General features: G+C 39.3%; 2 protein-coding genes across 3 annotated transcripts; both read left to right on the top strand.

The window, feature by feature from the left end:
• The first annotated feature begins 2,247 nt into the window (after positions 1–2,247).
• gnmt (glycine N-methyltransferase) lies at positions 2,248–16,608 on the top strand. Its single transcript, XM_079633442.1, has 6 exons — positions 2,248–2,589; positions 4,991–5,118; positions 5,204–5,317; positions 5,393–5,535; positions 6,672–6,796; positions 15,083–16,608. The coding sequence occupies exons 1-6, from the start codon at positions 2,384–2,386 to the stop codon at positions 15,252–15,254; spliced, it is 888 nt and encodes a 295-aa protein (XP_079489568.1). The 5' UTR covers positions 2,248–2,383; the 3' UTR covers positions 15,255–16,608.
• A 9,196-nt stretch (positions 16,609–25,804) lies between these two features.
• lgals8b (galectin 8b) lies at positions 25,805–56,956 on the top strand. Of its 2 annotated transcripts, XM_079633454.1 has the most exons (9): positions 25,908–26,093; positions 26,334–26,422; positions 27,183–27,393; positions 27,581–27,700; positions 28,151–28,177; positions 28,312–28,400; positions 28,475–28,640; positions 36,863–37,008; positions 56,568–56,956. In XM_079633454.1, coding segments are annotated over exons 1-9 (888 nt in total). In that variant the 5' UTR covers positions 25,908–26,054; the 3' UTR covers positions 56,569–56,956. The 2 variants fall into 2 exon arrangements, with proteins under 2 accessions (XP_079489579.1, XP_079489580.1); XM_079633453.1 differs by lacking the exon at positions 56,568–56,956 and having other exon boundaries at positions 25,805–26,093; positions 36,863–38,755.
• Positions 56,957–61,630: the final 4,674 nt, after the last annotated feature.

Genomic DNA, 61,630 nt, shown 5'->3' with positions numbered 1-61,630 from the left:
CAAAGTTTGTCCTTTTTTCTGTTTAATTTGATAAATAAAAGAATTCCTTTTTCATATCATTCAATACTGTCATTAAAATATGTTATTCTAAAAAAATATTATGTATAAAATATAAAGATTCAGAAAGCATTGAAGGAGATCCAATAATAATTTAACACACCTGGGAACAATCAGGAACTAATCAACATGAAAAACTACAAAGGACTACAAACATGGCACAGAAACAGGAAATAAGACAAAAGTCCCAACCAGACATGGGAACACATAGCATGGCATAAGTACTGGTGGTTCAGTGTTTCACTTACATCACCTTGCACTGTGAATGATTACCTGATGTATTCAACAACAAAAAAGTACAATTGTTTGTGTGTTAGTTACTGTATGTTAGATTGCTTTTGTCTATAATTCTTAGTAAATTAAGATCATACCACATTTTATGAGTTATTAATGCAGACATTAAGATTATCGAAGGGCTCACAAACGTATTATTGCAACTATGAGCTTTGAAAATCAGTGAATACATGCTGAATACAACAACAAATTTAGTGCAGTTTTGAGACTGAGGCCTTTACCTTGTGGCTGTTGTAAAGATTATCTGTCTCAAATAAATGTGAACATATTATTTTTCTGTTGATACATGTTGTGCATTTGTATAGAGATAACATTCATCAATCATCACTTGATGAACACAAATATTTCATTTCAGCTGCTCTTTAACCTCATTCTTTCAGTGCAGAAGGTCAAAGGTTGAAATTATTTTATACTGTTTGTCCATGCCTAAGTTAATAATTTAATTACATAAAATTGACATTTTAAAACCAATCTCTTTGTCCATTATGAATGTATGAATATCCCACCCTTGAGGAAAGAGAAAACATAGATGGAAATTCCTTGTTACATTGTCAATTGTCTTCTAAATTGTTTCTGTGTGTGAAATTCTCTTTTCTTCTGTATAGCATAAATCTAAAATGAGACACCTGGTCTACGTAAAAGCAGTTTGGATAACAAAGTAGCATTTTCATTTGTACATTTTTATTTATTTGTTCCTCACAGATCTGACAGATAAAGTGTGCAATTTTGATGTTAAAACGTTTATCTTATCCCATCTCATCCCATCACTGGGATGTAATTTCTAGGTTGATTCTTTTGAAAAATATTTTTTGTTCTGTTTGTTTGGGCATACTGAACATCCTTATATTTATCATATCATAAAGTCTTGTATCATACAGCTTTTTTAATGGTCTATTAGAAATAACAACATGTTTCACATTGTAAATTAATACTTTACCGGGCGACTCAATTAAGGGAAGAATTTGATCAAATATTTGATTGAAGTAACTTAAAAAAATACAATTTGGGGGTTAAATTAATGTATTAGATTGTAAGAATATAGTTAAGCATAGCACTTGGACATATATGTTTTGGTTTGTCTAATTGATTTAAATTGCCTCTGATTTACCGGTAATGCCAATTGACATAACACTCTATTCGCTTACATACATTTACTTTATTTGAATTGACTGATTCCATGAACAGTCAGAATGAATCAGACTGTTTTCGTAACTGTTATCTTTCATATATTGTGCTTGAATGAATACTACAGTGTAGAAAGCTAGATATTATAAAGCTATATTATTTCCTTCTGAATCAGTGCTCACATGGTGTCACTGAGTACAAGAGAGGTGAGGGGGTGGAAAGAGATTATCTGTTCAAGAATGCAAGTGTAAAAAATAGTGCCGAGTCCAGACTTTGTCTGCTGCAACTGAAGAAAACTAATTTACAGACAGTAAATTATACATTTCATAGCTTTATCATGACTGTAATTGGACTATTGGCCTACATTAAAAAGTCAAGTTACACATATAGCCTAACATGTTACTTTTCAGTGTATTATTTTAAATAGCACAAACTCACGAATGAAAACAATGGACATAGAAAACAGCTATACAACTTTTTTTTCCATAAATAGGCTATCCATTTTAAAAACTCTCAGAGGCAGGTGTTTTTTTCACCACACCAAGCACAGACGCAAAATGTTCTAAATATCTTTCAGTTCCTAAGACCCACATTTCGACATTTTGCCAACATTATTAATCACTCTCTTCCTGACATCTAATTTTAACATTTTAAAAATATGATGAAACACAGATCGGGTGTGTCAGCAGCCTGGCACGTCATCACACGTCTCGGCCAATAGCAATGTAGGCGTAAGTGTATACGGGCGTCCGATTGGTCAAAAGTTTCCGTTTCAACACAGAAGCAATATAAATGTCAACAGACATGTTAGCATGAAAAAGAGACGCAAACAACCCAGGACAGAAAACAGACTGGAGGTTTATTTCAGATCCGGAAGACGAACAGTTCACGTGGTGTGATAATCAGTATGGTGGACAGTGTTTACCGTACACGCTCTCTCGGTATAGGTGCAGTTGGGCTGCCTGATCAGTATGCCGACGGTAAAGCAGCGAAAGTGTGGCAGCTGTACATCGGAGACACTCGGAGCCGGACAGAGGAGTACAAGAGCTGGGTGTTTTCCCTGCTCAGGAAACATGGGGTTCAGAGGGTGCTGGATGTAGCCTGCGGTACAGGGTATGAATGAACTAATAAAACTTCTAAAAATTAAGAAATTAATAAAACGAATAAAAACTCTCCCTCACATGATATCTGATGGACAAGGCCAGGGCCTTGATTGTCTGTAACGTTAGTACTTTATTTATTTACTCTGCTTATCTGTCCGATTATAGGGGTTGGGGTCATTTCAGATTTAATAACAAAGCATTTAGCCTTATGGACATTTAGTCCACTGATAGATTGGTTACTGTCTGGGTTTACAACTCCACCTCATACTAATCTGGGTCATGTGGGTTGGCCTTGAAGATTTTTGATAAGTGGAATCACATTTTGGCTAAATTACACAAAGTCAGTTTTGCAGCCAGAGTCCAGCGATGAAAGAGTGCAGTGCTTTTTTGTCACTGGGCCACTGGCAGCTGTATTTTAAGTGATGTTATATCAGAAATGGTGTGTTTTATACAAAACAAAAACAAAACAATATATATATATATATCTTTTTGTGTAGTAGATAGTCTAAATATACTATTGAAAGATGATTCTGTAACACTTACAATGAAACTGTAATATTTACAATAATACAATAATATATACAATAAGCTTTTAACTCCGTTAATGTATTAACTAACACAAACTAACAATGAATGAGCAATACATTTGTTACAGTATTTATTCATCTTTGTTAATGTTAGTTAATAAAATTAGTAATTGTTTGTTCATTTTAGTTACTAAGATTAAATAAATGATATAGAGCTATTGTTCATTCTTAGTTCATGTTAACTAAAGTAGCAGTAGTTAACTAATGTTGACTAATAAAAACTTATAGTAAAGTGTCAATGTTTAAAAAAAAAAATCTGTATGACACCAAGAAAGTAATACAATATATGTTTATTGAAATATATGTTGTAGGTACAGCATAAAGAGATGAAAGTAAGTGAAAATAGGGGTGAGGTACAAACATGCATATATATGTCTATATGATCCACTGGAACTTTTGCTACCTGCCAATTGACACATTAATGATAGTCTGTATTTTGTGGAGTCTTAATGGACAATTGTTAACTCAGCATAACCTACAAAACCTGTTTTCTGTTTAGACGTACCTTTGAACTCCAGCACCAAACATGTTGCTCTGTTTTTCTATTGGATTACACATGCACAAAATTTCCCAGGATTAGCAAATACACAGACGTTTCATACGTTTTCATGTAGCAACAGAAACACTTTTCATTCAGTACCTTATGTGTTGCTTAATACAGCACCTGTATGTACAAAAAATAAGTCAATTTAAGCCTACAACATGGCCTGGTTTCACAGACAGGGCTTAGATTAAGCCTGGATTATGCTTTAGTTTAATTAGGACAATTAAGTAGCTTTTATAAACGTGCCTTAGAAACAAACATTACTGGTGTGCATATTGAGCCAAAACAATGGCACTGACATATTTTTGGATATATCAGTGCAAATTGCTTTCAGTTAAAGAAGCTCAAATATTCATTTTAGTCTGGTACTAATCCCCCTGTAGTCAATAATTGTATCCCTTAATACTCATCTTTAATCACCCAAATTACATATTTAAATAAATAAAAATAAAATTAGCTTGTTCAGGTGTGTTTGATTAGGGTTACAACTAAACTCTGCAGGACAGCGGCCGTCCAGGACCGACGTTCCCCATCCCTGGTATACGCGGATTCATTAATATGCAAATTAGCCCCGCCTCCAATCACTTACACCAGCTGAGAGATCCACTCGGTCAACTTTACCATAATAGCATAATAGCAAGTGGAAATACTGGTTTAATTCAGCCATATATGTTTGAACCAGAAACTGATATCAGAAGAAGAAGAGGGAGAGTAAATTATACAAGTCGATGTCTCAGAATGATGATGTATTTTATGTATCGCTCTTTACAACTTCTGACACATAATGGTAATTAATATGATTAGCCTTTTGCTTGACTACGTTATCAAACAGCTAATAATAATGTGTTGCTAATGTTACAAAAACCATGTTCCCTCTGCTGTTCCCCTTCTAAAATCAGTATCCTTAGAAATGCTTTGAACAACTCAGAATGTCAGTGGAGAAAGGTATATAGTTCATTATAACCTCATAATATACATGATATACAACATTCACCCGCTATATTGCTAAATGTACATGATTTTTCATATCAACAGAAAAATATGCCAGGATAGCCTGGCTTCTCTTGAGACTCACCTGCTTTGCAGCATAGTAATACTTTCCAGCATGTTTAAAGCCCGCCGGCATGTTGACGTGATTGGTTAATTTGTGACGTCAGAGCCAAACCACGTTTTTGAGACTGTCTTTGGTTCACTGCAGTTTTAAAGAGAAAATACTCAGCAATGGTGTTGACATGTATTGCACATGGTTTTACGTTTGCACATTTGTACCTTTTTTTAAGGGTGGATTCCATCATGTTGGTAGAGGAGGGATTCAAGGTGGTTAGTGTGGATGCCAGTGACAAAATGCTCAAATATGCTCTTAAAGAGAGATGGGAGAGGAGAAAAGAGCCAGACTTCGATAACTGGGGTAATTGAAGATCTCTGTTTTGTGTGAGAATTTAAAAAAAAAAATGTTTTTAAAGTTTCTCCATGGTCTGATCTTTTCTTTTTAGTAATTGAAGAGGCCAACTGGCTAACATTACACGAAGATGTTAAGAAACCTGGAGATGGGTTTGATGCAGTAATCTGTCTAGGGAACTCATTCGCTCATTTACCAGACTTCAAAGGTAAGAATACCAAAGCAAAATAGGTTTCAGATTTCGACAGATTTATCTAATTAACTTCTTTCTCATATCTCACAGGGGACCAGAGTGATCACAAGCTTGCCTTGCAAAACATAGCCAGCATGGTGAAACCTGGAGGGATCCTAATTATTGACCACCGTAACTATGATTACATCCTCGAGACTGGTCAAGCGCCCCAAGGAAAGAATATTTACTATAAGGTAAAATGTCTCGGTTCTCTGAAGGAGGGAACGGAGAAGTTACGTCAGAACGACTGACGAATTGGGATCTCGCCTGAGAAAGTAATGGCGAACGTGACTGACTGAAAGGGAACCCAATTGAACGTTCGCAAAGACCCGCCCCCCTTAGTTACTGTCGCTATGTCCGACAAGCTACGCCACTCTCACGCCACACCATGTTCTCACGCAGTGAAAAATACATCGCGGAGCAGAGAGGAGACTGACAACACACTGACAGACAGGACAGACCAGGTTACTTTTTGGTTACTTTTAAAATTAAACATATAGTTTCACCTTTCACCTTTCAAAGTCTCACCTTTCAAATTTGGTCATTTTTAAAAAGAAATTTAAACAATAAATACCGCTTTGTGGCTCTTTAATGTGTCGTGACAGATCGCTGTAGAGCATCAGTTAAAGCTGCTCGTGAACCGATCATCTCTTCCTTCTAGTTCATTTATAGCATCAATTAAACATGAATGCACATAAGGAATGTTGTTTTAACCGCGGAAAGGCGTCAGTACACTCTGTTTTTCAAGTTCAAATCCTCCAACGTTAATCTACTAGCTCTCCTGACTGCTTTGTCGGACAAAATGGCGGATGACGAAAAACGATTGGTCAGATCACCTGTCAATCAAGCTCTCTGCGAAGGGTCAATTGTGTACATCTGTAACCACACCCCAGTTCACTTCATTGTGTTTTAAGAATAGCAAATATAATGGTGCTTGCCTTTTAACTAAAGTTATGCATTCACTTGATTGTTTGTTAGCTGCAAAAAAATAAAAAAAATATAGACATATTCCATGTAAGCCTTCTGATAACTATTTTGTCAGCCTTACCTGCATGTAACTGAGACAAATCATGGATTAGAAGACAACACTGTAGTACCGGTAGTCATATAAGGAATATAACAAACATACAGTTTAACAGGATCTGTAGTTGATGAATCATTCTATTAAATTATGCTTAAATCTGGAGAAGCTATACCATAGTATATTATAAATTATATATACACTATAATGACTCATTAAGCAAGTCATATTTTTATCAATTTAAATTGACTTAAAAAATGACTCTGTTGCATTCTATGAGGCTCATATTCTTAAGGACTTATGTTTCAGAGTGACCTGAAGCAGGACATCTCCACCTCAGTGCTGTGGGTTAATAACAAGCCTCACATGATCACACTGGACTACACTCTAATACTGCCTCAACCAGAGGACATTCAGACTCCGCCTGAGACGAGGTACTGTGACCTTCTGGTGGGGTCCGTTTTTGGGTGGTTGTGATGCATTATCAGTGCTTAATACACTGTAGGTGGTCATTTTGCACTACTATCTGTTCAAAATCAAATAAAAGAAACCTTGCACTGTGCATGTGTTGCTTTTTCCTGTAACACTTTATTTAAGGGTCCAATTCTCACTATTAACTAGTTGCTTTATTAGCATGCCTATTACTAGGATATTGGCTGTTTTTTGTACATATTATTGCCTTATTCTAGTTGACCTTATTCTACATTCCTTAATCCATTCCTTAAGTTCCATACCTAAATTTAAAAACCTTACTAACTAATAAGCAGACATTTTTAAAAAAAAGGCAAAAATCATTGTTAATAGTGAGAATTGGACCCTAAACTAAAGTGTGACCCTTTTCTCCTGTTGTACCGAACTCGTTTCGAACCGTGGCCCCAAAACCGAGTTACATAGCGAACCGTGACTTCTGTGTACCGTTACACCCCGCAAATAATTTTTCCAGCATCTTTTGCATATTTGAATCCTTTACAGCAGTGACTGTATGCTTTTGAGATCCATCCTTTCACACTGTCAAGTCAAGTCATCTTCATTTATATAGCGCTTTTAACAATGCAGATTGTTTCAAAGCAGCTTTACATTGTTTTGGCTTTATAGCGGTTCTTGAATAAAGATATTTTCCAGCTAAAGTTAGTTTTGATTGATTCACTTCCGTCGCAACAATTAGTTATTAAATTAGAGACTAAGACGACACCGTTCTCTCTACACAGACTTTAAACGCGGACCTGTTAGAAACGCTGAAACACTGAGGACAATTGAGGGACTCATACGCAGATATTACAAAAGATTCAAACATTCAATGATGCTCCAGAAGGAAACACGATGCATTAAGAACCAGGCGTTGTAAACTTTTTTTAATTTGAAGATCAAGGTAAATAATACTTCATTTGTCTTCTGGGAGACGTGTAAGTATCTTTTGTAGCTTCCGAAGGGCAGTACTAAATGAAAAAATAGGATATTTAAACAAAATAAGAAAAATGTACATATCATCCTGTTCAAATGTTTACACCCCCTGGTTTTAAATGTGTTTCCTTCTAGAGCATCATTGAATGTTTGAACCTTTTGTAATACTGAGTCCCTCAGTTGAGTCCCTCAGTTGTCCTCAGTGTGATGTCATACAAAAATTTACATTTTGTTATCATTTACACACCCTCATGTTGCTCCAGTCCATTTGCAGAATATTTGTCCTCTATCTCTAAGTTTACTGAGCCAGAACAATTACCGCAGCGATTCTTGAAAACAGACACCTTACAGTTAATACTTTTACATTTAAAAAATGTATATTTTTAAAACAATTAGCCATAATAATCATTTGAAAAAAAAGATCATCCTTAAATTTATGAACAGATTTATGCCGCCTGGTAGCAAAACAATCAATGCATCCCTAGTATATGTAAAATAATTTGTAGTTAGCATTTAAGATAAATCCAAAATTCTTTGTAGAATTGGAATGAATATGTTTAGATGCTTTTTAGATGTTTGAAACAAACACTAGTTCCCTTTCGAAGGGAACTCGCACTGCGTCGAATGACGCTTTGGGGAACGCCTCAGGTGTGACAGGTGTCTGAAATCACAATCAAATCACGGCAATCACATTGACCGGCGACAGCCCGTGAATCATTAACGTGAATGATTAACGTGCGACCTGGAAGTATATAAGGGCGCCTTGCAAACATGACAAATCATCTTTTCGTCTTCAGGGACTGTTTTCTCTGTAACCGCTTTTGAAAATCAGGTAATTATGAAATGCACTGAGAAGGCTGAGTGTTTTCAACTGTGCGTTTTCTGTCTGGGAAGGAAGAGGGAACTGCCTGTACAATTGCGAGCGTTTTTCTTTGAAAACTCTCCGATCTCGTCTGGCCCTCTCCTTGAGCTTTTTCCTCGATTCGCTGGTTTCGCCCTCTGAGCTTTTCGGCACCTCCGTGTAGGCGGTGGCTGGAAAGTTCAGAGAGGCGAGGGCGCGCTCAGCTGTATTAGGACCTACAGTGCTATGCATAAGTTTAGACACCCATGCTAAAGTTGACTAAAAAGAGGAATAAAAAATCATCTTTTGGAAATTGAACTTAATGCCTTAATTTAAAAAAATAGGAAAAATCCAACCTTTAAGGACACCAATTTTCTTTGTGAATGAATAATGTATCGTAAATAAATAAATGTTCTTCCTTAAAATACAGGGTGCATAAGTTTGGACACCCCTATGTTATATTCCCATAGAGGCAGGCAGATTTTTATTTTTAAAGGCCAGTTACTTCATGGATCCAGGATACTCTGAATCCTGATAAAGTTCCCTTGGCCTTTGGAATTAAAATAGCCCCACATCATCACACACCCTTCACCATACCTAGAGATTGGCATGGAGTACTTTCCATAAGATCATCTCTCAATGCAAATCAAACCAGCTATTAGGCTAACTGAAATAAAACCATGCCAATCTCTAGGTATGGTGAAGGGTATGTGATGATGTGGGGCTATTTTAATTCCAGAGGCCAAGAGAACTTTATCAGGATGCAGAGTATCCTGGATCCATGAAGTAACTGGCCTTTAAAAATAAAAATCTGCCTGCCTCTATGGGAATTTAACATAGGGGTGTCCAAACTTATGCACCCTGTATTTTAAGGAAGAACATTTATTTATTTACGATACATTATTCATTCACAAAGAAAATTGGTGTCCTTAAAGGTTGGATTTTTCCTATTTTTTTAAATTAAGGCATTAAGTTCAATTTCCAAAAGATGATTTTTTATTCCTCTTTTTAGTCAACTTTAGCATGGGTGTCTAAACTTATGCATAGCACTGTACATACCGCTGAGATCCGTATCCACAGCCAGACGGGAGGGCCTGGCCCATCATGGTCCGGGGACCTTAGACAGGGCCAGAGAGCCAGTGTCGCCTCTCGTGCGCCTCCTCCGTGGAGGAGTAGATCGCAGAAGAGGCGCAACTTCTGCAAGAAGAGGGATCTGAGGGAGGTGATCCAGCACGATTGCACACAGCATCGGCATGGATCACCTCCCCTGAGGGCGTGATTATATCTTAGCCCTCTCCTCTCTTCCCCGACTCCCCAGACGCTTTCTACATCAGGCCTGAGGCTGGGCTCATGGTTAGAACAATGTTCTGATGGCCCGCCTCTGCTTGGTTAGTGAGAGTGCCTCTTTCAGGCATGTAAAGGTGGTAGACCCCATGTTCATAAAGAACTGTCTGGTAAGTCTTCACTTCGCACGCCGCAGGTTAGCTGAGTGGTCTTTAAGAGTAATTTTGTGTGCAACTAACACTAAAATGTATCTCTCTACAAACCTCGTTCCCTGTATAGAGCTATGGGGTCATGTAAGGTACATTTTTGGATTATTAGGGCCCTGAAGTCCCCCTTTAGGTGGCTAAAACGACTATTTTAGCCCTCGGGCTGTTAGCCACCTCAGGGTAGGGTAGTTGGTCTCTCTCCCACAGGATTTTCATCTTGGAGTATAGACTGACGCTAGTGCTTCAGATAGATCTTATGTCCGGTCCCTGGGACCGTCTGACTTCCTTCCTGAGTACATCGCCCCCTTGAGCTCTGTTTGGGTTTTCAGTGGGCTGAGCGTTCTGCAGCCAGTTGTATGGAATAATAATAACTATTTTTCTAGTAAGGCTGTGGCTCCTCCGAGCCCTCAGGTAGATCTATGCTTGCAGGCTGGCCCTCACCAGGGTCGCCTCTGTAGCTGGCCTAGGCTGTGCCAGGGATAGTGGAGGCGCTCTGCTTAAGCATTTCTGCCTCTGAACCTTCACTTTGTGAATATAGGTTCCTAGCATCCCTGAATGACAGCCTCCTCCAATGGGAGTCATTAGGCCAAGGCCCGCCCCCTTCTCTGCATTCTGGGGCGACAAGAGTAATGCAGCGTGGTGCAGAGGCATGGTTTATAAAGATCCTGGGTTAGGCCTCAAATAGGCCTCCCCGGAACAGTGTGTCTTTATTGAGCAGGGTTACGCCTCACGAAGAGACTGGGTCTGTCTGCCCAACCCTGCCGTGCAGAACTAGCATACGGATCTGAGCCGCCAGTATAGGCTTTACTCACCTCGCTGAGCTACTGCTCGAGCGTCGGGTTGTAGGTGGTTGGCTCACAAACAAGCCCCACTCCCCTAGGTTGGGCACAGATATATTTTATGTCACCTCTAGAGCCACTGGCAGGCCCGCACCCTGGTAAACCTCAGGGTGAGGTGGAGAGTATTCCCCTGTGATACAGGGCAGGTCTGAGTCCTTCACTTTCAGTTCTGTATTATCCTACCTCGCACCACTATGGCTCGGGTTGAGCGGGAAGTTCTAGCCTTCACTTCTTTTTTGGTCGAAGTACGCTCCCCTGAAGCCAGAGCATTGCCATGAGCTGACGCCCATGCATACAGATGGTAGGTCCCTGACTCTGGGGCCTCCGTTGAGGCAGAGTGGCGTATGTTGTACTCCCCTTGCTTAAAGGGTGCTAGCGCTCTTGCTGAGTACACTGCCATGGGCAATGTGATTAGGTACCAGAATGCTGTAGGCGCTGTGTAAACAGCTTATCTGCCAACGAAGGCTGCGCCGTTAGGTAGTAGGCCTCAGCAGGCCTCCTGAATGGGCAGCCCCCAAGAGGGCGCTGTAGGCCAGCTCACCTCATGTGGCTGGCCTTGGTGTTTCGGGCAGTTGACTCACTGATGGGTTGTAGGCCCTAAACAGGCCTCCTCGGAGGTGAGTCCAAACATTGTGGGACATATTTTATAGCCGCGACCAGGTAGCTAGCCGTAATAGGCCTCCTGTCAGTGGACCCAATAGTTATGTTGGTGTGGTATGATTCCCAACAGTGTACCTTTGGAGCAGAATTGACTCACTATCAGCTAGTAGGCCCAACCAGGCCTCCCTAATAGGCGAGTCCCCAGTGGGCTGGCCTTAGCAGGCCGCCTTCGAACCGTCACCCAGATTCAGGGCTCACAGCTACCAGTTGTTTAAGATTGCTATCAGGTAGTAGGCCTCCCTAAAGGTGAATTCCCACATACGGTGGCTATCAGGTAGTAGGCCTTACCAGGCCTCCCTGTAGGCAAGCCCAAAGAACAGGCAACTGGACAGCTAGCCTGACTTACTATCAGGTAGTAGGCCTCACCGGGCCTCCCTGAAGGCATGTTCCCACATGATGTGATTATCAGGTGGTAGGCCTCACCAGGCCTCCCTGAATGTGAGCTCCCAAATATCGTGGCTGTCAGGTAGTAGGCCTCACCAGGCCTCCCTGAAGGTGAGCTCCCACATACTGTGGTTATCAGGTAGTAGGCCTCACCAGGCTTCCCTGAAGGTGAGCTCCCACATGCTGTGGTTATCAGGTAGTAGGCCTCACCAGGCCTCCCTGAAGGTGAGTTCCCACATACTATGGTTATCAGGTTACAGGCCCCACCAGGCCTTCCTGAGAATGAGCTCCCACATACTGTGGTTATCAGGTTACAGGCCTCACCAGGCCTTCCTGGTTATGAGCTCCCACATACTGGGGTTATCAGGTTACAGGCTCACCAGGCCTGGTTATGAGCTCCCACATACTGGGGTTATCAGGTTACAGGCCTCACCAGGCCTTCCTGAATATGAGCTCCCACATACTGTGGTTATCAGGTAGTAGGCCCCGCCAGGCCTCCCTGTGAGTGGTTCCCCAACGATGCTGGGTTCTGGAAGCTAGTGGCCGCTTGCTGTCAGTTCAGCTGGCCTTATTAGGCTGCTGCTGAAAGCGAGCTCGTGCCCTGGCTCAACTAAAGTGTTCGTCCTCTGCTACTGGTTCCCTCCCGGAACTTCCTACTCTGCCTACAGCCTGGTTTGCCTACCAGACGGTCCATTGCTCCCCTCACTGAGGGTCACTATGAGTGTTTGGACTACTGAGTCTGGTCAGACGGTCGTAGGCCTCTCTTGAGGCCTCCCAGTTAGATCAGCCCCTAGGCCTTCACAGGCCTCCTCAGTGTTTGAAACACAAACACTGGGTAGATCCGTGGATCGAGTAGAGAAACTCCCCTCTCTAGCAAGGGTTGTAAAGCACTATGCTGAGTCATACTCTCCGGGATATCCCGTCTCTGAGATCCGGGCTGAGTGGTTCTGCCAGCTTCGCAGTCCCTCGGGTTGGATGCCTTACCTAAGGCAAATGTCCAGAGGCTCTGTCTCCGGACAGACAGGAAGTTGGCCAGACTGAAGTGTCCGACGTAAGTGATACCAGGTCAGGCCTTCCTGGTGGCATTTCGGGTGGTATATTCCCCCGAATAGTGACTGGCTGGGGTTCCCTCGGGTTCCCTAGCCACATTCCCTAGAAGGGACCCCTTCTAAATTGAAGTTGTGGTCCTAGGCCTTTGAGCAGGCCCAGGTAGGCCTTCGGTAAACATCGTTTGGATGTCCTCCTGTTAGGCTTATAGCTTGGGCTATGACCGTAGGGAATGCTGTCACTGACAGCCCAGTGTGACCTGAGGGTGAGTGGTTCTAGTAGGGCTGCACGATTTTGGCCAAAATGATAATCACGATTATTTTGATCAATATACATGATTATTTGTTGATTTGTCACAAATCTGATTATAACTGCTTTTTACATCCATTTTGTGCTACATTTCCTGTTAATGCACAAATATGTGCATCAAAATAAAATGGGTCCTCTTATTCACCAAAATTCAGTGCATCTCCAGAATAAATAAAAATAAATCATTTATTAATATTTTAAATTGTATTTATATTTTATATACATTGAATTTATAATAATTATTAGGATAGACTAGCGATATTATCTTCTGTTATAATTATTATTACCTATTATTACATGGCTTGGTTACGTTCTAATGTAGAATGCAGTCTGTTATTTCTTGATAACACACCGTTGCAATGAAAAACAGAGCGTTGTCATGGACACGGAAGCAATACAATCGTTTTTAAATCAATACACTCCTTTTTAAATCAATATTTTGTGTCAAATTGATTTATTTGGAAGGTAGCCATGTAAGCGGGATCCCGATGTCAGTGAATAAAATTCTGTCATTGTTATTTGAAAAGTCTCTTGTTATTTGAAGTCTCTCGCGCACTATTGCTCCCGCGCAGACACATGCGCGCGGTCTCTCTCGCGCCCAGACACACCGGTCTCTCGCGCACTTATATTTATATTTTATATAAATATAAATATAATTTATATATTAGACACACTCGGTCTCTCTCGTGCACTATTGCTCGCGCCCAGACACACTCGGTCTCTCACGCGCACTATTGCTCGCGCCCAGACACACTCGGTCTCTCTCGCGCACTATCGCTCGCGCGCAGAGACACTCGGTCTCTCTCGCGCACTATCGCTTGCACGCAGACACTCTGTCTCATCTCGCCCAGTTCGCTTCGCTTTTGTCCAGTCTGGCAAAACATTCTAGTTTCTACATCTAGAAACTAAGCTGTGCGGTGCAGGGAACAACTCTGATTATTGGCTCGTCATGGAGCCAGCGCTAGATTGGCTTTGCAAAAAAAAAAAAAAACGTTCATATGGAGCATTTTATGAACAGAATGACGCATTTAAAATATCGCACGATCACGCGAATTTGATCGTGGGAAGCCAAAATCGTAATCGTGATTAAAATTTGATTAATTGTGCAGCCCTAGGTTCTAGCATTTCATTTGAATTTGCTGGTTCTGACAGTTGTCACTGCCTCCTGGCATGCACTCCCCTTAGCATGGCGGCGGGGGTATATCGTTCCCCAAAGCGTAATTTGACGCAGTGCGAGTTCCCTTCGAAAGGGAACGTCTCAGGTTACAACTGTAACCTATGTTCCCTGAGAACAGGGAACGAGACACTGTTTCTCCTTGCCATGCCTCGGGGCCTGCCTACCAAACAGTCCCTTCAGACGAAGGATGATTTGTCATGTTTGCAAGGCGCCCTTATATACTTCCAGGTCGCACGTTAATCATTCACGCTAATGATTCACGGGCTGTCGCCGGTCAATGTGATTGCCGTGATTTGATTGTGATTTCAGACACCTGTCACGCCTGAGGCGTTCCCCAAAGCGTCATTCGACGCAGTGTCTCGTTCCCTGTTCTCAGGGAACATAGGTTACAGTCGTAACCTGAGACGTTTGCTTAACAGTTCTTTCAATACCTCACTACTTGTCGTTTTTGTTACTATTTTATATGAAATTATAAATGTGTATATTTTATATACATTGAAAATGTTTGTGTGTATCAGGAATTGGTTATACATGATGTTTTTATTCATTTGTTTTTTCTTTGTGTCTTATAGTAAATTCCGCCTGTCATACTACCCCCATCGTGTGCAGAATTTTAAGGAGATTTTAAAAGCAGCATTTTTTGGGAAATGCGAGCACAATGTATATGGTGACTTCAAGCAATACACCCCAGGGCAAGGAGAAGCACCCTGTTATTTCATCCATGTGGTTAAAAAGACTACTTAAAGCCACATGAATTTCTGCAATTCACATTTCATCTTCACATGGAAAACTGTGTTTGTCTGTGCAAATGCCATGACTGGGACTTGCAAGACAACGCATCAGGGAATTCTTTTAGTTGTTTTTCTTGGAAATTTTTCTTTAAATTGATTTAGGGATTTCATACACAGGTTTGTACCTCATTAGAACCCACATACTCTTAATTGTATTGCTTATTATTTCCTTCATGCCTCACAAGAATTATTATTGTTTAACCTTTCAGATTACACATTCTTGTTCTTTAATTATTAGAAAGAATAATCCACTTCTTGTATAATTGTTTTTATATCCAGATTTCACATTTCTACATGAGTTAGAATTAGTCTAAGTGTAGAGCCACAATAACTTTGTATCTTCCAGAATTGCAATTCCAGAATAACAGCTTCTTTTGCGTTGAACATTTTTCATTTACATTGTACTTTACAACAGAACATAGTTAAGAGCCTGTTCACACTGAATGTTTTTTTCTTTTCTTTTTTTATTCCACTGTGCTGCTTTGTAATTGTTTATCTTAACATGCTAGTTGGACATCTTTGGACACTGACTCATATGTCAGAATATAAAACGATAAATACCACCACTCTTAAACACCACCTTTTCCCTCTCCCAAATAGTAAATCAGTTGTTGTTGATTATGCTACAATATGTAATATATTTAAAAAGAATATAAATATAATGATAATAATAGTTGTAACACAATGTCAAAGGTAATCACATCCATGCTATTCAGACCAACAACACTATTTGTGTTGATATTACTTTATAAAGAGGTCAATAAACTAAATAAAAGTTATTTAGTAACTTGCATATTAGACACAATATTGCAAACTGACTGATAGTGTAATGAACTATTGATAAGCAAAGATTAAAGTTTACTCTACCGGGTTTTTTTATGTTTAAACTTTTTTCTTGTGGAGTTTTTGCCTTTGTTGCTTTTGGCTTGCTTATCGGGGGCTCTAACACACTATTTTCTTTTTCTCCATGTGTATTTAACCATATGTCAAGTTCATAGGTAAAACATGTTCAAAAGTTGGATTAATTAAACCAATTACTTACATTGTTGAAAAAGCAACAGTTTATGAGACCATTTGATTCAAGTAGTGCTAAGAATTACTTTAAACTGCATAAAACACCATGGTAGACCAACAGAATACACCTAAATGTTTTCCCCCAACTAGTTGTCTGAACAGAGAACTTTGAACAATATTGATGAAATGTAAGGGTTTGTGATTTCCCAGCATGAATTGCAGCATGAATAAATTATGAGGTTTGTAAGAGAATTATTGTTTCTCTGTTTGCTGACCAAAAATAATAATAAATATAGCTGCAAGCAGCAATCACCGGGGCCAAGCGCAAGCAAGACGACAAGACATGCCAAAGTGGCTGGGAGTGTGAGACCCACTGCAGCAAGGAGCAATTAAAGACATTTGAAGATGAATTTTGGCAAAATGGTTGAAAAATCACATACAATAACTAAAAATATGATTATCACTTTCGACCAATAGGTGGCGCAGTTACGAAACTGATGTGATGTGGTCAGAGTGAAGTGACAATGACACATACAAAGTTTGGTGTCAATATGTCAAGGCATTGCAGATATAAAGCCTGAATAGTCATTTTGGCATCATGCCTCAACTTTGCCACTGCGGTATACGAAAACGGTTTTGTCTATCGACACGAAATCCATAACTTTTACTCGGCACAGTCTGGAGATGACACGATCCGATTTTGGTGAAAATCGGACGTTCGGTCTAGGAGGAGTTTGAAAAAGTAGGTTTTAAAAGAAAATAAAGATGGCGGACAGGAACTTTGATTGACTATGGCAAAATTGGTATCTATGTTTTCAGCATAACCCAAGGAATCTATTGAGATCAGTGTCATTACTATAGGCAAATTTATTCAAAAGTTATTAGCATTTTTGGAAATTTCATTATAACTTTTGACCAAAAGGTGGCGCTGTCTCATAAATTTTTGAGTACTTTTAGGGCGTTGTACTGATGACCCATACTGAGTTTCGTAACGATACGTTCATGCGTTCATAAAATACAGCATTTTAGCACATAATTCAAAATGGCCGACAGCCAAAATGGCCGATATGGGAAAATTGGATATCAGTCGACTCAGCACGATGCCCTGAATCTAACGAGACCACTTTTGTGATTTTTGGACAAACCGTTCAGAAGTTATAAGCAAAAATATAAATTCTTCATATCTCCGGACCAGTAGGTGGCGCTGCGCCGAAACGCAGCATGTAGCCTCAGGTCATGCTTGTGATGACATGTACCAAATTTGGTCTGAATCCGATAAAGCGTTGTGGAGATACGGCCTTACGTCTGTTTTTGCAAGCGCTACGTAAAATTTATTTGCGCGGTATTCGAGAACGGTAATTCGAATCAACTTGAATTCCATAACTTTTTGTCGTCATGGTCTGGAGTTGATCTGGTTCAATTTTCGTGAAATTCGGAGCAACGGCCTAGGAGGAGTTCGAAAAAGTAGGTTTTTCGGAAAATTCAAAATGGCGGGAAAACTATTATGACGGAAAATGACGTCATAGGGTGCAATCGAATCGTCGTGAGCTCAGGAATCAGAGGAAAAAAGAATTTTGTTGATAGGCCTTACGGTTCAAAAGTTATTAGCATACAATTTCTGAAACTTTGGACAGGTGGTGGCGCTAGAGGGAATGAGTTAGAAACACCAAAATTGGTGTATTTGATGTTGGGAATGTCCTCTATCAGAATGTCAAACCAAAACAACTTTCCCGCATACGCTTCTATGGGCTGCCATAGACGCCCAGTCGGAAGAAAAAGAAGAAGAAGAAGAACCGGAACAGATACAATAGGTGCCCGCACCTTCAGTGCTTGGCCCCTAATTAAAAACAGTCTTGTCTTTATTGTTGGTTATGTGTTGTGTTGTGATGTTAAGAGCTCATCTTTTAAAAATGTTCTACAAAATGTTACCAATCTTGAGGTTTGTGAGTCAAATGTTTAGGTCAGTATACATAAACTTGTAAAACTACATCCCAGACATCTTTGTTTTGTAAGGTAATTACATAGTTCACATACAGTATTAATTTATGGGAGGAGAGTATTTAAATGAATCCTGCAAGGTGATTTACTAAGGTTTGCGCTAGTCAATTTACTGGTAGCTTATTTGCGCCATTATTTAACGCCCAAAAAAGCACGTCTTAAACCAGATGCTAATCTGCGCTGCTCTCGGTAGATTGTGTTGGTCATTATGGAAATGATCCGGCTGCGTCTGTTTCTTCATCCTTCCCGAAATAAAAATGTTGCTGTTTTTTAAATAAAAAATCCAGTGTTCATTGGAATGCACAAAAACAATTGACTGGATTGGAGAAGTTTATGTGGTTGAAAATAACATAAAAAGTAACAAATCTTTCCCTCGTGGTCAATTTTGACCTCGGAATTAATGGAATGTTAGGATTTTTTTTTTATTTGTCAAAAAAGTATAAATATTCTGGCACAATTCAGAACAAACACACACAAAGGAAGGCATGAGACCATAGAACATCTCCAGTGCTGAAAACACCCACATGCACACACACGGACACACACCTAAGATAGGTGTGCATTAAAATGAATGGGGGTCATATAACACAATACAGACTGCACACAGATATGAAGTGGTTAGATTTGAAACATTTACAATGTAGAACACCCCTTCACCCAGCCTCCCCCCTCCCCCTCTCACACACACACGTGTAGCCGGTTCGGACTCGCACGTCTCTGCTACTACGACTCGGCTATCTCTCTGCGTTGTGTTGTGAATAAAAACTGGAGTCCAATTGCTGGTTCAGAGGTTCTTTATCTGCATGAGTTGAAAAATGCAGTAATTATTTGTTGCATTCAGTGTAGTGCATGTTTAATCAGCCTTCTCCTCGCTCTGCTCAGACCTCCCGCGGACTGAAGCGAGCTCACAATGCACAATTTACAGTAATAAAGAATATAAAGAAAATAGTAATAATTCATATCACATCAGGTGTATCAACAGTCAGTGAAATAATACAATATATCTCTAAATATACATGGACACTAACCAAACTGTAAAATATACATCTTTAAATCACCCACATTCCAGCATTTTATAGAACCAATTTGGTTGAACACATGTAACAAATAAATCATAAAAACAATTTATAACCATACCTGCATGAGTTGAAAAATGCAGTAATTATTTGTTGCATTCAGTGTAGTGCATGTTTAATCAGCCTTCTCCTGTCAAACATTTGAACATAGAAAAGATATCAGCAGACACGCTTCACAGGCCAACTTTCACACTAAGATACAACACAACGTGATACTGCATTCACTCGGTTAAACTTTCACTTATGCAGGAAAAACAGCTTTAAGAGGGATGATCACATACTTGTGCATACTCATTTACATTTTAACGAAATCGATCACTTAATTAGTGATTATTTTCACTTATAACACTCTTTTGAACAGGAGTGCACAGAATACATACCTCGCTCCGCTCAGACCTCCTGCGGACTGAAGCGAGAGCGCGCAACGCGCCAATGACGTCACAACTGCGACGAACGCAAAACTCATAAAGACATAACAAATAAATGTTTTTATACATACATATGTAGCGAACAAATTTGGATTTTGTGTGAACTTAAAATAAAACACAAGTTATAATTAATACCTGTTACACACGCACCCCAACCCCACACAAACGCAAAATAGGCTAAATGGTGAAATTATTACAGCATTTTTTTATTCTGAATTAAAATCAGCATTTTCAAATAAACATTATTCAAGGTTTTACTTGTTTGTTTGTTTGTTTTCTCTCTACTTTAATTATTACAATATCTGACACTTCAGTTTATACAGAAATACCTTTAAAAAAAGGTCAAAATTACAAAATGTTTTCGAAATATACCAAAAAATATTTTATAATGTCTCAATAGATAAATGAATGCATAAATGATGAATAATTGTTTTTATGATCCAGCAGAACAGTTCATTTCGGGGCGGGACCAAGATGGCCGAGTAGGTAGACGCTTAGGCCTACTATCGAGCTGTGCAACCGAAAACTTTGAATACGGTTAAAACAACCTTTCTGTTCGGACCTTATAATCATTTACAGTGCTTAACGCTAAAGGAACTTTGTGAAGAGGATCTAAACTTCGAGATGTCGTCCCGCGACAATAAAAGACCGCTGAAAAATCCAAAAGCAAAGTTGACAATGCCAACAGGTGATGCTAGCCACGCCGCCTCAGGAAGAAACCCTCTAATTGATAACATTCATGACTACACGACTGGCTCGGTGACTTTGCCTGTAATGGAGGATCTTATGGAAGAATTTCCTCCTCTGTCCCTGTCACCCAGACAATCTCCAGCTCCTAAAAAACCGATGCTTTCTTCCAAGGTAGAAGACATAGATGTCGTCGCTTCCCTGTCGAAACTAATAAATGAAAGAATGGATGAGCTGGCGTTGCAGCTAGATGGTGTTAAAAAAACTGTGGACTTCGCGTGTGAGGAAATAAAAGATGTGAAAAAACGAGTGGGCACTCTAGAAAACAGGATGACTAAAGAGGAGAGTCGCATGGACACACACACCAGCAACAGATCTTTGACCTGGAACGGTACTCTCGGAGGTGGAATCTGAGGCTTGGTGTCAAAGAAGATGAAAAGAACGATGTCCGCCAGATTGCCATCGAGATCTGTCAAACCATTTTACCTGAATGCAAAAACCGCATCCGTGACACCGTTGACACTGTGCATCGCAACGGCGCCAAGCTCCCTAACAGCAGCAAGCCCAGACCGATTCTCATTCAATTCATCTCAAGGGTGACCAGAGATAGCCTATGGAAAGCTGCAAAGACGTCACAATTTCTCAAAGACAACCACTGGAAATTTGCAGAGGATCTCTCAAAAGAAGATAGAGAACGACGGAACAAGTTATGGCCCATCATTGAAAAGGCGCGTAGCGAGGGCAAGAAAGCTTACTACGTTGGATGTCGTGGATTCGTTAACGGGACAGAAATCTTCCCTTCTTCAGGATAACCAAAGGTGGTAGTTTACATTGGCGATGTTCGCCCTGAATTGCTCTTAGACATTATAATGTTAAGTTACTATCATCACAATGTTACTGTGAAATTTAAAATAGGAACAAATTTATTTATTTATTTTCTTATCTTTTTTTAATGATTGTAACATTGCTTCCTATCTAGCACTATTCTGTAGCCTACATAAGCTGAGAATCTAAGTTTTGTTTATATTGTTTTTGCCAAATTGTTAGTTCATGCTGCAAAGCTCGATCCCTTTTTGAGGTAGATCACTTAAATACTTTCCTTGCCTTACACATAAAACAAATTAGTTCATATTTGTTATACGTTGTTATGTCACTTTCTATTGTTTCACTTAATGCCAGGGGGTTAAGACAAATTTGTAAACGTAAAGCCTTATTTTTGTATGCAAAAAACTTTAAATCTGATTTTTCTTTCTTTCAAGAAAGCCATTCAGTAGCTGCTGATGTAAACTTCTGGAAGTCCCAATGGGGTAATGATGCATGGTATTCGCATGGGTCAGAGAGGTCAGCTGGGGTCACAACTTTGAAAGGTTCTTTTAATGGCACTATTCTACATTCAGATTGTGATTCTTTAGGCCACTATATTTGTCTACTAATTGATCATAACCACTCTATCTTTATTGTTATTAATATTTATGGTTACAATACCAAGCCTGAAAATGATAAATTAATTGATTCTATAGATGTAAGGTTAACCTTTTGGCTCTCCAAATACCCTAGCTCATTTATCTTAATTGGAGGTGATTTTAATATTACTTTAAATAATTCAATTGATAGGTGGCCCCACGTCCCAAATTACAGAGATAATTTAAAAATGAAAACTTTTATGGAAAAATTTAATGTAGTTGACATTTGGCGAGAAAAGTTTCCTAATAATATATCCTATACTTGGAGTAACAGTTCAGGTTCAAGGAAATCTCGAATAGATTTTTACTTAATTTCTAATAATATACCGAAAGACAGTGTAACAGTCAATATCCTTACAACACCACTTACTGATCATCAGGCAATCTATATTAAGTTCCAACTCTCTGCTCATAATAACAATAGATCCTCATATTGGAAATTGAACAGCTCGCTCTTAGGACATAGCGCAGTAAAATTAGAAATTAAGCGGTTAATAAAGCTATATTGGGATAAGGGTAGGAAAAATAACCTGTATTCTGCTAATTGGGAACTTTTTAAATTTGAAGCAGGCAAATTTTTAAGGCAATATGGAGCTAAAATGGCTAAACTTAAGGCAGCAGCAGAAGAAAAACTAATTGTTCAAATCTCTTCAATATGTCAACTACCACCAGATGGAGTATCAGAGGAGGATAAATTACATCTAAGAAAACTTCAATGTCAACTCGATGATTTATATCGTGGAAAAGCTGAAGGAGCTTTTGTTAGGTCGAGAAAAAGATGGATAGAGGAAGGTGAACAAAACTCCGCTTATTTCTTCCGCTTAGAAAAGCACAGATCCAAGACAAATACTATTCATCAGTTGAATATAAACGGCACTGTCACTGATGATGCCCAAAGCATCTCCCAATTTTGTTATGTCTTTTATTCAAAGCTATATGAGTCTAAATACAATGCAGATACAGCGACTAATTTTATCAACTCTATAAATAATGTAAAAATGATAGAACGCACTGATAGGGATTATTGTGACAGTCCACTTACGGAAGAAGAGGTTATTAAAGCTATTGCTCTTCTTAAAAATAATAAATCACCTTACAACGATGGACTGGTATCAGAATTCTATAAGTCATTTTCTGATCTACTAGCACCTTTCATGTTACAAGTATTTGTCGAAAGTATTGAAAGGAGTACTCTTCCATCGAGTCTCACGCAAGGCCTCATCACTCTAATCCCAAAGCCTAATAAGGATCCGCTTTTTATTGACAATTGGAGACCAATATGTCTTTTAAACAATGACTATAAAATCATGGCTTTAGTGTTGGCCAGAAGAATAAAAGATGTATTAGATGATATTATAGACAAAACTCAATCTGGATTTATGAAGAATAGGCATATCTCTAACAATCTCAGACTTGTTCTTGACATTTTGGATTACTCAGATCTGATACAGGATGACTCATTTATCCTCCTCTTAGACTTCTATAAAGCCTTTGATTCTATTGAACATGAATTCATATTTCTCTCTCTAAAAAAATGTGGCTTTGGTGATATGTTCTGTAATGCTGTCTTGGCCCTGTATTCAAATGCTAATAGCTCCGTTAGAATGAAAAATGGCACAACGTCAAGATTTAATCTTAAACGCGGGATCCGACAAGGATGCCCAATCAGCCCTTATTTGTTTTTACTTTGCATGCAAATTCTTGCCTCTCATATTTCTAATAGCATCATGAAAGGTATTAGCATAGCAGGTAAAGAAATACTCATCAGCCAACTAGCTGATGATACGACAATTTTTCTTAAGAATGCCAGTCAGGTGCCTATTGCCTTAAAAATTATTGAAGAATTTTCCACAGCTTCTGGCTTGACCTTAAATTTAAACAAATGTCAATTATTACCTGTCAAAGATTGTGAGGATCAGAATATTTGTAAGATTCCCAACCGAAAGGAAGCGAATTATTTAGGCTTAATCATTTGTAAAGATGAAAAGAGAAGAATTCTATTAAACTTTCCACCGCTTATTAAAAAAACACAAACCAAATTAAATCAATGGTTGCAGAGAGACCTAACAGTAAGAGGGAGAGTCTTGCTCTCAAAAGCAGAAGGCTTGTCTCGACTAACATATGCAGCTCTTTCTGTTCATGTGGACAACAAAACTTGTAAGGATATTGATTGTATGCTATTTAACTTTCTTTGGAAGAATAGAACACATTACATCAGGAAAAATGTCATAATGAATAACTATGAACATGGTGGGCTAAATGTGTTAAACTTTGCTACTCTAAACAATACTTTTAAAATCAACTGGGCCAAACATTTTCTTAAAAATCCTGTTTCCATTTGGAATTTTATTCCTAACTTTATATTTTCTAGATTTGGTGGTTTGAGTTTCATATTAGGTTGCAATTACAATGTAGACAAATTACCGGAAAAGCTCTCTTTATTTCACAAACAAGTTTTGTTAGCATGGTTCCTCATATATAAGCACAACTTTTCTCCCCATAAATATATTATATGGAACAACCGAGATATTTTGTCATTATTTTTTTCCAACTGGATTGAGAAACAGATTATTTTAGTGTTTCAACTGTTCAATAGTGATGGACAACTTATGTCTTATACAGAATTTTTAAACACCTATAAGTTTCCAGCCACACCGAAAGAATATGCAATAGTATATGATGCTATACCTTCTGGTGTCAAAATACTATTTAGAATTGTTGATTTTAATTTATCTTCTATTCCTTTCTACAATCCAATCGATTCAGATATAGGTAAAATTTGTCTGACCTCTTCTAGAAATAACAATAAATATGTACGGTCTTTGTTTCAGAAAGAAGTGATATCTGTTCCACATGTTGTTTCATACTGGAATTCTTTTGTAAATGATATTATCTGGAAAAAAGTATGGACAATTCCCAATAAGTTTTTTGTTACAAACAAGGTCAAAGAAATTTCTTTCAAAATTATCCATAAGTACTACCCTGCTAACCACTATATGACGAAATTCAAAAGGGACATTGATGTGAACTGTTCTTTTTGCGGAAATCACCCTGAGACCACCCAGCACCTTTTTTGGATCTGCACACACTCCACAACCTTCTGGAAGGACTTCTGCAGCTTTATTATGAAAGAACTTTACAAGGACTTTACTTTGAAGTGGGAAAATGTTGTGTTTTGTTTTTTTAGAAAACAAAGTAAAGAAGATATGTTCTTTATTATAAATTTATTAATTGTGCAAGCTAAATTCTATATCCACAAATGCAAATATATAAAACAAAAACCGGCCTTTAAACATTTTTATTGTGATATGTTATCGTATATAAAATTGTTTAGTGGTTCAATGAACAAAAAGGCTATGAAAACTAGAAATATTTGTATAACTTACAATTTGTTTGAATGTATGTGATGCCTATCCCCCGGGCAAGGGTAATATTAAGTTGTGTGTTTTGTATACTTTGTATACTGTTGTTTACATTTGAGCAATAAAAATAAATAAATAAATAAAAACAGTTCATTTCTCCATAGAGCTATATGGCCATCTAGTGGCAAGAGTCATTAGACATCATGTTGTTTTTTTCCACAAGAGGTCGACAGAAACACCAGAGTGAGATATTTTGAGCTGAATTTATAGGGTTATGCATGAAAATGTTATTTTGGAATTAAAATATAATGTATTTATTGTTTATAGATAAAAAATATAGTAGGTAATTTAAAGGTAGAAAAATGTAAAGTTAAATAAGTTAATAAGCTAATAAGTTAAAGCATTATTAGACATTTTACTGTAGGCTATACATCTTAAAGCATGCTGTAGTCTGCATTAATTTGATTTATAATTCAGTCGTTGCCTACTTCATATTCCTCTCGCGCAGATTTGATCTCTCTCGCGTTCGTTTATTTATTTATTTATTTATTTTCAGTCTGGAACCTCCTACAAAGGATGCTCAAACATGGTATTTTAGCAGGCAGTTTCGTAGATTTTGAGACGCAGCCTGTCACTCCTTTGTCAATGGAGAAAACGGGATTTTAGCAAGGCCACGTTTTTTTTTTTAAACTTTAAGTATATTATTGTTAAATAGAGGAATTTTAATGTCAGTCGCAAATGCAAAAAAGACGATTCTCAATCCGGTAAGTCATCGATTTATTCGTCCTTACAGCTCAAAGGCTACGACAACAATACGTAGGCTACTGTATTTAGCCTACTGTAGCTATATAGCGTACGAAATTGACCTTTCTTAAGCGTTTATCTCTTCTCTGTTTTTAACCATTCTGTTTCTAGCATCGTAATAGTAACTTAGACTATAATAAAATGCAAAAGGATTGTGTTTAAAACGTTATGAACGTGGTTTTCATTTTGATTTTCACCAGACTGTCCCCTTCACTGAGATTATACCGGGTGGTCTTCACCCAGGAGAGATGATCGTTATACAGGGATGTGTTCATAATGATGCTGACAGGTAACTCAACTCAATATATCCGTTGGTTTATTTTCATGATAAATTACATGAGAATCTTAAAGCATACCATAGTTTTATGTATAATTATTTATGATTAAGGTTCTGCCCTTCTGTGTCCCAGTTTCATTTAATGTTTAGTGAACACTATCGACTATGAAGGAACCGTCTGAATATTCCACATACAAATTACAATGCAAACGTATAAACAATGTCAAATCATTCATTAATTCAATTAATTTTTAAGTTTTATATACAGTGCTAAGCATAAGTGAATACAGTATACACATGCTAAAGTTCTGAGGAATAAAAAAAATCATCTTTTAGAAATTGATCTTAATGCCTTAAAAAAATTTAAAAGAGGAAAAATCCAACCTTTAAGGACACCAATTTTCTTTGGGAATGAAAATGAATGTATCGTAAATAAATAGATGTTCTTCCTTAAAGTACAGGGGGCATAAGTCAGTACACCCCTATGTTAAGGCAGATTTGTATTTTTAAAGGCCAGTTATTTCATGCATCCAGGATACTATGCATCCTGATAAAGTTCCCTTAGATTCACTACAGGTGGTATTTTAGCAATAACTCCATTCATATTAATACAGTATACTCAATTAAAAATATATTTCACCTTAATGCTATTTTCTCATTTCAGTTGCCGTAGTAGGTTCCAAGTGATCATATTGACTTAGGCTTACTACATGAGGCCTACTAAAAAGGGAGGTACAAATATTTCTGTGTAATACATTATGTGCTTCCATAGGTTTCAGTTTGATTTGACATGTGGCTGCAGCACAAAGCCACGGGCAGATGTTGCCTTTCACTTCAATCCCCGCTTCAGCAGCTCTCCGCAGATCGTGTGCAACTCTTTACGACACGAAAACTGGGGGAAAGAAGAAAATATGGACCTCATGCCTTTTAAACAAGGAGCTACCTTTGAGACCATTATCTTGGTACTTTGTGATGTTTTCAAAGTGAGTGTGAAACATTATATTACAGGTAAAAAAAGCTAGTTACAGCTTTAACTAAAGTTATTCAGCACAGTCTAAAGCATTTAAACCCAGATGAATTATTATTTGTAGTAGTTGTTGTAATAGAGCTATTTCCAGAGAGAAATTTTAGATTTGTTAAGTGACAGGAATTTAAATCATTTACTTGTAGGTAGCAGTAAATGGCGTTCACATTTTGGAGTATGAACACAGAATTCCTCTTGAGATGGTCGACACATTTTCAGTCTCTGGAAAAGTAGAACTGCATGCCATTGGCTTTATCCCTGACTCAGTAAGTGACAAACACTAGTATTCAAATATTTGACTATTCCTATTTGGACACACCTACTCATTCTTTATTATTCCTTTAATCATTATTATATTCCAAATGTTAGTATAATACTAGAGTCATTAACACTCAAGCATGGGAATGCTATAGTGACCAAAACAATATATTTTTTAAACATAGTAGCCTAGCCACTCTGTGCTTAGATTACAGTGCACAAACTTGCCAACTTTGAGATTTTTAAACAGTATTATACAGTTAGTTCAGCTCCATGTATGCATTATTAATATAATTTTGGCATAATTTATATCAAAATTTATATTTGTTTATATTTTTATTTATACAAAATTTATATTTATACAAAACATAAGGATAAAAGCTGAAAAGGATGTTGTTGAAAAGGGTAAATAATATGCATTTCAACTTTGCAATGACATATTTTCTGTTTTTGCACAGGCAATATTTTCAAAATCAGATGACCAAGTAAGTTTAGCATCCCTGCATCTGACATCAACAATTGGTCTTGCATAATTTATTTATTTATTATTAATGAAAAAAATGCACTTCATATTAACATGATAAAAACATGACTCACAACATTAACTGTCATTTTGCAGAGCATACCCTACAAGGGCAGTTTACTTAGAGGAGTCATTCCAGGGCAGCATATAACAATCAAAGGCCATATCAGCTTATTCCCTCACAGGTAGATACTAAACTTATCTTTTGTACAGTTTTTTGCCTTTGACACCTAATTATCTTATTTTGTCTTTTCTCAAGTTTCACTGTTAACCTAAGGTGCAGCCAATCAAACAACATCGCCCTGCACCTTAACTCACACATCAAATCTGGCATGCTTATCAGGAACTCTCTTCTCAGCCAGTCATGGGGGCCAGAGGAGCGTGAACTGCCATACTTTCCCTTTTCAGCTGGAAACTACTTTGAGGTACCTCTGACCTTTGCTTGGAAGCATGGCATTAAATTTCACTGTTATGCTGATGATACACAGCTGTATTTTTCTTTGCACCCTAACGAAACTTACCATTTCTCAAAATTAACGGAATGCATAGCTGATATAAAAAACTAGATGACTAGTAATTTCCTACTACTTAATTCTGAAAAAACAGAGATTCTAATTATTGGACCAAAAACCTCCGCACGTAATAACCTAGAATACTGTCTAACACTTGATGGATGTTCTTTCAAGTCTTCGTCGTCGGTTAGGAACCTGGGTGTGTGTACATTTTAAAATATTGCTGATTACTTACAAAGCACTAAATGGTTTAGCTCCCAAGTACTTGAGCGAGCTCTTAAAGGGTTAGTTCACCCAAAAATGAAAATTCAGTCAGTAATTACTCACCCTCATGTTGTTCCAACCATGTAAGTCTCACTCCTCCATAGGCTTTCAGAGGGATCCAAACTCGCCGGCCCAGAATAGTTATTAAAACATCGTTACAATAGTCCAAGTGACTACAGTGGCTCTGCATTAAGTTTATCATGCGACGACAATACTTTATGTGCGGAAAAACAACAAAAATAGCCAAACAACGCTCTCAGATTCCTCTAGTAAAATTAGATCCTTCCAGCTATCCAGCTTGCATTGTCGAGTGGGGAGTCTTTGAACCTATTGCTTTGACAGTCCTGAAGGACATTGTGCAAAAATTAAAACCAACATTTTGTGCAAATGACATGATGCCTAGTCGCCTGTTAAAGCAGACCTTTGAATCTGTAGCACTGAGTATAACCCATCTGTTTAATAAGAGCTTGTCCAGCGGGACCTATCCGCAAGAGTTTAAACACGCGGTGGTGACACCGCGGCTGAAGCGGCCAAACCTGAGTCAGGATGAAATGAAAAACTATAGGCCAATCTCGCAGATCTCTTTTATCTCAAAAATTTTAGAAAAAGTGGTGTTGCAGCAACTACTATCATTTTTAAATAAAAACTCAATAGGAGAAATGTTCCAATCAGGGTTCAAAACCGCCCACAGTACAGAGTCGGCACTATTGAAAGTGCTAAGCGATATCTTTTTGGCCCTAGACAAAGGAGACGATGTTGTTCTAGTGCTGCTTGATTTGAGCGCCGCTTTTGACATGATCGACCACAACATCCTCATCTCCCGCCTGGAACATTCAGTAGGATTAAAAGGCACAGTCCTGAAATGGTTTCAGTCCTACCTGAGCGGTAGATGCTTCTCAGTTAAACATAATAATGCGACCTCGGGTAAAAAATCTCTTTCGTGGGGGGTTCCGCAAGGATCGATCCTTTCACCAGTATTATTCTCGTTATATTTGCTACCTTTGGGTAGCATTTTTAGAAAACACGGAGTGTCATTCCATTTTTACGCCGACGACACGCAAATGTACTTACCATTCAAGCGCTCCACTAGTGCATTTGAGTCACTTTTAGAATGCCTAAACGACGTTAAAATCTGGATGGCTAAAAACTTTTTAATGCTAAACGAGGAAAAAACAGAGGTTATTATGTTTGGTCACAAAAACTCTGCAGAAATTATATTAGACTCAAGTCCCCTAGCACCGTACTCGCGAAAAATAGTTAGAGATTTAGGCTTTTTAATTGACAACAACCTAAAATTTGACAAACAAATAAATTCTGTGGTCCGGTCATGTTTTTATAATTTGCGTCTACTAGCGAAAACCAAACCTTTTTTTATCAAATAAAGACTTTGAAAGAGCTATCCACACTTTTATCTTTTCTAGGCTTGATTTTTGTAATTCGCTATACGGTGGCGTCACCGCTGCTTCGCTGTCTCGTCTACAATCGGTGCAAAATGCAGCAGGGAGGCTTTTAATGAGAGTTAAAAAACATGAATCAATAAAACCCGTCCTGGAGTCTCTAAACTGGCTTCCAGTACAAGCCAGAATAAAATATAAAACACTACTTTTTATCTATAAAGCTTTAAATAACCAAGCCCCACCATATCTGACTAGTCAGCTAACGCCATACAATCCCTCTAGAACATTGCGCTCAGAGACCCAGAAGTTACTCACAGTGCCCAGAACACATCGTCTCCACAAAGGTGACCGGGCCTTTGCGGTAATAGGACCGAGACAGTGGAATGAGTTGCCACTATCTATTAGAACTGCCAAATCACTTTCCATTTTTAAAAACTTGCTGAAACGTCATTTGATGTCATTAGCGTTTAATTAGATAGATGAGATGTTGTTGTATGCCGTGTATATATTGTTTGTGTTGTGTTTACGAAGCTCAGCATAAGCTGTCTTTGTACTAAATTCTGTATGTAAAGCACTTTGGTTCAACTTGGTTGATGTTTAAACAGTGCTCATTTCCTTCTCTCTGGGCCTCTAGGTAGTTCACGTAGTGTTTTTGCGCAGCGCGTCTGTGTTGTGCGTCACCACGCATCACACACATGACCAGCATCAGCCAAATAGTGAGTCTGCGTGGTGACGTGCAACACAGACGCGCTGCGCTTAAACACTACGTGAACTACCTAGAGGCCCAGAGAGAAGGAAATGAATGAAATGTTGTTTTTCCGCACATAAAGTATTGACGTCGCATGATAAACTTAATGCAGAGCCACTGTAGTCACTTGGACTATTGTAACAATGTTTTAATAACTATTCTGGGCCGGCGAGTTTGGATCCCTCTGAAAGCCTATGGAGGAGTGAGACAGCCTTCAGATTTCATCAAAAATATCTTAATTTGTGATCCGAAGATGAACGAAAGACTTACATGGTTGGAACAACATGAGGGTGAGTAATTACTGACTGAATTTTAATTTTTGGGTGAACTAACCCTTTAACGCATTATAGTCCTATTGCGATCTCAAAATTCTGGCTAGTTGATAATACCTAAAATATCAAAATTGACTGCTGGCGGTAGATCCTTTTCCTATTTAGCACCGAAACTTTGGGACAGTCTTCCTAACATTGTCCGGGATACAGACACTCTCAGTTTAAATCTAGACTAAAAACACATCTCTTTAAAGGGACACTAAGTATCTTTTTAGGTATTTTATTATCTAAAATCAATATTTTTATTCATAAATATGTCCTCAATGGTGTACAAATACCTCGGCCAATTATCTGACTTATCCTTATAAATGAAGAATTTATTATCTTTATATACATGGGACGGGTAGGTCCACGGAGGCTTCCATGTAGTTCCGCCATCTTGCAAAACTATAATAGCAGAGAGGGACAAAAAGTACTAAGTCAACGCGTTTCCACAACGCGTTTTCGTTCAGAGCCAGCCGAAACCAGCAGAAACGCAGGTGCAGAGCAGTGAGAGGCGCTTGAAACTGCACCGGCAAGTTTAAAAGTCTGGATTGCATTGTTATTATGGACCATACATATGCCGCGCCACAGGAGAAGAAAACATCGTCGCCAAAAAAGTCAAAAATAGAACGTAAAATGCCCGGTGGGGATAAATTTATCCTCCCCTCAAAGTGATCATAGTGCTAACAGACGGATCACAAAACTTATCACGGATCCGTGGTTTGATTAAAGTCAATTTTATTTAAAAATGATTACTCACTCACTCTTGAGCGTCTGGCGCGAGTGATTTCAAAGACGTGTTTATGCGCGTCTAGTGGCGCGGTGTTTAGCGCGGCGCGGTAGACGCGAGCCTCATTCTACTCCAGTTTGCGCGAATGAGGCGAATTGCAATCACAGATAATGTCTTTTCTATCATTTCACTGTAGCTCAGCATCGCGATGTAAAGTTAACGTTATTGCATGATCACAGTTCATATGTGTGGGGAAAGATAAGCTATTAGAGTAAAAATATTGCGTTAGGCTACTTCAGTTAATAAGAAAAAAGATTTTACAATTCCTGCACATGCAGTGATGAAGTTCATGTTCTCATGATTTATTTTTATGAATAACAATGTTCAAAACACCCCTCCTCGACGAAGTGCTATTAGAAGACATCCTGTCTAAGCTTTTTGGTACATATCGCCTACCGTAGATGCAATGCGCATTTGAAAAAGCGAGGCGCTGGAGAACAAAATTAGTTTGGATGCAAAATACGAATTCACCACTAGATGGGAGTAATTCCTACTTAGTGTCCCTTTAACCTAGCATACACATAGCACATTATCAACTTATATAATTCAATGTTAGGCTGCATAAACTAGGTCAGCTGGAACCGGGAACACTTCCCATAACACCTGATGTACTCGTTACATCATCATAAGACGAATGGCGTCTACGCTAATATTAGTCTCTGTTTATCCCGAGGTTTACCGTAGTCTGCCGGATCCAAGCCGTATCCAGATCTGATGAAGGACCTCAGCCTAGACACGACGACAACACAGTCCTGAAGTGTCAACTAGTCTCTCCCCTGTGAAGGCCTTCTTCCCTTCCCTTTACCTCTGTACAGATAAAACATTATCAAAATGATTATAGTTCGCATGTATCCACGTAATCGACAAAAAATTCTGTATTATGCAGGCCAGACAAGTAATTTGGCGATGTCAATTTGTAAAGTAAGACTACGCGCCTGCCCTGCACACATATATATTCAAATGCACATACCTATAGACTAAACACATGATATGCATATGCACGCCGTCAGCGTTTTCACAGATTAACTTGACTTGACCTATGCCACCTAATATGCATTTATAATATACATTATGAGCAATACGAGTAGCCATACGATATAATAATAATAATTCATTACATTTATTTAGTGCTTTTTTTTCTGCACTCAAAAGCACTTTACATAGAAGGGGGGAATCTCCTCAACCACCACCAATGATATGGCTGTATATCAGCACGGCTGTTGGCCTGATATACAGCCATATCGCATGGCTATGAGTTTGATATTGCGTTTATGCTGTACAACAGTTTGACTGCACAAGTGTGTAAATAAATAAGAAACAACAACAGTGTGTCTTTAAAAACCCTCTTTTGTGCGGAACTACTTCCTTGCACTATGGATTAAAATCTCAAGTTGACAGTTTGATAGTTGTGCCCAAGCCTCTGTTACTAAACGTACACCAGAATGAATAATCAACTGAAAATCGTCCGCGAGTCACTGTCATCTCTGATGTAATAAGCCTGGTTTTCTTTACATTAGCGCCGTTTTGGACTGATTCTTTGAATGCATTCACTTATTGGATGATTGGACTGAAAACTTTCCCAGAGTTTGGCAGCTTAAAATGATCTGATCGCGCCATTGTAGTGATAAACTTCTGACTCCCAAGACCATCTAACTGTGTGACGTAAATTACTTCATTGATTTATTTGAGTTATTTGTATTAAATTATTTTAACACGTTAAGGATTTTGAATGCTTAGCAGCAATGCTTTTTCGCTATATCCTCACACACATTCACTGCTCTCTTCTGCCGATGCTGCTATTTATAATATTTAATAATTTGCTGCCCCTGTTAAAGGGTAAGTTCGGTATTTTACACTTAAAGCCCTGTTTACAGATCGTATCTGATGAAATAGAACGGTTAAGATTAAAATTTGGACACATGCTCCTGTCCCGAGAATTTTAGGTTTAGTTCGCTTCTCCCCCACACCCCCACAATGGTTGTCTATGTGCACTGGAAGATTCCTTCCTAAAACACATTAAACTTTCGTTTACAAAGACGTGAAACTCACCGAGTGGTCAGGGGTGTTCACTGGTATGTGCACTCAAAAATCGCTGAAAAAGATGCATTCCAACAGGTTTTATCGTAGTTTTTGTCCAACTCCATTAAGTTGTATGTGTAAGGTACGGTATTACTCCGCCGCGGGAAACGGAAATGGGGTTGTTTGTATGCTTTTTGTAGTCTTATGCAGTCGCGGACGCGGTATCGTAGGCTAAGCTATCTAGCCTACACATTTTTACAAGATCGAAGCTATCTGTGTCAACTTAGAAATGGATTCCGAGAAATTTATATGGGAGGATGACGGTTTTGAGATCGATTTTGATGGACAGGGTTATAGGTTTGAGCCTGAATATTCAGAGGAGGAATTTCTGCAAATAAAGGCAGAGTTTGAACGGCAGTTGACAACGGAGTCCAGTGTTACGCCTGTTGCCGAAGCTGCTGCTGTCTCAAGGCTTACAGGCACTTGGTGGTGTTCCTTTTGCCACGAATCTTCCCGCAATTCGGAACTGCACAAATTCGCCACATTATTAGCTGTCTGTTTGTAATGCTTTCAATGAAGACAGCGATCTTCTGCTTCTTCTGTGTATATGCCCGTGGTTTGCTTGCAATTGGCAAAGGTGCATTATCGCCACCAACTGGGCTGGGCTCTATTATTCAAGCTCTCAACGGAAGAATCACGGGTGTGACGCGTTTGGCAAAATAGGTCCACAAAAGCTAAATAAACCTAAAATTCTCAGGACAGCAGCATGTGTCCAAATTTTTATCTTAACCGTTCTATTTCATCAGATACGATCTGTAAACAGGGCTTTAAGTGTAAAATACCGAACTTGTCCTTTAATATTCTTTGTGAACATTATAATTAGAATTTACTATCCATGCTGCTGCTGTTAATAATATTATTCTAACTTTGCCATCTGAATTTGTTATGCATGCTCCTGCCATTAGTATTAATTGCTAAAATTTCAATCTGACTTATTATGCATACTGCTGCTAATGCTGCACTAAGTACTAAACCGAACCTTATTAACACCTCTCCCTCTGCTTTACAGCTGAAATTAATCTTGTTGCATCACTAATTCTTATTACCCCATTTACCTCCACAAAGCCACTCTGAAATTGTATTTCATTGTACAAAATACCATACAAACAAAGGCGATCTGACCAGAAAATGGCATAGCGTGGTTCTGGAATTACTAGCATGCATCTGAAATCAGCTTGCACGCACTAGACATAAAAATTAAACAAAGCCCTTAAGGGTCATGAAACCCCTCTCTTTCAGCTCAAGTCTACCTCCCAATCTTTTTGAAAAATGCAACTTAAATGGGTGTGGATGGCTGTGAGAATAAGGGAGGGGAGTGGGTGTGGTATGGCACAGCAGGAGAGAAGAGAGGGGAGGGGGGGATAACTGTCATCGGCCAGTGGCCCATGCATATCGACTGTCACTAAAACACATGGTGACTCCAACTAATAGAAAAAAAGATGTATGGCTTTACCAAAGCAGCACAGCCGTCGTCTCCTTTGCTTGGTGCTCTTCCAGTTTGAATAGCCGGAGAGAAATACATAAAAATAAAAATCAAGACTTTCATGTTCAAACACCTTAAAGGGGAATAAGCTGGACCCAGTATTGTAAATATGTCATTTTCAAATTGGGGAAAGAAATTAGACTTTTAAGATGGTTTCACTTACGATAAAGAATTTAATCAGAGAAAGTATACAGTATTTCAACAATGGCAGGAAAGGGAATAACAGTGTTGTATAGTATAGTATATTTTGGACAAATAAATCAAGAGCTGTATTTTTAGTTGAGGGATTACTACACCAAGAAAAATAAAACTTCAGAGAATCAGGAAGTAATAGTAATTGACATAAAAATGTACTTACTATATAATTAGGGTTAGGTAGGCTAGTGCACGACAAAAGGAGATAATAAACAAAAACAGAGATGATTTGACATTGATTCGACATTCGGCACAACACCAGACCCCAGCTTACTTTCAACCAGACCGTGAGACAAAATGGTTTAGGGTTAGCTGCATATACATAATTTGCTGTTATTACTATAGTAAGTACTTAACGGGTATGTAAGATATGTAACAGTACCTATCTTATAAATAAAGTGTTACCCCAGATTAATTTTAGAAACTTTGGTCTGAGAATAAGAATCGAAAGAATAATAATGAGCCTAAATAGTAGACCCAACATGTCCCTGCTGAAAAATCCAGCATTGGTGGTCACCAGCATAGGGAATGTTTTGCATGCTGGGACCAGTGAGGGATGTTGGTTGCTGGTCCCCAGCATGGGAAGCATGGGAATGTAAAACATCAGTTTTACATCAGTACTCAGTTTTGCTTGACCAGCTTCAGCACTTTAACAGCTCAAACCTGTCTGGACCAAGCTGGTTTACACTGGATTTTTCAGCAATGGTTTAGCACATTGCTAGCATGTTTCTAATGTAGCATTCCAATTCTAGCATGTTCTATTAGACATTTTATTTGTTACTTTATTTGTCTTCAGAAGCAAGAATTGTGTATTTGTGAAATGGGATAACAATAAACTTTTTTTTATTTTGCTTCATCTTGTCAGATGATCATCCTATGTCAGCTTCATCAGTTTAAGATAGCAGTTAACGGATCCCACCTGCTGGATTACAAGCACAGAGTGCAGGACTTGACCTCCATTGATCAGCTGGAGATTCTGGGTGACGTGGACCTGCAGAATGTTCAATTGTGGTGAGATGTAAACCAACAGAAGGATATTTAGATTATTCCTCACTTTTCTTTCCAGTGTTCCACAGCCAATACACGGTTTTAAACAGGGATGCACGATACCGGTATCAGTATCATTAAAATGCACAGTTTGTGACAAAGAAACACAGACAACAGAGAAAACAGAGAACAGAATGGATATATCAGAGAAGGATGTCTATGAAGTAAATGTTTAAAAACGTGTGTAAAAATATTTACGCCTATATAGCTGGTGTGCACAAACTCATAAGCGAAACGCAGAGTGGATTGAGTGCTTAGCGGCACAGACCCCGCAAGCTTATTGAGCGCTTCCCTTTTCCCAGACATTGCTGGAAAGTTTGTAGTTTGGTTGGATATGTCAATAGCAAATAAAGTAAAACAAAGCACATATTACTAACATTAACTGACGTTAAAGAGAGAGAAAGTGCACATTTGTTGCATGCTTTTGATTACTGATCACATTTACTCGGCACACATTTGGATTAAAACTAAATCGTATATGTAAATAAAAACTTGAACTGTTACATGATTTATGTTATTGTATTACTATTACAGGCAGGGCCGTACGCAGGATTTTATAAATCCCAAAATTAGTCCCAAAATTGATGTTGCTAGGGGGTTCGGTGGCTAAATTAATCAATGTTTTTGGACTAACCCTTACTGGCTTAATGATGCAAGTTGTGCAAACACAGACAAGCGGAGTGATACAAACGGTGAAAAGTCCCAGTGCTGATATTTTTTTCAGTTGAGACGCATCGTTGCTATGATACAGAATATCCGTTGGTCCGTGTGGTATTAGTCCCGCTCCTCCTCCACTGTGATTGGACGGTTGGCTAAAAAGTGACAGTGATGAGCACTGCGTTTTACCCAAAGTTGAACATTCTTCAACTCTCGGCGACCTGTAAAAAACGCTGAGCGTTCAGCGCTTGAACGTTAAATACTCGCTCAGTGCCTCGTTACGCTCCTGGAATTCTAAAAACACGGCGCTCCCATTGAAAACAATTGAAAAAACACGCCAGACGCGTGAAAAAATGCTTTGGTGGACACATGGCCTTATGGAAATATATTTAATAGGTGATTGTGCTGTTAAATTGAGCTTATAGTTTCCACTGTAATAAGCAAAGAACATATATCTGTGTTAAATAGGAATCATTGTAATAATGTAAATCTCATCCTGGGCACAGTATGCAATACCTGCTCTTCTTTTCATAAAGCACCTACTTTGGATTTGATTGGTCATCTCAAACATTTTGACATTGACGAGCAGTGTTGTTAGTCCACTGAAGCAGCTCAGATGAGGTTGTTTATCATGGGGATGTGCAGTATCATTGCAACACCAAAGTAAAGTTAATATTAGGCTATTATTTCACAACCTTCATTATATACAGTACACTTCGAAAAATTACACACTTCTGGGACCTCAATGGTGGGTACCGCCCTGATTACAGGACAAGAAGATTACTGTGTGCAAACATCCGAAGCTCGCGCCTAGTAAGCCGCATTTAGACAGTGCTTGAATTTAATTCATGAAGTTTTCTTGCACTTGAACTGAATTCACCCAAAATTATGTAAAAATGCCGTACTGGCGAGTATCCTAGTAAACATAGTTTGTAATATCCTAACTGAATGTAAACAGTTGAGAAATAAAACGCACGTGTAACAGTATATTTGAACCATGCATTCAGTCTTAAAGGGACAGCACAGCTTAATAAACCTGCTACTGATGTCAGTCAAACAAAGGACAAAAAATAAATCACTAATTGCTCTTGAATGAATTAATTTTGTAGCTTTAATAAAAAAGAATCTTTATTTAATTTATGCAGTGAAGACTATGTTATACTATAACAGTGTTATTTTACGTTTGATTATTTCAAATTCTGTACCTGAAAATGTCTCGGTTACGTATGGTAACCCTCGTTCCCTGAGGGAGGGAACGGAGACATCCGTCGTGACCGACTGATAAGAATCTCGCTAGCGAGGCAAATTTACTTCAAGTGAAACTTAAAACAAGCCAATACACATTGGCGTGCAATCATTTGCATCAGCTGCGCAGCCTCGCAGCGCGGGTATAAATGAGCTGCTGGTGTGACTGCACCTTAGTTTTTTGCTGAAGAGCCAAGCCTGAAAAAGCAGATGTGGCGACGGGACGGACGTCTCCGTTCCCTGCCTGCAGCAAAGTCTTTATGGAGAGAAGCTTTAAGTCTGCTGATTGCAACGGCTCAAAAGGAGCATCCTTGAGTGCTCGAAGCACCAGGGAAAGGTCCCAAGAGGGTATGGAGGATTTAATCGTCTCGCTCCCTAAAAAACCTGATGACCAGGTCGTGCTTTCCAACTGTTTTTCCATCGATGTGTTCATGATAAGCTAAAATAGCGGCAGCATGTACTTTGAGGGTGGAGGGTGACAGCCTTCGCTCCAACTCTTGCTGCAAGAAGGAAAGCACGGACCCTATTGAACATCTTCGGGCGTCTTCTCGGCGAGAAGAGCACCACTCGACGGACAAGTTCCACTTCAAGCCGTACACACGTCTCATGGACGGCGCCCTTGCAGATGTGATGGTGTTAAGTACCTCTGGGGGTAAGTCACCTAAAACCTCCGCGTCCCGTCCAGGGACCAGACATGGAGTTTCCAGAGGTCTGGACGCGGGTGCCATAGAGTGTCCCGTCTCTGAGTCAGAAGATCCTTCCTCAGAGGAATGGGCCAGGGAGGGACCGTCACGAGGAGCATGAGTTCTGAGAACCAAGTCCGGGTGGGCCAATAGGGAGCCACCAGAAGGACCTGCTCCTCGTCCTCCCTGACTTTGCACAGGGTATGTGCAAGTAGGGTCACTGGGGGAAACGCATATTTGCGGAGGCCCCGGGGCCAGCTGTGTGCCAGTGCATCCGTGCCGAGTGTTCCCTCGGTCAGGGAGTAAAACAGCTGGCAGTGGGAGGTCTCTGAGGAGGCATATAGGTCTACCTGAGCCTCCCCGAACTCTCTCCAAATCAGCTGAACTGCCTGGGGGTGGAGTCGCCATTCTCCCGGGAGCACAGCTCATGATAGCTCGTCGGCCATAAGGTTGAGCACGCCGGGGACATACATGGCTCGAAGCGACCTCAGATGCTTCTGACTCCAGAGGAGGAGATGGCGGGCGAGTTGCGACATGCGACGGGAGCGTAGACCACCTTGTGATGATGTACGCAATGGTCGCAGTGTTGTCCGTACGGACCAGAACGTCCCTGCCCTGTAGCAGCCTTTTCAAGAGGCTCAGAGCGAGATGTACTGCTAGCGACTCGAGGCAGTTGATGTGCCAATGCAGTTGGGGAGCCGTCCACACCCCTGACACTGCATGCCCGTTGTACGTGGCACCCCAGCCGGTGGCAGAGGCATCTGTGAATACCACAGCATGCCTGGACACCTGTTCCAAGGGCACTCCTGGCCGCAGGAACGAGGGATCTGACCACAGGCTGAAGGTCTGGCGGCACGCCGGTGTGATTGCCAAGCGGTGAGTGCAGTGATGCCCATCTCGGGACTCGACCGTGAAGCCAGTGCTGAAGCGGTCTCATATGGAGCAGTCCAAGCGGGGTTACCACTGTTGCTGCTGCCATATGCCCCAGGAACCTCTAAAAGAATTTCAGTGGGACCGTCATCCTGCCTTTGAACGTGTTCAAGCAGTTCAGCACCGACTGAGCGCCCTGCTCTGTGAGGCCTGTCTGTGCGATCAAATCCAACTCCATACCGAGAAAAGAGATCCTCTGCACCGAGTTTGCTCTTTTCCCAGTTGACCTGAAGTCCCAGCTGGCTGAGGTGCCTGAGCACAAAGTCCCTGTGTAGCTGATCTCGAGAGTGTGCTAGTATGAGCCAGTTGTCGAGATAGTTGAGGAGACGAACACCCTGTTCTCTCATGGGGGGGCCCCCTCTGTGACTTTTGTGAAGACACGGGGAGACAAGGACAGCCCGAAGGGCAGGACCTTGAACTGATATGCTCGACCCTTGAACGCAAAGCTCAGAAACGGCCTGTGTCGAGGAAGAATCGAGACATGAAAGTACGCGTCCTTAGGGTCGATCCCTGCAAACTAGAGGTCTTCACGGGTCCAAAAATTCGTACCCGAACCCGAAGGGACCCGTAATTTGCTACACCGAACCGACCCGGACCCGACTATTATTTCAAAAGCTGGACCCGGACCCGTGCAGACCCGATAAATGCCTAACCGGACCCGACCTGGACCCGTCGATTATTTTTGTAAGCTGGACCCGAAACTGCCGGGAAGACACAGACCCGACTGGACCCGATTGTCACATATTCCACCTTAAACTAGGGGTGTCACGATTCTCCAAATCCTCGATTCGATTACATTTTCGATTCTAAGGTCACAGTTCGATTAGATTCTCGGTTTTTATTCTTTTATTTTTTTTTTAAAGCACAGGTTGCAACGCCATTTTTAGACCAAACTTTTATGCATAATATCTGACCTTTGTTCGCAATGTACCACACTACATTGTCAAATTTAAAACATTTATTAAGAACATAATGTAACAATACTTCTTCAGTCAATTGGAAACTTAAGCAAAATAACCTGCGATCTAGTTTCTCTATTGTAACTGCAGTCTTCTTCACAGAAGATGACATTCAAGTTCACAACAAAACAAACAAACAGTTTAACAGATAAATCTATGCGTCGCGCAGAGCCACGTCTTTAAAATTCTAACACTTTATTCTCTGAGTGTACACACACATACACACACACACACACACACACATCGGCGGCGCCATTCGCCGTCTGTCCGCGGCGCCCAGCAACGGCTCCAGGACCTTGTTTAAAATGAATCCTGCCGCGCCAGAGAGCGCCATTCACATAGTTTTATATTACATTTATTATAAATGAATACATTTTATATACATTTATTTGTCTCAAATCGTCGTTATGACTTTGCTGCAATATAAATGTTTTACATTCATTTACAGAAATCAGCTGGTTGAATGAAAATTGCTGATGTTATCGGATTTTCAGGATACATTCAGTTAACGGACGCTCTCTGAGATAGAGATAAAGTGCAGACTAAGCAACGTTGTACAGTAGCCTCATAACATAAACATGAGTTCCATAATGTCCTTAAACACAATATTGCAGGCCACATGAAAGTGCGCGTCCGGTGTACGATGCCTCGAGTTGTCATAGACGCGCCGTGGCGCTTCTCGTCCGGTGGGTGCGATACCTCGAGTTGTCATAGACGCGGCGCTTATCGTCGGGTGTGCGGCCCCCAGAGGAGGTTGACTCGCAGCATTTCAACACGCGTTTTTTTTCTGCTTGACAAGCCGACCGAACGTGACATGGGGGCGTGGCAGCATCGACGATTCCATTTTTTAATTCGATGATCGAGATTGTGACTTAATTTCGATCGATTTCGATTTAAAATCGAAATCGTGACACCCTTACAAGTCAATAAACCTGTTGCGAAAAATTACAACTTTTTGTCTTACCTAATTTAAGGAGCCGTAGCAGCGTAGTAGTCTCTCCATCCTTTCCTTGTAACGTTACCTGACTGGCTGTGATGCATTAACGTTACAATCCTTCGGCTCCGACAAGAAAGTTATCCATGTTATTCCTCTCGTTAGTCCACCTAGTCCAAGCTTAATCCTTGTTATTTCAGCTTCAAAAGTCCACTTGATTTCACGGACTCACGGTGACGGATTAAACAAATTAAACGAGTTAACGTTAGCTGCTAACTCGCACAATAACTTTTGGCTGTTTGCCCTTTTGAACTATAATAACAATTGCTCGTTCAGTGCCATGGCCGCTGCGCTGACGTTATTTATTTGCTATCATCGCCGTGCTCTCTGCTCTGCATCATCGAGTCTGAATCTGACCACTAAAACTTTAAGATTAAACAAAACGGTTAATTTACATTGTAAAATCTAAAGCGCGGTTTGGCTGTCCCTCACTGAAGCTCTGCCTCTGGTAACTGGTTGCCATAGAAACATGACACGCGCTTGACTGCACATGCGCGCTAGCTGGATCAACCTAAAATATGCTTTTTAACGCAATTTATTTTGAGTGTCAAAGTAAACATTCATGTGACAGTTCACCTCAGATTATGTTACTGATTTAAAATATATTAAATATGAGTGTGACAAGACGCATTTTTGAGATTGATGACTCGGTCGGGTCCCGGGTCAACGGGTCTCGGGTTCACTGTGAAGACCTCTACTGCAAACCAATCTCGGGGACGGATGCATTCGAAAATGCGTCTCTGCGTGAGCATTTTGAACGGTAGCTTGCGGAGGCTCGGATTCAAAACTCGCAGATCCAAGAACGGTCGTAACCCACCACCTTTCTTGGGTACAATGAAGTAGGGCTGTAGTGCCCTGACCTCATATCGGCCGGAGGGACCGGCTCTATCACCTCTCTCGCCAGTAGGACTGCGATCTCCGCGGGCAAGACATGGGCATCGGCTGCTCTCACTGTAGTGGAGTGGATGGCCCGAAACTTGGGGGGACGCCGGGTGAACTGAATCGCATAGCGATTGAGCCAGCGAGACGGACTGGAGAGTGCTAACCAGGCTCGCAGAGACCGTACAAGCGGGACCAAAGGGACCGTAGGCGTACCCGGAGTGGGGCAGCGAGGTGGAACACAGGGACTCGGCTCGGGAGGCTTTCTCTGGGAGGTGGCCCGTAGCGGAGTCTGAGTGTGCTGTGCAACACTTACCTGGTTCCACGGGGTAGGAGGTGCAGGAGGTAGGAGGTGCTTGGTTGAGTTCTCAAACCGCACACAGCTGCCCGCTGGCGATAGAGGATGCAATGGTCGCAGTGTTGTCCGTACGGACCAGAACGTCCCTGCCCTGTAGCAGCCTTTTCAAGAGGCTCAGAGCGAGATGTACTGCTAGCGACTAGCTAGCGGGGTGCAGGATGTGTTTGATGGCCTCCATCTGCTTTTGTACAGCCGAGAACTGCTGGGCGAAGTTCTCGACCGTGTCGCTGAAGAGGCCGGTTGGGGGTTGGTTCCCTGAAGGAAGCACGCTCACTGTGATTCTCAGGTCACCCGCATCACTGCCTGAAGTAACCCTCTGAGGAGGGTTAGATTTTGCGGCAGAGGCGCGGGGACTCCGCCCCTTTGCAGGAATGAGAGTCTCGACCGCAAGCATCGAAGTGCTTGGCTCCGAAGCAAAAAGCTAAGGTGCAATCACACCAGCTGCCTATTTATACCTGCGCTGCGAGGCTGCACAGTTGATGCAAATGATTGCAAGCCAATGTGTATTGGCTTGTTTTAAGTTCCACTCGAAGTAAATTGGCCTCTCTAGCGAGATTCCTATCAGTCGGTCACGACGGACATTGAGAGTGACCGACCAATAAGGGAACTACTGGTCTTGGTATCGGCGAGTACCAAAAATTTAAGTATTGGTATCGGCTTAGTTCTGGAAAAAGCAAGTCTAAAACCAATGTACATTAAATGTACTATGTATGTAAAAGAGGTTAACTATATTTTTACAATCAGCCATCACTTGACATGAAGGGCTTTTTTCAATCACAACCCACTTTTTTTCTAATCCAAGTTTGGCCTGTTCACGCAATGAAAACAAGAAGGACTCAAAGACCAAAAAAACATTTATCTACATTATTTGCTTGATTGCTCTAGCAGGACTGTGAGATGCATTCTAGGTTTACATAACTGAATTTTACTTGATTTTTCTTAGATTAGTTAATCATATTTCCCTAGATATCTGTGACAAGAACATGTTGGTTAAATGTTTAGAATAATTGATGAGATAATTTTCTCAGAACTAACTTTACATTTTTTCTTAGCCTTTTTTTTTTTTTAATTGCTTACCCAGCTGGTTCCAAAGTGATTTTATAAGGGATATTCTAAATGAAGTCACATTCATACAGGTGTAGTTCATGGCTGCGTTTCCCGATAACGTTGTCTCTTTGGAAGACTCTAAAGGTATAATTTAATTGAAGGTATACCATTTCTAGGCGTGTTCCCCGAACCATACCTTAGGAAGTTGCTTAAGTCCCTATACCTTCTTACCTTCGACGTTACCAGGTGTTGTCCGTGGCGAAGGTGCTGAATTTGTTGATATCGATGGCTCAAGAAAGAATCAATTATTCACTCATGCAGGGGCTTCTTCTCTGCGTTATGTGAGAAATATAAAATAATTCTGCGTTCTTTAAATAATCACACACCACAAATAGTGGAAATTGCATTTATTAGGATTAATGGGATTTTATAAAAAATAATCCAAACTATAGCCTAGCCGACATATTTTAAAATTTGATATTGCTGCCACAATAACGGCCCATTACAAATGTTTACGTGCTTTCTTCTTTCTCCTTTTTGTTCACTGAGGTGTAGCTGTGATGGAATATTGTTCTTGTAAAATACTTTCCAGCACTTCAGTAGCCTAATAAAAGTGTACAATGTACGGTGCTCGACAGTGATCAAAAAGGATTTAAACAGTGAAGTTTGAAGTGATCTCTTCTTGTAAACTTAGAGATGTGGATTCGGACGGCAGTTAAATCCCCTCACGACCTTGGTGTTTGTCAAAACAGTAGTTTAGGTAATTTGGCCGGAGGTTTTTACGCCGGTGGTGGGAGAAAAACACTGACATTCTAGATTCGGATGGCAATAAAATCACAGACTAACCCCTGTAAATGTTTAAAATACCGTACGACCCCATGAGAAACAATTAGCGTCTGAATAGGGCTAAACTGACAGTATGCTTTCACTGGTCTTTGAAAGGGCTCCGTGGACAGCGCTGTCTTTCATTTAGCACAACTATTCGCTGTATCGATGCCATAGTTTGAGCAATCATTCACAATCATTCCCTTTAAATAGACTCCTAAGCCTAATGGTTTGCCAGCTTTGGCAAACAAATTACCTTTGGTTAATATATATTTGGTTAATATAATTAAAAAGCTAACAACAATCAGTGTAATTACAATTTTATTCTGTGCATGAAAACACTTGAATTAGCCTAATTGAACTGTGTGTATTAACTTCAGAATTATATTCGTAACCTCAGTATTGAGGTTTAAATAAATAAAAAAAATTGCAGTGGTGGCCACCTGTTAACAGTGATAAGGCAAAGCTAAGAGTGGTCCAGACCAACCTTCCGAACGTATGACTTACAGAAGGTATACTTAACTAAGAACGTTTCGGGAAACACATATTAACGATAAGGTATACTTAAGGTATACCTTAAGAACGACGTAGTGTTAAGAATATTTTGGGAAACGCAGCCCATATCATTAGTGAAATACCTTTAGTAAATGTATGACAACTAAAGTATCCAAATACTTCCTAAATTTTGTTTAGTTTATCTATTGTTTTATAATTTATAACCTAACAAACGTCTTTTGTGAAATGTGTGTTTTGAAAAGTGTAATGAAATGACATTCATGCATTAAATGTGGCTCAAATGTCACAAAATATTTATTGTTTGATTATGACCAAATTTTTTGGGAAAGACTGTTATTGCTTTATAGAGTAACAAAGTTGTTATATTATATACAGTGGAAAAAAATAATTATTTGATCCCCTGATGATTTTGTAAGTTTCCTCACTTACAAAGAAATGAAGGGTCTATAATATTTATTATAGGTTTATTTTAACGGATAGAGACTAACCAAATATCAACCAAACAATCTAGAAAAAACACATTATAAATTGATTAGCATTTATCGAGTGAAATAAGTATTTGATCCCCTACCAACCAGCAAGAATTCTGCCTCCCACAGATTGGTTATGTGCCCATGTGGAACACAGATTTAGTCCTGTCACTTTAAGAAAATACACAGCTTGTTATGTGTATAAAAGAGTCCACAAGAATCTGTATCTTCCATTCCAACCTCTCCACTACCATGGGCAAGACCAAAGAGCTGTCAAAGGACATCAGGGACAAGATTGTAGACCTGCACAAGGCTGGAATGGGCTACAAGACCATCAGCAAGAAGCTTAACAAGAGAAGAAGACAACTCTTGGTGCCATTATTCGAAAATGGAAGAAATACAAAATAACCATCAATTGCCCTCGGTCTGGAGCTCCATGCAATATCTCGCCTCATGGGGTTAAGGATGATCATGAGAAAGGTGAGGGATCAGCCCAGAAATATATAGGAGGAGCTGTTAATGATCTCAAGGCAGTTGGGACCACAGTCACCAAGCAAACCATTTGTAACACACTATGGATTGAAATCTTGCAATTCACTCGAGGCCCACACTGAACACTCTTACGGTTTGCGGTCATTTCTGACTGAAATATTTTCTGTTTTGAATTTCTAAATGTGTATCGATAAGGCAAAGCACTGCAACTCACTCACATGATAGGGCTAATCAGAGGCCTCAATCCATTCGTTACACTCCCGTGGGTATATGTAATCCTCAGTTCCTCTTCAGCACACTCTGAAACGCATAGCTTCCCCAATAGTCAGATTTACATCCACTGCGTCCTCTTCAAGCTTTTCGAATATTTGTAAGATGAAATCAATTCACTTATCTTTCTCTCTCCCTTCACAGCAATAACCCCCCTTAGGGTAAACAGAACAGAACCAACATGAATGTATGCAAATATATTTAATTCAAGATTTTAAAGTACAACAATTTTAAAATTTATTCTGATTAAAGGGGAATCAGAATGCCAAATCGCTCCTGAGAAAATAGCTGCTGATAATACAGAAGGAGCTTATATTGTATATGTATACGGTAGGCGTCAAATTCCTATAGGTAGATGTGGATCAGCTGATGCGAGCTTGACTAATGTGACCTGCCCGAACTGACCATGCTTGATTATTGTTTGATTTACATAATTTATTATTTATTAATTTACATAATTTATGATGTTATCATTTTATTATTATTTTTTTATTATTCAATTATGGCATTTATGTTTTTCTGTTTTATATTACTTATTATTTATTTTCTATTGTTGTTTAAATCTTTCGATTGTGTGGTTTAAAAGGATGTTTGTCTTCGTTGTAAGAATGTTGACTGATATCAACAGCACTAATGAACAGCTAAATGCACCACTGACGCACACTAAAGGAGCCTAGAGCTAGACTGCACACTAAAGGAGCCTAGAGCTAGACTGCACACTAAAGGAGCCTAGAGCTAGACTGCACACTAAAGGAGCCTAGAGCTAGACTGCACACTAAAGGAGCCTAGAGCTAGACTGCACACTAAAGGAGCCTAGAGCTAGACTGCACACTAAAGGAGCCTATAGAGACTGCACACTAAAGGAGCCTAGAGCTAGACTGCACACTAAAGGAGCCTAGAGCTAGACTGCACACTAAAGGAGCCTAGAGCTAGACTGCACACTAAAGGAGCCTATAGAGACTGCACACTAAAGGAGCCTAGAGCTAGACTGCACACTAAAGGAGCCTGACTGTGAGCTGAGGAGGCTCCACATAAAAAGTAAAAAATTGGAGATCAAACAGCTGGATAAAACTGATCTCAGTATGTGAACTTATTTAACCAACTTTAGCATTAATATTTATTAATGCAACTTCCTCTTGCTCCCCCCCTACATCTGCACCAGTTGGGTGGTCAAGTGTGATCGGGTCAGTTTCTTCGGGGAGAAGCTGGTTTTGTGGTGGTTCTCACTCCTTTCTAATGGTGGCTATATTGTGCAGAATGGCACATGCAGACACTATCTGTGATGCCCGCTCCGGTAACTCTTAAAGGAGAACTCCGCGCAATTTTTAAGTTAATCTTGATCGTTATACCTTTGTGAGTACTGTCTATAGAAAAAAAACTAACTCACGTTGTAGCCGGAAAAAGGTAAATAGAAGTGTGCAGGTGGGAGGAGCGTTGTGTGTGTGAAGACTGTGAGGTTAGTTCTTCGTAAATAAGGATGATCGAACTCAAAAGCCTCTTCCATGTGTTCAAAATCTTCTATATTCCCCATAGTTACGTTACGAACCATTCCGGCAAGCACCAATCCGATTCGTTTTTTTTCTATAGCCAGTACTCACAAAGGTATAACGATCAAGATTAACTTAAAAATTGCCCGGAGTTCTCCTTTAAGCGCCGAAGACAGTTGAAACGTGCCTTTAGGATGCCAAAGGTCATCTCTAACTTCACTCTGGTTTTACTGAGGGCCACATTGAAGCGGTTCTGTGGCCCTGTCTCAGGGTCATGATAGGGCGTTATTGTGTAGGTTGCAAATTATCTGTGTTTTGTACTGTACCAAATTTAACTTGCTTTCCTCAAAGTGCTGACAACACAGACTCACAGAAAGTAGATTATTGTTATATATGGTAATGTTACTATTAATTAAAAAATTAATCTCACAGAAAATAATAATTTCACATGTTCACATCATCTCTACCTGAACATTAAAGGTGTGAAAGGACTTTCTATTAACATAATCTGCCTCATGTAATTGCACTAGAGCAGTGGAGATTGCAACATGTGTGCAGTCTATTTCTCCAATGACTCTATAGGGAATCCTATCATATGATTAACCGAATAATACTAAAAAAGATTTTAAATAATTCTTTAAAAAAAAATGTGTTCATGTGATGTCACCCTATCAATATATCTTACCGGCAATTTTATAAAAGCCCTCTTTTATGGACATGGTCGATATGTCCGGGGAACATTATTAATGAAACTATTTATGTAGCCTACTCCTGCAGAGCAGGGGCGGACTGGCCATCTGTGTGATCTGGAGAATCACAGAACGGCCGGTACTCCAGGACGGCCGGCGGGCCGGCCCACCACCCGCCACGCACGCAGTCATCACCTGTTTTTTTCCCTGTTAACGCGGCCGCGGGTAAAAAAACAGAAAAAAAGGGTGGAAAAGGCGAGATAAAAAAATTTGCGGAATTTAGAGACTGAAGCCGCTAAATGTCGCAAACTAACTGTACGTTCACACCGCCGCCGACTTGAGCTGCAGAAAAGCTCCGGCCGCCCTGTCAAGGACGCTTGTCAAAGAGTACGGGGAAGCTTGTTGACGCTTTGGCCGCTCTGACGTAGCAGCATTCATGAGAAGAGAAGTGTCACACCATGAAATTTAAACAGAAAAAACAAGCAATGCATTCGGCAGTTTAGGATATCGCACAAGATTTGTCAACACAGAAGACATTTAATCACGGGAGAGTTTTTTTTCCCTGACACCATCATCAATTGATTTTGATTAATATGCGCGAGAGAGAGAGAGAGAGAGAGAGAGAGAGAGAGAGAGAGAGAGAGAGAGAGAGAGAGAGAGAGAGAGAGAGAGAGAGAGCAGACAGCGCTCGGGTGAGTGCGCGCGCGCGGCCGGGTCTCTCTCTGTCAAGCGCTTAAATGCCACATGCAGTAGCTCAGAAATATGTTGTTAAGCATTAACATTACAGTTAATGCTTAAAAACTTTGAATATTTTGAATACAGAAGTTACATTTGTAATGGTGTATTTTCATTTAGATGTGGTATTATTTGTGCAGTAAGATTTACTGCATAAATTAATTAAGATTATTAAGTAATAAATTCATTTTAAGACAGCATGGAATAGATGCATATTATACAATCTATTCCATGCTATCTTGGAATAAAACCTGTTTAAAAAAAAAAAATCCATTCCATCATTTGTTTATTCAGGTAAAGACACCCACTCCAGCTCAACATTAAATTACTTTAAGCACCCCAAGTCAGACAGTCACCGCCTAGAGGTTTTTTACACAGGACTGCAGTGTGTTGAGACCTCCATTTATATATTCAGAGTATTCAAGTTAATCTAGAATAATATGCTTTTAACACATCTAGTCAACATCAGTGCTATTGATAATAATTTGGATGGTATAGTATCATGAGACACAATTAAAGTCTTGTGACACTCATGCAGGCGTTATTGTTGTTGTTGTCGAGTTTCCGCGCGCCGATTGCTTTGGGCCGGGCCTAGTCAAAGTCCAGGGCCGTTTTTTAGTCCCAGTCCGTCCCTGCTGCAGAGCGAGGACCACCTTGCGAATAGTTCGACAAACCCCTAGGTTCCGTGCATCACCGATCGTGCAAATACCACTTGCAAAAAAACGTAACACAATACCATTTGTGGTACAGTAAGTGCATGAATTCGACGTGTTAAATTCTTTATGTGCGGCTCAAGAAGTTCGCAAAGATAAGATATTCCTTCCGCAGAAAATCTGTATCTTTCATACAAGTAACTATCAGGAAAGGCAAGGGAATTTTGTCTGGCTAAGAACTCTTTCTCTACGATGTGCTCGTCTAATAATTTGCGCTGAGATGTCCACAGGATTTGGAAGAAAATGTAAAGCCATTGCAACAGACACTGGGAATTAGTTGCGTCACCTATATGTTTCTTTGCTCACAGCTGATTGGTCAAACTTCAGTCTGAGATCTCGAATCTAGAACATAACCTGCCCCGGAGCAGGTTAGCCGTGCAGCGTAAGATACCATGGTGACGAACACCGATTAAAGATATTTTTTCTTTTTAATTTTGTATTTTGAGAGAATTTGATGTTAGCCTACTTATTAATATGTATGCAATATTTAAGGTTATTTTTTGCCATTGAAAATAATACACACATATTTCATATTTGCAGTATTTCAGATAATATAGAGACTAGGCATTTTAAATCACATTTTTTGAAGTTATATTAGCGCCATCTGTTGATAGAATATTAAATAAAACATGTTATTGCATGGGTTTACCACTAGATGCCTGTATAGTTCTCTATGCAGAGGCCTGTGAATTCTCTAGTTGTTTTTGGACGAAATTACTTTTAAATTTTTTTACAATCACTTTGTTACTATTTTCAGAACCTTGATGTAATTTTTCACATCTCTAGACACAAAACTCACAACCAATGATCAAAATGCACATTTTTCAAAACTCTAACCCTTTTCTCAATTGCTTGGATACAATACACATAAAACTTAGATCATTTGTTCATTCAACAAATATCACCTGTTCAATATGACACAACTTAACTTCAAAGTACTACTATTTCAAAAGGCAATTCACACATTACATTTCAAATGAGTGTCTAATCATTTCCTTACAATGATCTAACTATCAAATGATACAACTGCTCAAAATGATAAGTAACTGTTGCATTACTCTTAATGCATAGTTGTATGGAAACAGACAAACAATCTTCCATGTTTACAGTAAATCATGAAAGTTTCAAGATAACGAGATTCATTGTCACCAATTAGCGTGGAGCATGAACCAATTAGACTACAATATCCATGGATGTAGCCTAATATTTTATCATAATGCTTCATCAGACACTGTGTCTATGGTCCCAAATACTGTACCACCTTTTCAGACTATTTACAGTATTGACAGTACTGCACTGTATAGATGCCCTTGTAATTGCTTGTCCAATTCTGCCAACTCGTTACTGATGATTGAGTGCACATTGTGGAATGAGTATACACTGTAAAGAGTTGATTGGGATCCAATTGCAAGAAAGAGTATAGTGATACGTAACATGGAGCCAGCAGGTGATCCAAGTCACATTGGAGGTCAAGCAGTGGTGGGAGGAAGACGCGTTGGTCAAAGGAATGGCAGGGGACAGGCACTCCTTCTGAGAGGTGGTCGTCGGCCTCGTTTGAGCGGTGTGGTTTGGACAATGAAGACATGTTCAACAATGTGGGATCCATAAGTTCTATTGCACTGAAAAGGCACCAGGTATCTATAAAACAACCATACCATGTGCCTTTTGAAAGAAATGCAGACAGAGTGAAGCAAATGAGGACTGAGTATGTTCAGGTAAGTTCAGTTTCAAGATGGCTGTTGTAAAAATATTCCCAAAAATTCTACATTGTACAATAATCTCTAAATCTCTTTCCAAAATGTATTTTTAGAGGGTGATGGAGCTGGATGCTGATGACGACCATCACAAATTCATATATTTGGATGAGGCAGGTTTTAATCTGGCCAAGACAAGGAGGAGAGGTCGGAATTTCATTGGCCAGCGGGCAACCATCTAAGTACCTGGACAACGTGGGGCCAACATTACCATGTGCGCGGCTATATCAGAAGATGGTGTGGTGGGACGCAGACCTCATATTGGACCATATAATGCATCTCTCCTGGTCCCCTTTCTTGATGAGCTTGATCAGGTTTGTAGAGCTGAAGGTGTGACCAATGTCATCGTGTGGGACAATGTCAGGTTCCATCATGCTCATGTGGTGCAAGCATGGTTTCAGGCCCATGCATAATTTACCACCCTGTATTTAGCCCCATACTCTCCCTTCCTTAACCCAATTGAGGATTTTTTCTCCGCATGGAGATGGAAGGTTCATGATAGGCACCCTCATGAACAAGTCACTCTTCTCCAGGCCATGGATGACAATGACATCACAGCAGACCAGTGTCAGGCCTGGATTCGCCATGCCCGAAGGTTTTTTCCAAGATGTTTGGCTAATGAAAACATCCATTGTGATGTAGATGAGAACCTGTGGCCAAATCCACAACACAGAGTTGATGACAATGTAGAAGTACAGTAATCACTCCTGTTTTGTTTCTTACAGTGCAAGCAAGTTGAGGAACACTGCATTTGATGTTTTACAGTACTGTTTTTTCTTTTCTATTTCATAGCTAACTTTTTTTTTTTTTTTGCTTTAATTCAAATAAACCTATGTTGTGATTGTACTAGTGTTTTGCATCAATATATTACAAAGTTTGTTCAATGATTCCACTGTCTGTAGTATTCTCTACTACTGCAGTACTTTTACAGAGATGTATTTACTGTACATGTAGTACCATAATGAAACCTGTATCACCTATTTTGTTCTACAATATTTAATGATTGTTCTAACAATGACACAGTGAAACTATCGGTTGCTTGTGTGTGGGTGATCTATAGTTATGTTTTTAATGGTTTTTCACAGTAAATTTGTTTTTTGAACCAATGGTTGTGCAAGTGCAAGATTTCTTTAAAGATGTGAATGCACAATGCAATGTTTTGAACATTAGACAGCCTGTGTTAGAAGTGATAACCGTTTTGAGTGATCATACACTCATTCATATTTGTGTCTAGAGTTGTGAAAAATGACATCAAGGTTCTGAAAATAGTAACAAAGTGATTGTAAAAAAACTGTAAGATGTGGATTTGAATGTATTTTTTAGAAATTCTCAAATAATACTTTTTGGCTTTTTGGTTTATAAAAAAAATCAATAAATTTGATGTGAAGTGTACACGTTTTTGCATTATTACTATAGTCAAACCTGAATACAGAGAAAGCATTTTGTTACAGGTAACATTACAATTCAATAAAAAAAATAAACAGTAGGCCTAATCCTTTATCACGCTTATTATTTATATTATTATTATTTGTTTTTTTAAACATTATATTCATTATTATTTTAATTATGTTATGTTTTTCACTATTGATGTTTTAGAGTGTCACCCCTTCATTGCTGAGCACTTCTTTTTTTCTGCATCGTAGCTGATTTGTAGAGAATTTTTGTGTTTTTGCCAATTTCCCATTAATTTCCTATGGGGAAATTACATTTTAGTACAACCACTTAGCTTGCTTGAATCATAACTTACATTTTTTTGTGTGTTCACATACCTAATGCTATAAAAGTCACCAAGTTTGTAACATTCAGATGAAGCTGTGATTTTAAAAATTCAAAACAGATATTTTTTTAATCACAATTCGTGTGTGTGTGTGTGTGTGTGTGTGTGTGTGTGTGTGTGTGTGTGTGTGTGTGTGTGTGTGTGTGTGTGTGTGTGTGTGTGTGTGTGTGTGTGTGTGTGTGTTTTGCACTCTTGATGTTTTTATCTTTTCTGCATCGTGGCGATTTGTAGATTGTACACTTTTTGTGGTCGAAAAAGTGGTCGAAGAAAAAAAAATAGTCACACTTGTGCACTTCGGTCAAAAATGACCGACCATATAGGTATCAAACTGGTTGCCCTAAAATAGTTAAGTAATTGTCAAATGTGGAACATCTGTCTGTAGTATTGAACCCCTTGTGTGTCATTTATATTCACTCACGTAATTTATTATTTGGTTTGTGTGTTGTGTATTTTGATTTCGTATTGCTGTGTCACTAGTTGCTTATTTGTGGGTCTAAATACTCCCGAACAGTTATGATTGAGAGACCCAACCCTCTCGCTCTGACATTGGCATCGCTGCTCGGACTAATGGGTTAATTATAGGACAGGTGCGGAGTTTGCATAAGAGACAAGCGAGAAACGGGGGAGAGGGTGAAGGTGTGCAGAGGAACGCACGCGCACCGCGAGCCGAACATACGGGCAGGAACACCGATCGCTGCGATTGATTCCAGAAAGTCACAGCCAGACGAGCAGTGAGCACCGATATGATTACGACGCATTAATGGTAGTGATGGGCAGATCGAGGCTTCGTGAAGCAATGAAACAGTTGAACCAAATGGTCCATATTGTTTCGAGGCTTCGAATCAATCCGACACCCGTCTCCACTGTGACACCTAGTGGTCACTTGCAGGTGTTGATCTGAAACAACCTTGACGAGCCATTCAAATTGTTGTTGTTTTTTTTATTATTGTACTTTTCTAATATGTGAATCTTGTAACATAGGCTCATCACTGTGCATAATGTTATTTTGGTCCTGCAAAATGAATATTAATAAAATAAATCAAGCCACAATGTCTCACTTTTTTAGATATTTTTATTCAAAAATATTAGTTTCTCTGCTGTGGAAGGACTAGCCTACTTCTTTTTTTTACAGATAATTTCTCCAGCCTTTGAAAAAATCCTCTCACAAGGGACACTTGTTGCTGGAATGCAAAGATATTTTTTAGCCATGACATAGGCTACAAATGAGGAAAGATTACTGCTCTCTCTTTCCAGTAAGTTAGTGGATCATGAGTTCTGGGCAAATACGCATCGTTGATGTATTTTTTCACTTCCGCTGTGGCATTGTGTATCATCTGGGTTTGATGGATACGAGTATCAAAAAGTTTCCATAAACTGTCCTGTGTTTCTACTGGTGTTGATGTTGATGATGTTGATGGGTCTGATGTTGACATTTCTATCCCTATCTTTAATCTATCTATGTATCTATCTATCTATTAATCTAGCTGTCTATATATAGGTCATTTATATCTATGTATCTATTAATGTGTCACTATATGTATAGGCTACTCTGTGTCTCTAGCCTATCAGTCAATGTGTTGTGTAAATTTAAATGTAAGCCTAAATATAACTAAACAAATCGCACTATAAATGTCGCTATATCACAAAAAATCTCAATATCAAACTCCTCTCACAAAAACCCACGAGGTCAATATGCGTTGATTTCACTTTTATACAGATGTGCGATCGTGTGGTCTGTTTCCGACCGTGTCAATCAAACGCTGATTCGGCGGATCACACCTGATGAAACACTTAGTGAAACACTTCGAGGCTTCGTTTGGCCATAGTCACGTGACATGGGTGTTTTAAATCACGCTTCGTATCAGTGTTTCGAAACATCTGCGCTTCGGGATCTCGCAAAGCTTCGGAACGAGTGTTTCGCGTCAGCCATCCCTAATTAATGGAGATAAGTGAAGGAAAGTGCTCAGCTTACGTGTGTTTTGGGTGCGTGTGATCCATGTCTGTGTGTGTTGCGATCTGAGGGTGTGGTGTATTCCTCTACAGAGGATCAGAAGTGGGACGCAGTCACACAGCGGTTCATGCGGTGGATTCAACGCCTGATTTGAGCTAAGTAAAGGGAAGTTGTCCTGCCTATCAACTTATGTGTGTGTGAGAGAGCTGGGGCAGTATTTTGCGTGAGACTAAGCGCTATTTTCACTCCTCCTCAGTGCTGTCGCTGATTATTGGACCACGGAACTGCGTGAAGGGACGAACTACCGCCTCATCAACACTCCCTTCCACGGTCCGCTCGGCTGTCGGACGTCCATATAAGGTCAAGGGATCTCGAATGTGGTTTGGGATTTGACTGAAGACTGTCGAACTTTTCTTTCAATACATCTGTTGCCTATTTTATCATTGTGAGTAAATTGTTATTAAATAAATTATATAAATTCAAGAAGTGGTTGTTGTCCTTTTCCTGTCAGTGGAGAAAACTAAATGCTGGTATAAATTAAGAACTTCACATTCCGGTGTGACATAATCTTAATTTAATAATTTCAATTTAATTTAACTTAAAATGTATTGTAATATCAATTACTTTGCAGTTATTACACATAGTAGCCTATATTTAAGTTCAATGTACTAAGTTACATTTTTGTCAATTGATTTATTTTTAACTTGTTAAACTAGAAAATTAAGAAAAAAAGCAAATAACCGTACACTGTAAAAATTAATACGCTATATCTAATCAACAGGCAACAGATTACAAGCAATATTATTAATTAAATTTAACAAATTAGAATTGAGTAATAAGTAATTAAATTAATTCCTTAAAAGTTAACCATTTAAAATGAGAAAAATGTACAAAAAAATGTTTTAAACAAAAAATATCTGAATTAAGAATTCTTTATTTTTATTGCCAACATTGAAGACACCCGATGTTAACAAGCAGAATCACTGAAGGAGAAAACCATAATTTACCATTAGGAGATCAGTGTGTGTTTTAGTTGGGCTCTTGACCCTTTAAAGGGTAACTAAACCCCTGGTCAGAGCCTGACTCCACCCACTGGCAATATTTGAAAAATGCTGGAAAAGTGGGCAGAGCCCAACGGACGAACCGAGGGCGGGGCTGAGCGGGTGATTGACAGACCCGCAGTGACTGACAGCTGCTGTCAGACTCGCTAAGATGGAGAGTGACGCAAGTAGCTTTGCAACAGAGCGGTCATTTAAAGTTGAGGACTTTTCTCACCTGAAGTGGAGGAATTGTCTGTGGACACAGAGCTAAAATCATATCAATTCGAGCCGCTAGCTCAAACTGCGGTGTCGCATCGCATTAAATCCCACCTCGCGATCGGCATCCGACGATGCTAGCGAAGCAGCCGCGCTAGAGAGAATGGGTCCAGTATCTGAGTGGATTATTACTATTGACCTACGTTAAGCATATTTTGCCGCTATGTGAAAAAAAATATCCAGCAAAACGCGCCGGCGGTTGTGGAGTCCATGCAGGAAGAGCAGCGTTTGGCACACAACTGCATGTAAACACTGGCGCCTAATTTCTAAGTCTGGTGGGAAGTTATACAGTCCAGCAGTGCTGTTGCAACCGGCAACACTACACCTATACCAGCCTAACCACTGTACTAAATATAGATAAACCTAATGCTAAAAATCTACACTATCCTAACTGATGCAATACTATGCTACTAACTAACTATGCTTCTAACAACACTAACAACTATGCTAAATAACTACCTAGGCTACACAAAATAATCTAAATAACTATAAATGCTATGCTAACTAGATGCTAAAATACGCTATCCTGATCGTTTTCAAAACTCGTAATTCCAATTTCCAGCTCATGACTCGCTCTGGTGTTGACGGAACCAGATGCTTTTATACCAGGGGCGTGGTGAGCTCGCAGCGTCAGAGAGTACCCTACGTCAGAGAGTACCCCTACTTCAGGAGATTCCGTTTAACCTGAAGAGGGCAGCACTCAGACGGTTTTACACCATATATTTGAAAATTAAAACACTTTATACTCAAATGTTAAAAAAAGTACTCGAATCAATGAACAGCATTTATGAAGCTCCATTCGTACAGATCATTAACTAAAAAAAGTTGGTTTAGTGTTTAGTTACCCTTTAATTATTAACTTCAAGTTTTGTTTGTCTGCTGTACATGAGTTATAACAGCCAGATGAACAAAGAGAAAAGGTGATCTGATGGTGTTGGTTGTGTTTTAACACAATCATTATTTCACAATCATTTGACCTGAATCACTGAACTCATATGGAGTCCAATTTATTAGTTAGGTTAACTTTAATAATTATAGTAGCACTGGCCAAGTCAACATATTATTTTTAAAAAGTTAAAAATAATATGTTGACTTGGCCAGTGCTACTATAATTATTAAAGTTAACCTAACTAATAAATTGGACTTTTAACTTTTAAAATGTTATCTAAATAATAATAAAAAATCTCTTATATAATAAAGAGACACACAGAAATCAATAATCAGCCTGTGCATCTCAACAATGGTGACAATTATAAAGCATGTTGCAGTGCATTCTGGGTGCCACCAATCAAAACTCATTCATGGCTCCCATCATGCATTGCTGCATGAATAAATATGAACTTGTGATCAGAGGTGATCTTTTTGTCACCATTACTGAGATTCATACGATAAATCTTGATGTCTGTGTGTGCCTAAAAAAACCTATATATATATATATATATCATTTTTTATTGATTTGATCATTTGGATTTTATTGAAAAGGCTAAAAATATTATGCTGCTATATTTAATAAAGCTAACCTAACTCATAAAGTGGACTCTACATGAGATCAGTGATTCAGGTCAAATGATTGTAAAAAAAAATAGTGATTACGTTAAAACACAACCAACACCATCAGATCACCTTTTTTATTTGTTCATCTGCTGTCATAACTCATGTACAGCAGCTAAACAAATCTTAAAGTTAATAATTTAAGGGTCAAGAGCCCAACTAAAACACACACTTATCTCCATAATGGTGACTTTAATTATGGTTTTCTCCTTCAGTGATTCTGCTTGTTAACATCAGGTGTCTTCAATGTTGGCAAAAAAATTAAGAATTCTTAATTCAGATTTTTTGATTTATTTATTTATTTTTTGGTTACAAATTTTAAATGGTTAACTATTAAAAACGAAGTCAAAAAATGTGCCCGCGATTTATTCTTTTTCAGTTTCAAAGATATTTTTTTCAGTTTCAATTGATATTTTCATCAGTTTCTTGAAAAGTTACGTTCATTATTATCGGCACAAAAATAATTCCATACTGAACAAGGAGTTGTGATAGGAAGGGCCTGATCCTTCTGATGTTGTACAAGGCAAATCTGCATGACCGGGCAGAGCAATGTGGTTTGTGAAATTCAATTGGTCATCAATTACAACTCTATACTAATATACGGTTGATGTAGCATCACAATAAGTATATGAGAATGCATAGTAAGTTAGCCTTTGATGAGACTTTGGCCAGAAATATGTTGAGTAGGTCAAATATTGACCACTGTCTGGCTGATGAAACATCAGAAGGAGTGTATGAGCATGTTCAAGAAAGTTCAAGATCTAGTACTCATTAGCCAGAAATGTGTTCAATAGGTCAAATAAGGACTAATATATGGTAATAGTCTAATATATGGCTGAAGGAACAACAAAAGAGGTCTATGAGAATACATTTAAGTAAGCCTTTGATAACTCTTTGGCCAGAAATATGTGTACATTCTTAAAATGTACATTCTTTATTGTCACTATGGCATATACACAAGTATCAAAGTGAAAGTCTTGGATGCAATAATATTGTGACAGGAAAGACCAGAATCCACAAAACATTACCTACAGTAAAAGTAAAGCAGTGACTGGGTGGGCACAAGGATAATCCACCCAAAACATGAGAATTCTCTCATCATTTACTCACCTTCATGCCGTCCCAGATGTGTATGACTTTCTTTCTTCACATAAACATAAACAAAGATTTTTAAGGAAATAATCCATCTCTGTGAGTCCATATAATACAAGTGGATTGTAATTCATGTACGTGTGACAGTTGGTCGGAAGTGATTTTTAATAGGCCTAGTTAAAACAGTTTACATTATTAGTATTTTTCTTATCTAGCCTATTGTTTCACTCCAGAAGGCATTGGTTCATCCACTGAGGTTGCATGGACATCACGGTCACTGTGTGTGGTTTTTAAAGCATCTTCAGGACTCGCAGAGATGGATTACATTCCTTAAAATCTTAATTCGTGTTTTTCTGTAGAAAGAAAGTAAACTGCATCTGGGACAGCATGAGGGTGAGGAAAATAAGTGAGAATTGTATTTTTGGGTGAACTATCTCCTTAACATTCATATGCGGTTAGTATGCTAATCCATGATCAGCATAGACTAATATGAATAAAGTGCAACCTCTTGTGTACTTGCGAACTGTGTTTGTTTTGATCTAGAGGAAATACAAATATTTGCTAGATAAAAATAAAATAAATCAGGTGTCTGAAGATCAAGATCCCATCAAATGTGATGTGTCTGAACAAAGTAAGACTCTTGTCTGATGTGGACAGTGGATCTCTGGCACTATCACTCCATCCTCTGTGTCAGCAGCAGAATTCTGTCTATGGAATAGTTGTCTATGGAAAATGAGAAAGGAAACGTATTATAATCTAACAATACACACTGCTTTGAACTCCCACATACAGTAACAAGTTGAAGACTTAAAATATTTATTTCAAACAAATTATATAAATATGTTAAGGGATTTTACAGTACTAAATATTTACATCTGAGTCATGCACCATTTATCATCTGTAATACTGTTGTGTAACCAGTAGATGGCTGTATAGCCCTATATATAAACATATCCATGGCTGTGTATTCCCTAGTTGCTGGATGTTTTCAGTCATAATTACTTGCATGTATTAGGTTTTGAATTTGGACATATATTTATTATTAAAGAGTATTAAAGATTTTAAAAAACTATCAGAAATGTTAATTTGAAGTGCAACACAGTAGCCTAAAGATACTGTACAGTACTCTAGCCCAATGTTATTTGGGGTGGCTGGGGGGAAATATGATCTAATCGAAGCAAATATGATCTAATCAA

Source organism: Phoxinus phoxinus, assembly GCF_949152265.1.
Source record: "Phoxinus phoxinus genome assembly, chromosome: 13".
In the NCBI taxonomy this organism is placed as follows: domain Eukaryota; kingdom Metazoa; phylum Chordata; class Actinopteri; order Cypriniformes; family Leuciscidae; genus Phoxinus; species Phoxinus phoxinus.
This window is presented reverse-complemented; position numbering and strand designations above follow the sequence as displayed.

Bases quoted from the DNA above. Each gene is read 5' to 3' on its own strand.
- lgals8b (XM_079633453.1), top strand. From the start codon at position 26,055: ATGTCAGTCGCAAATGCAAAAAAGACGATTCTCAATCCG. The intron at 27,394-27,580 runs GTGAGTGTGAAA...ATTTACTTGTAG, and splicing joins TACTTTGTGATGTTTTCAAA to GTAGCAGTAAATGGCGTTCA. The intron at 27,701-28,150 runs GTAAGTGACAAA...GTTTTTGCACAG, and splicing joins TTGGCTTTATCCCTGACTCA to GCAATATTTTCAAAATCAGA.
- gnmt (XM_079633442.1), top strand. From the start codon at position 2,384: ATGGTGGACAGTGTTTACCGTACACGCTCTCTCGGTATAGGTGCAGTT. The intron at 2,590-4,990 runs GTATGAATGAAC...CCTTTTTTTAAG, and splicing joins GATGTAGCCTGCGGTACAGG to GGTGGATTCCATCATGTTGG. The intron at 5,318-5,392 runs GTAAGAATACCA...CATATCTCACAG, and splicing joins TCATTTACCAGACTTCAAAG to GGGACCAGAGTGATCACAAG.